Source organism: Pipistrellus kuhlii, unplaced genomic scaffold (genome assembly GCF_014108245.1).
Source record: "Pipistrellus kuhlii isolate mPipKuh1 unplaced genomic scaffold, mPipKuh1.p scaffold_m20_p_21, whole genome shotgun sequence".
Classification (NCBI taxonomy): Eukaryota; Metazoa; Chordata; class Mammalia; order Chiroptera; family Vespertilionidae; genus Pipistrellus; species Pipistrellus kuhlii.
The window spans coordinates 5,396,147-5,468,235 of record NW_023425520.1 but is presented as its reverse complement, the minus strand read 5'-3'; the positions used below and the strand labels follow the sequence as shown (position 1 = coordinate 5,468,235).

Here is a 72,089-nt window from a genome sequence, read left to right as displayed (position 1 = left end):
CTACTTTTCTAGCATTTTATAGTTATACTAGCTTTCTGATAAAGACTGTTTGCATAGAATTTTTTTTTTTATTCAACTCTGTCTTTACAGTACCATTGAATACTATATGTTGCTTGGGGTATAAATAGGACTTTTAAAAGACTTTCTGGAAAATTTTCTCTATTTGATCTCTGCAATTTACTGATTTGTTCCTCAGTTCTATGTATTCTACTATTCATTCTATTAGTCTGCATTTCAACTACTATATTATCTGAAACATCATTTTTATTTATTGGGATGACATTGGTGAATAAAGTATAGATTGTGTATATTGCATTGTGTATTTACCACCTAAAGTCAAATCTCCTTCCTTCAACATTTATACTTCCTTTACTAACTTCTTCCCACCCTCTGAACAAACAAGACAAACAAATAAAAATCTCATAGACATAGATAACAGTATGGTCAGCTATCACATTTTTATGCCTAATATTTTTCCTCAGCTTCATTTTTCATGTTTTTTTGTTTGTTTTCATTTTATATTTGGAATATCTTCCCTTATACCTCTTAATACCTTTCTTATTTATTGGCTCCTCTCATGTTATCTTTCTGCATGGATTGGAATATTTAATCCAATATATTCTTTGGAAATATTTGTGTTCCCTAGTAATTTGTTTTTGGGTCATTTTTACATGACAACACCATTTTTTCTATTAAGCAATGCTTGTGGAGAAGAGCAGCCTCAGATATTGTCAGCAGCAAAAGCTTAGGGAGTGGCAAGTTGATAAATCACAAAGTGGGAACACCTCAGATACCTGTGGTACCAGAAAACCAGTCTGTTCATTAGTCCTGCCCACAGACTGCACTCAGGTCAGATGTTCAGCAATTGCTCCCAGAGAAGCAGCATTGGAGAATACCTCTTCAGCTGTCACTCTTGTTGGTTTAGAGGGGCTGCAGTGAGAAAACCAGTCAGGAATTCATTTCATTCACACTGCATGGGTTTCTCCATTGCTCTGATTTTATGCCTGAGTCCACCAGGACTAGTTCCAATGGCTGCAGGTATAGACACCACATGTGTGTTCAACACACAGTGGGCAAGCAGCAGAGAAGCACAACGTATATTCTACTCTTTTATTCTCTCACAGAGCTACCAAGTGATCGCCTTTCCAAGCCAACCACACACAGAAGTCTGTAAATGAACTGACCCCCACTCCCACATTCTCTGGGGAAATCTTCCCGTTTTCTTAAAAGTTCTCTGGGACCAAAAAGAAAAATAGCTGAGGATATCATCGATTTGCTTGAAATCACTGAATTTATATTTTTAATGTAAACAAGATATGCATGTCTTCTTTTCACATTAAGTTTACTTGAAAATATATAATTCAGCTGAGTGGTCATTCAAAATCCATTTTTTTTTTAGTATAAAAGTTAGTTGTATGAGCCTTCTTTCCTTCCTTTGTTTCTCTATTTTTATTTTTTATTTTTTTAATTTTAAGGAGAAAGCAGAAGTCTAAACCAAACAGTTCCTGGGTCTTTAGTTGTAGACACTGTCACAGGAAACCCCACAAGTTGCAGAAGGAGAATTATTTTGAGGTCATTTGAGTGAGAGGGATATCCACCATCTGAAGAGAAATTGGAAGACTCAAATAAATATAAAAATGTTTGTGGAATTTTCTCCAGTTGCAATAAATAAAAGGTGCCTGGATGAGTCAAATGGCTATGTCTGGCAAATAAGCATGTGAAAAATGCTCAGCATAATTTATCTTAGGAATTGCAAATTAAAACAATACAATACCACTGCACGCCTATTAGAATGGCCAGCATCCAGAACAATGGCAACATCAAATGCTAGCAAGAATGAAGAGTAACAGGAGCTCCCATTCATTGGAAAGCAAAATGGTACAGTGACTTTGGAAGACAGTTTGGCATCACATACTCCTACCATATGATTCAGCAATCCCATTCCTTCATATTTGCCCAAATGAATGAAAACTTGTGTTCACATAAGAACCTAAACCTGGATGTTTATAGATGTTTTATTCATAATTGCCAAAATTTGAAAGTAGGCAAAATGTCCTTTAGTGGTGAATGGATAAATAAACTGTTGGACATTCACAAAATATAACTTTATTCAGCATGTAAAAGAAATAAACTATTGAGCATAAAAAGACATGGGGGAAACTTAAGTGCATATTCCTAAATGAAAAAAAGCCACTCTGAAAAGGTCACATATTGTGTGATTCCAACTATATGACATTCTGTTGGAGGGAAGGCTTTGGAGACAGTAAAAGGATCAGTGGTTACCAGGGGTTGGGGGGGATGGAGGAATGAGTCCATGTGGCAAAAGGACTTTTAGGACTGCCAAAATACTCCGTATGATACTAGACAAGTCATTATACATTTCTCCAACCCCATAATATATAGCACTAAGAGTGGACCCTGATGTAAGCTATGGACTTTGGGTGATAAGGATGTGTCAGTGTAGGTTCATTGATTACAACAAATGGACCACTCTGGTGGGGAGGTTGATAGTGGGAGAAGCTGTGTAGGTAGGTATGGGGGGTGGGGCATATGTAAACATCTGTACCTTCCACTCACTTTTGATGTGAATCTGAAACTTCTCTAGAAAATAAAGAGTATCACACAGTCTTTTCTGTTAGATCATGGGAATGAACTACAAAGAAATCAGTGAATGATAAGTGTGTGCTGCCGCTGACCCACTTATCCCCAAATGCGTTAGGCTGTGCTATAGTTATATATATTTTCTTGTTTTTGCTTGGAACTCCTAAACAAAATTTTGTTCAGCAACCACCAAAAGGGAAAATGATAGCCTCAAGTCTAAATATTGTTTGTTCTTAATTCACAAGCTTATTTTTCAATATTGTTTGTAGCCTTTGTTTCTAATTCTTTGGTTTCATTTTACTTCAAATAAAGCTACTTTATCATAGCACCAATGAAATTTCCTATGTTTAGAATTTAATTACAGTGCTTTGAATAAGAAGTTGAAATACTGAAAAAAATACAGATTTTAAACTATTGTTGTAATAAAATACCTTTTGCTATCTCTGATGTTAGTTTGGATGAATAGCCAAGACTGATACTAGGTATGTGATACAGGTAGCAAATGACTGAGATGATCCCATTGAATTTCCTTCTCTTTAACCAGGAATGCATACTAAAATTACCTCTAGAATGTATTAGAAAGTTTGTCTTGATTTCTGTATCTTGTGTTCAGATTATGTGGCATAAAATGTGGCTCCTAATTTTTTTAAGTAATAGATGATTTTAATGCTCATATTTGATCAAAAACCATTATTACAACTCTCTCCTAATTACAATCTCTCCTAATTATAGGACAGATGCAAATAAAAATGACAATTAAGTACCATTTAATACCAGTATACTAATCAACACCATCAACAAATAAAAAAACTACAAGTGTTGGTGAGGATGTGGAGAAAAAGGAACCCTCATGCACTGCTGGTAGGAATGCACACTGGTGCAGCCATTGTGGAGAACAGTATGGAGTTTCCTCAAAAACTAAAAATGGAACTTCAATTTGACCAAGTGATTCCACTTCTAGGAATATATCCCAAAAAACTAGAAACTCCAATCAGAAAGGATATATGCACCCCTATGTTCATAGCAGCACAATTTATAATAGCTAAGATTTAAAAACAGTCTAAATGCCCATCAGCTGATGAGTAGATTAAAAAACTGTGGTACATCTACACAATGGAATACTAGATTGCTGTAAAAAAGAAGAAATTCATACCATTTGCAACAGCATAGATGGACCTGAAGAGCATTATGCTAAGTGAAATAAGCCAGTCCAACAAAGATAAATATCACATGATCTCATTCATTTGTGTAATATAATGAACAATATAAATTGATGATCAAAAATAGATTCAGAGACAGAGGAGAATTGAACAGACCATCAAACCTCAGAGGAAAGGTAGAGGATGGTGGGGGTAGGGGGGTAAAAGATCAACGAAAGGACTTGTATGCATGCATATAAGCATAACCAATGGACACAGACAATAGGGGGGTGTAGATAAGTGCTGGGGTATGAAGGTAGCTGGGGAGAGGTCAATGGGGTAAAAGGAAGACAAATTTAATACTTTAATTAATAAAGAATTTTAAAAGAACCATTATTACATGAGAAACAATTTCAATATTGATTTTAGCAAGTGAAGAAAATTGTATATAACTTGTTATTTATTTTACTCCATGATGGGTTGATTACCCATAAAATCATTATAAGGGTAAGAAAACAAATATTGTAATATTTTTACAAATACTTTAGTGACCAAAAATGGTGACTCTAATGAGCCTAGAAATAATTCTGTAAGATAAAAAAAGATTCAATCTCTAAAAGAATCAGTTGAGATAGGTTTCTATCTCAATTATTTCCATCTCAACTATTATAACTAACTAGAGGCCCGGTACACAAAATCTGTGCACAGGTAGAGTCCCACAGGTTTGGCCAAGGATCAGGGCCCATCAGGTTTCCACCTCCCTGCCTCCTTGCCTCCTCCTTCTCTTGCTCCCTCAGTGTTCCACCACCTCTGGTTGCCTGCCATGTTCTGTGCCACCTCCTGGTGGTCAGCACATGTCATAGGAGTGATTGAACTCCCAGCCTCCTGGTTGAACTCCCAAGGAGCCAATTTGCATATTAGTCTTTTATTATATAAGACCAGAGACCCAGTGCACAAAATTTGTGCACGGAGGCGGGGGGCATTGTCCCTCAGTCCAGCTTGCACCCTCTCCAATCTGGGACTCCTCGAGGGATGTCTGACTGCCTGTTTAGTTCCGATCCCACAATCCAGGACTGATGGCTCCCAACTGCTCACCTACCTGCCTTCCTGATTGCCTCTAACCACTTCTGCCTGCCAGCTTGATTGATTAACTGTTCCCCTGCCAGCCCATATGCCCCCAACTTCCCTCCTCTGCCAGCCTGGTCACCCCTAACTGCCCTCCCCTGCAGGGTTGATTGCCTTAAAGTGCCCTCTCTTGCAGACCTGGTACCTCAACTGCCTTCCTTTGTAGGCCTGGTGCCTCCCAACTGCCTTCCTCTGCTGGCCATCTTATGTCCACATAGGGACAGGATCTTGGACCACATGGGGGCAGCCATATTGTGTGTTGGAGTGATGATCAATCTGCATATTACTCTTATTAGATAGGATAGAGGCCTGGTGCATGGTTGAGGGCCAGCTGGTTTGCCCTGAAGGGTGTCCTGGATCAGGGTGGGGGTTCCCTTGGGGCATGGGGCCACCTGAGCGAGGGGCCTATGGTGGTTTTCAGGCAGGCCACGCCTACCAGCAACCCAAGAGGAGGTCCTAGTATCTGGGATATATTTCTACAATTGAAACTTTGTAGCCTGGAATGGAGCCAAGCCCCTTGCTTGCTCCATGGTGGCAGCCATTTCTGTTTGGATTTGTTTACCTTCTATAATTGAAACTTTGTAGCCTTGAGTGGAAGCTACAAAGGCAGGCAAGGGTAGGTGGAAATCCTGGCTTCCTCCGTTGATGGGGAAACGCCTCCCTCCTGCTCTCTGTGGCTGTAGCCATCTTGGTTGGATTTATTTGCATACTCGCTCTGATTGGCTGGTGGGTGTAGCTGGTGGGCATGGCTTTGTGGAGCGAAGTGATGTTTAATTTGCATGTTACCCTTTTTTTAAGTAGTATGACACAAAATGAAACCTTTGTCACTCAATATAAAGCCATTATGTTCTCCGACATTAAATTCTCTCAACAGCAAATTTAAATGTGTTACTATATAATTTCAAAAAAATTAAGTACTCTTACACAGGTGACAAAACCTATTTTATTCATTTAGTGGTGGGTGAGGTGAGATTCTAACTCATATGATAGGAGGTGCTATTAGCTGGTTTCTCAATTCACTGTATGCACAACAGTTATAAATTAATTACTCCATTACCCTGACAAGTGATGAATTTACTGGTGAAAAGTTGAGAAAATATCCTAATTTGAGCCTACATCTTGCTGCCTGGTTGTGGGAACCCCTTTTCACATCCTGCATGGTTTAGGGTTTCGGTTCAGGGTTTGGGTTCTACAGAAGTGCCACACACAAATGAAAGAGACTAGAAGAAATTTAATTTGGTGAAATGGGGGGACCAGGCGGGGGCCCACCTCTAGTGGGAGGACTGCTGCTAGGCTCTGGCCTTGCTTTCCCTTTTATTGAGACAATGAGATACACCAATTACCCTTAAGCAGGTTTAGGATACACCCATAACCTTTAGGCAGGTAATAAACAGATGATCATATCAGTAAGGATATACATGATTATTTGATGGTGAAGTTGCCTCTGTTACCATTGTCTCAATAAGATAGAGAGTGGTAGGCTCTGACCTTCAGAGCTTCAAGGTTGACCAGCCTTATATTCGATACATCTTTCTGTAGTGAGACAATGATTGTTTTCTGGCGCCTGGTGGGGTTCTTTTCTCACTGCGTGTGACCAGAGTGTGGGGTAGGACAAAGAGCCAAAAGACTGTATATTTGAGAGACCACCCGAGGGCAGCAGCGTGAGAGCCCAGGAAAAAGGGAGATCTGGGCTCTCCAGTTTGAGCCAGCAGCAGTATCATCAGGAACACTTCTTTTGGGTCTCCGAAGCAGGAAGAGCTGTGTCTCTTCTGAGCCACTGATTTTGACTTATTTGGTTGGTTGGTTTTGCTCTGTTTATGTGGTTTCTTTCTCCTTATTTATAGTATGTTGTTTTAAATTCACGTACAGTAAATCTGTCAATGCTGTTTACCTCCCTTGTTTATTTCCTTTTTTTATTTATAGGTAGTTTGGAGTAAACTTGGAGCTCATACTTACCAAACATGGAAGGCCATGTGTTTTATATTTTACTGGTCTCATTTAATTATTTCTATATTAATTCATGTCAGTCTTTAAAATGAGGTCCTGAGTCCCTGGAGAGCAGGGAAAGAGGTTAATCTTTCTATCTCCAGTGTCAACATAGTAAATGCGGTTGTAAATGTTTGAATTAAGAGAACCAAAGACTTTTTGAATATACAAAGACTTTTTGAGTACTTACCATTTCCCAGGCTCCAGTCACAAGAATGGGGAGAAAAGTCAAAAGTGATTTCAGAAGAAGCAGACAGTCAAATAGTATATAATTTGACTGCACCATCAGATAAATTTTCACTGCTAACATTATGTACAAGAAATTGTAGCTGGAGATAAAATGGAACTTAGCACTCTAATATTGTATCTGCCTTTCTGTGCCAAATAGTTTCACTGCAGGCACTATAGTTGTCTAGAAGAAATTAAAAATTTAGATTTAGATTAGTTGGACTGAAGTCCCTATGTCAACATTTATTAGCTGTGACCTAGAGAAAAAAAATCACATATTGTCATTTTTACCTTTGTTTTCTCATCTATAAAATGAGGACTATAGTCCTTCACATAGGATTTTTATAAGAGTTAAGTGAAATCACACACACACACACACACACATACACACACAAAATTGTAAAAATCATAGTGCACTCTACAGATATAAACCTGCATTATTAAACTACTAGGGTCCCTGTGGGAATAGGGCCCAAAAGAGCTCTAGGGGACCTAGATTGCGAGAGGGTGCAGGCCAGGCCAAGGTACCCCATTGGTGCACAATCAAGGCTGGGAAGGAACCGCAGGAGGGTTCCAGGGCGTGTCCAGCCCATCTAGCTGAGTCCCAATGGGCTGGACCCCAGCAGCAAGGTAACCTATTGGTAGGAGCATCTGTGTCCTGGTAGTCAGTGCACATCATAGTGATTGGTTGAACAGTTGAATGGTCAAACACTTAGAATATTAGGCTTTTATTATATAGGATATTTTAATTTTAAAAAATAAATTTACATGTTCTCGTATTTTCCGGCCTATAAGACGACCCCCTAATTTTTACAGTTAAAACATAGGTTTAGGCCTATATTAGCTGTATAAGACTACCCTCCACTTCAAAGAAAAGACTTACTTTGCCGTCAAGATCTGCAAGTATTATAATTTTTGTGCAATTTTGGTCTTTTGCCCTCAATTTTCGGTTGACTTTTTTTCGTTTCAAAAGTTGTCTTATACGCCGGAAAATATAGTATATTTTGCCTGTGATTTCATTTTTCATAAGAGCTTTGTGAATTCAATAGTCATTGATTTCCCTCAAATTTAGGGTCATTATACATGGCAGCCTCAAATCCATGACAATGTTTAACTTAACATAAGAAGAGAAACATCAGTAGGGATTTAAAGATTAAGTCTGATGCCACTTCAGATACAGAGTAAAATTCCAAGAACAATAGAGAATCACCAAGAAAATATATGCAAATGATAAGTAACTTTGACCTACTTCCTTCTCAAAGACCTGTGAAATAGTAACCTGTACAAAGGGTCCTCACCTCTGACAAACCTAGACAGAACTGTCCTCTGGATAGAGCATTGACAAAAGTACATCATCTCCCTTTATTGGCCATGGACATCTGGACATCTGTCTTCTCTTCTCTCTCTATTTTCATACTCCAATGCTACCTTTGCACATTTATTTAAAAACTCTCTTTGGAAATTGACAAGTTATGGATTAATTGCATTTCATAGATGAGAAAAGTTAAAGATGCACTAAGAGTTTAATTTATTTACTAAGTCTAAAAAGCTAGTTATTGGCGGAGTCAGAGGGACTGCCTCTGCATTTATCCCTATGTGCTGTCTACCTTCTCCACTCAGTCTTATTTATTTATTTATTTATTTAGTTAGTTAGTTAGTTAGTTGGTTAGTTAGTTATATACTCTTTCTTATTCTCTCATGTATATCTCCATTACATTTTCTCTTGATATTCCCTGGTCTCCCATGTAACACTTCAACTTTCTACTAGATCTGCTCTGCCCTGCCATTGACAGGCAGAAGGACTAAAGGACTTTCTGCCTAGACTTGACTCCTGCAGACTCCATACCAATTACAGTTACAAGATATTCCGAAAAACTTACAAATCTCAGTGAGTAATTTCACAGACGTTACAAAGTTTAGAAAGCCAAATGGGAGACTCAGATCAATTTACAAGAGAAAAATGCTGTGTGCTGGATCATAACACTTGACCTGTGAATTTGGGACTTTTTATTTTTTTACAAGAAATGCAACAATTTTTACAGCTCAGAGGCTGAGACAATCTTTCTCAGAAATTACTGGGCCACCAGAAGGAGACCATTACCTCATAGTCATATTCCCGCCACCTTGGTTTCCACTTAGATAAACTTCTGAAATCCCTTTAATCATTACTCCCACCAGGATTGCACACCAAGGATTTCAACACAGAAATGATGCACATGCTCTGTAAGGCTAAGACAGTAATCTTAGACATAGTTCTTGCTAAGAAGAGGATAGCACTAACTCTGATTTAAACCAAATTTCTAAAATATCAGGTATAAAGTCAATAAAATGATCAGTTCTAAAATGTGTTCACTATCAAAGAAGTGTGAATTAAAACAAAGTATAAAAAGCACTATTTAACTAGAAAATAAGCAAGGGTAAAAAAAAGTGTGCACATGTATGGTGAGGATGTGGAGCTCTACAAACTGTTTTCATATGCTTCAAGCAGAAAATAAATAAACCAAAATGGTATCAGACTATTTAGTCTTAAAAAGATATAAAATTCTGCCGAAACCGGTTTGGCTCAGTGGTAGAGCGTCGGTCTGCAGACGGAAAGTTCCCGGGTTTGATTCCGGTCAAGGGCATGTACCTTGGTTGCGGGCACATCCCTGGTAGTAGGTGTGCAAGAGGCAGCTGGTCGATGTTTCTCTCTCATCGACGTTTCTAGCTCTTTATCTCTCTCCTTTCCTCTCTGTAAAAAAATCAATAATAAAAAAAAAAGATACAAAATTCTGATACATTCTACAACATGGATGAAACTTGAAAACATTATGCTCAGAGAAATAAGCTATTAGATAAAAGGGAAAAAATAGAGCATACCATTTATTAGTATATCTATCGATAGTACCTAACATAGGCAAGTTCATATAAACAGAAGGTAGAATAGAGGTTATTATGGGCTAGGGGAAGAAGTAATTGGCTGTTACTTAATGGGTATAGAGTTTCTGTTTGGGGTAATGAACAAATTCTGAAAATGAATATTGGTGATTGTTATGCAGCATTATGAATATCCTCAATGCCACTGAATTGTAAATTTGAAATTGGTTGAAAAGGTTAATTTTTATGTATGTACTAAAGGCCCATTGAATGACATTTGTGCACCTTGGGGGTGGGGGTGTGTGTCCCTCAGCCCAGCCTGCACCCTTTTGCAGTCCAGGACCCCTCGAAAGATGTCTGATTGCTGGCTTAGGCTTGATCCTCCTGGAGATTGGGCCTTAAGCCGGCAGTCAGACATCCCTTTTGCAGTACGGGGCTCTTGTAGTCCAGGACCCCTTGCTCCTTACTACCTGACTGCAGCTGAGGTGGGAGAGACTCCTGCCACCACTGCTGTGCTTGCCAGCTGTGAGCCCAGCTGAGTGGTTCTCCCCCTATGAGAGCTCACTGTCCACAGGGGGCAGTTTATGCATTGAGCATCTGCCCCCTGGTGGTCAGTGGATGTCATAGTAACTGGTTGTTCTGCTGTTGGGTCAATTTGCAAATTAGGGTTTTATTATATAGGATTTTTTTTTAAATTCAAAAATAGCCATATTTAAAAGCAGGCAGAGTACTTAAGTAGTCATTTTCCCAAAGAAGACATACAAATGGCTAACAGATATAAAAAAAAAAAAGTGTTTAAATTCACTAATCATTTAGGAAATTCAAACTAAAAATACAATGAAATATTACTCTCACTTGTTAGAATGGCTATTATTAAATTGATCAGTAAAAACAAGAGTTTGTGAGGGTGTGGTTTTAAGGGACCACCTCTGCACTGTTGGTGGAAATGCAAACTGGTACAGTTACTATGGAAAAGAATATGCAGAGTCCTCAAAAAATTAAAAATAGTACTGTCACATGATTTAGCAACCCCACTTCTGTATATTTATCTAAATTGAAATCAGGATCTTAAAGAGTTACCTTCAATCCCATGTTTATTAATTCACAAGAGCAGAAATGTAGAAATAGTGCAAATGTCCATGAATGGATCGATGGTAAGTGAACTAAGCCAATCATAGAAAACAAATATTGCATGATTTCATTTATATGATATATCAAAATAGTTAAAGTCATGAAGAAATGCTTAGAATGTAGTTTCCAGGGATTGGGAAGGGGAAATGGGGATTTGTTACTCAAAGGGCATGACATTTTATTTATTCAAGGTGAACAAGATTAGAGATCTGCTGTACATATTGTGCTTATATATGTCAATATTGTTTTATATACTTAAAATATATTAAAAGGGTAGATCCCATGTTGTGCTCTTACCACAATATATTCTCTCTTTTTTTAACTTTTTAAAAATTGATTTTAGAGAGGAAGAGAGACACACACACAGAGGAACATCAATTTGTTGTTCCTCTTCTTTATGCATTCGTTGGTTGATTCTTGTATGTGCCCTGACCAGGGGTCAAACCTGCAACCATAGCCCATAGCATATTGGGATGATGTTCTAACCAACTGAGCTACTGGGCCAAGGCATATAATATATTATTTTAATTTATTTTAAAAATAGGATATAAGCTTCAATACTATGTGTGAGAGAAAAGAGTTCTATGCCTTCATAAATTACATAGCGTCATTTTCCTCTGCTTAGAGATTTAGTGTCCATGACAGTCTCACTTACTTAGCTTAGTAATAAGAGTAATAGTGTCAATTGAGCAACATAGCAAACAACCCACACTAATTGTTAAGCAATGTAAAGTGGTCATTACCAAATAAAGATCTTTTTTAGAAGCAGCAGAAAAGACTAGGGAAATTCAGGAGCAAATATGCCAAGATGGTTGCAAATTATATTGTTTGAGGCTTTCCCTCTAATGAGTCAGGAGCTTTCCTGATGAGCTGGATCTCCAGATCACCAACAAGACTATGTCACTCCTTGTCAGGCCCTGGTAGACAGACCTAGCCTACAAAGAAAAACGATCTGGGCAGGGGATAGAATAGATCATCAAATATATAAAATGTGAGAATGTTTTACAGGTTAAAATAAAACTTTTAAAACACAAATGTGAGCCACCTGGAAATACTTGTGTTGCTGAGTGATTAGGAGCATAGTAGTACTCAAATGGCTGAGGAAGATATCATTTTAGAAGAATAGTTCTTTTGAGACACACAAATGAAGTTTAGACCAAATGGGCTTTGCTAATTTCATTTTAGAATTAAAATTGTGGAATCAAAAGGAAAAAAGATAATTGGCAGGCCTTTATAAAACTAATGTGAGAAAAGAAAAGAATGTTACTAAGCAAAGATGAGAAACATTTATAAAATGGCTTAAAATTAGTACAAAATGAGCATTGACAGTATTGAACATAAAATCAAAAACTTTGGAGTTAAAATTAAGGAACTCATCAAAAAATGCCCCCAAAAATAGGTAAAGAAAAGTGAGAAAGAACATGATATTTAAGAAGACTGGATATCAGCGATCTCAAGCAGATAATCAGTACTCATAAAAAAAGAGAAAGGGATAAATGAAAGAGAATATGAAGAAAGAAAAACATTTTTTGAGATGATGGAAATTCTATTAAATATGGTAGTTAAGTCTTGTAAACCAGTCTGGAATATTTGAAGCATTTGAACTCTACCCCATTTGTATAAGTGATCATTTCCCCAAACCAGAGAGACTTAAAAGAAAACATAGTTTTTATCTCACACTTTCTGTGCTAGTAGAATGTGGACAAAATTTAGCTGAGTCTTCTGCTTCAGTTTCTCTCCCAAGGTGTCAGTCAAGATTTAATTGGGATGAGAGCTCATTCAATGGATGTTGGCAGAATTAGGTCCTTGAGGGTTGTTGGACTGAAGTGTTCACTTTCTCACTGGCTGCTAGCCAGACGGCACCCTCAGTTCTTTACCACATAGGTGTCATTATTATCAACTTAAATAATAGCATAGCTCCATCCTGCTTGCAGCTAAAGCTTGCTTTCCTTTTCATGCATACTTCAGGATTTCATACAAAGTTAAAAGCATCCCCAAAGTCATAAAAGGCAGTAACTGATTGAAGTGCTAAGGAGTATTTAGAGATACCTTATGGTATATCTGTCCTAGAGTATCTTGAAAAGACCACAGTTACAATTTTTAAAAGTAGAGAAGGTAATAACACCTAATTAATAAAAAAGGTTTGGTGGCATATAAGAGGTGGTTCAAGGTCTTATTAGTAGAATTCCCTTAAAGTTAGTATGATGTAGATCTAACTTGAAAACAGGACTGTGAAATCAAAGTCTCTGCTTTAAAGTGTCTAAACTGGGCTACAGTTCAGCCCACCAGAAAACTTTGTAAGGCTTCAGTTCAAAGCCTTAGGAAAAGAGAATGCTTTTTCTGTCATCCTCCATAAACATCAAGGACCTAGTGCCATCTTTCAGAATCTACAGGAATGTCTGAGTGCCACTTTCTTAGAGCATATGTTTTATTTCTAGCTTAGGTTATGTACGTGGCTGGTTGAAAATTCATAGGTTCAAAATTCCCATTTTGTCAATCTTAAAAAAGAATGAGACAGGGACATGAAAGAAAACAAATCAAAATCAAACAACAACAAAAACCAGCAAAGATTAATAGAGCAATCACAAGTAAGATGATGGCCTTGATGCAAATAGTAATTTATTTCTGGGTGAGGGCAGGGTCTTCTGAAACCTCACACTACATATGAAGCAATATGTTTAATGCGTTCTTGAGTAAATTCCCACATGGAAAGAAAGTACAATGACAATGATCTGACAGATGGACTCTGGGATTGCTAGGGATTGAGCTTCACTTACGAGACCAGAATGAACTTGTCTAGAAATTCACACTACAAGGGCAAATGAATTTCTTGTGGGCAAAATCCATTCTGGAAAGGAAGGCCAATAAGGCCAGATCTGTGCTCCAAATGGGTACAGCAGGCCAAGTATAAAAAATGTACAGTAATATTGATAAAGTGGAAAGTATGGGCCCTAATAATGGAGCAGCTATTTTATTAGTTGATATGACTTCTGTTACAATTAAGAGAAAATTCCACTTGAAATTGCTTAAACAAGAAATTTTATTGATCATATATATAGGAAATCCCAACAAAGCATGAGGTGACTCCAGCAGTGACTAATCTACCACTTCAATAACGTTATTAAAAGACCAGGCTTTACTCTTTTCATCTTTCTGCTCTCCCTTGTTCTGTATATCAGCCTTGCCCTCATAGCTGCGACATGGCTGTGACACTACCAGACATGATATCTAGATGCCAACACCCAGGAGGAACAAGGAGATCTTTCCCAGAAATTCCCCAGCATATCTCCTCTCTTGTCTCACTGGCTAAAACAAGGGGAGCAACACTCACCTCCAAATCAACCACCAGTAAGGGAGATTAGATTCTTTTTTTCTTTTTTTTTTTTTACTTTTTTTTATTAAATTATTATCTGTGTACATATTTTAACCTTGCCCCCCCTCCCTACATACCCTCCCTCCCCAGAGTTTTGTGTCCATTGGTTGCACTTATGTGCATGTATACAAGTCCTTCGGTTGATCTATTAGGGAGATTAGATTTTTATGTTGACTTAGAATAGTAGAGATTTACTCATTAGAGTGAGTTGGAATTATTCCTTTCAAACATGGACAACTGAACAAATTGGCTGTTATGGAAACAAGAAAGAAGAGGGCTATTTGGCAGACAACCAGCGATGTTTGCTCCATCCCCAGCCAACTAAGCAGATGGTTGCTATGAGCCTGTGATTAGTGTTGACAGACCATTTGATTACATTTAATAAGCTGGAAATCTGGATGTTTATACAAGATGTCCCAACTTTTAAATATTGGCAGTAAATTCAGAACACTTAAAAATACTTTGTGGCCCAAATTATTCAGGTCCAATAAGAATAAATCTGCAATTCATACATGTCTGGAAGGCTACCAGTTTAGAATCTCTAATTTTTTTTAATTTTATTTAATTGAAAGTTTTTTACTTAGAAAATGAAGCTCACTTTAACCTTGCCAGTAACTAAATTATACAAATTTCTATGAAAAATATTCTTATTAGTAAAGTTTATTTAGTTGTAGTAAAACTCAAATTACACAGCTAATATGGATTATAGAAGATAATCTAGGAAAGAGATATTATATAAATCAGAAAGTGGTTATATGTTTTCTCGTCTTAACCAAGGGTTCTAATTTGTCAGGTTAATAAAAAGTTTAGTTGTTGTTAGTCTTCTAATGATAAATGTACTATTTTCTCCCATCCTCCCCAGTTCTCTTTGATTACTTGTTTATTTGTTTTCATTAGAGGGTAAATTAATTCCTACCAAACATAATTAGAAATTTCAGCTTCATAGCTCTATCTGTAGAGTCATAATCCTTCCCAATGGAGAATATAAATTTTAAATTCAAAGATTCTTAAAAGCACATCTCAAAATTTTTATTTAATCTCTTCAAAGTATTACATGAATCAAGAAGAAATGTTAACCTCTTTGGGTATCAAGAGCAAATAGTCATAAGCTAGTCCATATATTTATCCTCTATCCAGATTGTCCCACCTTTCAAGTTAATCATTTACCCATCGATCCTTGCTTAGCTGGTGCTTCAGACATTTGGATTGGAGCCCTAAAAAAAAAATACACTTAAATGATCAACTTTTTCCTAAAAATGTATATATCTCATAATTTTGAAATATTAAAAGTTAAAATTAATTATCTGTAGTTGTACTTCCTATTTTATGGATTATTTGATACATCTAAGGAAAAAAGTGGAAAAATGGAAGTGTAAGGAAAGAAGGTAACAAAAATACCACACTGGGATACAAATACTCATCCAGTTAATTAGCATAATATGGAGATGGTGAGGGGAATCAGGAGAAATATTTTGAGATGCTAGGTGATTATTATTCTATGGATACTTCCATAATCTCAATATCCCTGGGGAATATTTCTGATAGAATGAATAATACTGAGATCAACATCACTTCATAGGTAAGACACATCCATCTTTTCCCTCTTGGTTATTGGGCAAACTCAGAAGAAAGACATATGCTAGCACCCATCCTATAATCATACAGATATTATTCTTAGTGAACATCTTCTAGGGATATATGGTTATTCTCTCCTTGATATCAGGAGTGCTACATGATTATAATAGTTTAGCTATGGATATCATACCTTAGGTATAGCCATTGGCTTATCCATTAGAATAGTAGAGGAAAGGACCTTGGTTTCTTCATGCTATATCATGGACAAAAATAATGGTAAGACTTTAGAAATGCTATGCATTTCCTATCTTAGCTACACTTATTTTCTTTAATCATTCCTGACTTTGTCAGCACTTATTTAAATTCTACCTAATTCTCAAATTCCAGCTATTTAGTCAATGGATCTTCTTCCTGTTTTCACCACGCTGACCCCATTCATTTCCCCCTCACCATATTCTTCTCATCCAGATCACCAGCTTTGACATAAATAATATATAAGCAAATAAATGCTTCATATATATTTGACTTATTTTCCTACTAAAATTGTAAAATTTCTTTTTAAAAAATACCTTAAGTTTTAATTTTTTCATTTATCCACAGCAGAACATCAAGTAGGAGGAAATATGCGCAGTTACTATTTGAGTGAATGAATTCTACCTTTTACTTCATGAGTGCCTGAATTTGATTAGATGTTGGCCTATATGTGGTCTGTTCTTCATGCCCTACCTCCTACAGAAACTATGACTAACATAAGCTTTATTCTATTTACAACAAATAAAAAAGTAAATATATTTTATTATTAAATTTTACATCCTCAAAATCAGCATCTGGACACTGTCCTTTGAGGGAGACAGTTTTCCTTCTACAGCAGAACTATTGATCATTTAACGATTATATAACAGAACAGTTTTTAATAATAATAAATTAATACCCATAATAATTTATAGATAATAAATAGAACTTGCTACACTATCTCAGATTAGCCTAGGGAGCACATATCTTGATAAGGAACCCATAGATTTAAAGATCTATTCACATTGGCACAAGAGACATTTTAAAGATCACTGCGAACTATCTGATACTTACAAGGAAGGAAGAATATGACACAGAAGTAAGAATCCGAGGTGATGGGGAATCTGGCTTTGTAATTAGCTAGTAAGAAGTATGAAAAAAAAATTCAAAGGTTGGCTTTAAAAAGAAATTCACTTAATGAAAAGGCTTAAATTATTTTCAGAAATAATTTTCAGAGGATTTATGACTTTACCCATGATAATGTTCTAAACCTGTAAGTTCAATTGTTTTCATTTAGGTGGACATATCCAATTGAGAAATAAGTTCAATGCCAATAGACATATGATTGGGATGCCATTCTATGAAGAAGATTGGCACTCTTCCTGGTAATTCTGGTTTAAGGGTTAAATTTAGGAGTATAATGGACAGGTACACATTCTTAAATTTGACATTTTCAAAATGTTGTGTGGAAGAATATTACATTCACACAGATTTTAACATCCTTCTAAAGAAACAATTGGGCATTGTGGGTTGTGTCTCTCACTACTACTTCCTTAAGGTTAGACTGGAAGTGATTTAAGAGAAATTTCTAACTCACAAAAGAAGCTGGAGGCTCACTGCCATCCACTGACAGGTCAGGGGGATGAAGCTTCATCTGACTTTTCTAAAAAGAAAAATATATTTTTAAATGAATTTATCAGTTTCCTATGTTCATCTTCCAAATAAGCAATTCTTTCAAAACATTGGAAACTAAGACCATGATGACAGCATAAGACCAGATGGGAAAATCATAGTGGTCCAGCTGCTGCATTCTGCTATGTCCAGAGCTATCAGAGTTTGGTAAGTCTCTATCAAAAACATTATTAACAATGCCACTATCACTAACCAACCTCTGCTAAAATTTCTAAACTTGCAGGGCACAATCAAGGCATTAGGAATTATACATATATACATATTACATATATTGTCATACAAATACACACATTATTTTTTTTACTGGGATATTTTTAAAGGAATAATAAATCAACAGACAGAGAGAAAAAGAGAGGGGGAGAGAGAGAGAAATCTGACATCTGCCCTCCTTTTTCTCTTATTCTGTTTTCATTTTATCAATCCCAGTAAAGCAGCCTCTGAGCTTCTGCATTTTAGGGAGACTTCTTCATTTAACCAAAGGCAGAGGACAACTTTTGGAATGTGTAGTTACAGAGCCCACAATCATTGCTACATACTCAGAAGTGTCTTACATTTATAAAACACTGATGAGTAGAAATGATAGATAGGTGGTCAGCACAAGAGAGCGAGAAAATCACAAACTGGGATTCATAGCAAATACAGTGCAGACTATGACTCACCTCTTTGCAATGAAGAGCCTTCATTGTCTGAGGTTTCCTCTTCTCTCTGCCTGGCCTGGTGCCAGGGGCAGACAGTGGCCTGTAGGTGGAAGGATAGCATACAAATTGACCAAGCAGCTTGTTCACCACTGGGGAGACACTCACGATAAATCTGCCAATTTCCCTTGCCCATTGTGCCATAACTGGTGAATGACTGGGTTTTAACTGCTCCCTAGGATGTCCTTCATGTTTTGTGTTCTGTAATTCATCATTACCACCACTGATTTTCATTTTCTATTTTAAATATATTTTGTTGATTTTTTTACAGAGTGGAAGGAGAAGGATAGAGAGTTAGAAACATCGATGAGAGAGAAACATCAATAAGCTGCCTCCTTCACACCCCCTACTGGGGATGTACCCGCAACCAAGGTATATGCCTGTGACCAGAATCAAACTCAGGACCCTTCAGTCCACAGGTGGATGTTCTATCAACTGAGCCAAACTGGCTAGGGCTGATTTTCTTTTTGATTCTCTTTTAGAGCCCTTAATCCTAATAATAATGGTGTGGAATACAACTTTTATCTAAATTATGCCATCTAATTAATGATTTGTCTTATTCTTTCACTCTTTATTAATAGCCATTTTGGAAAAATAGTTAAGTTTTTGTTTTTTTAATGCAAGAAATATATTGTAGCGCCAAGCCCATTTTCAAAAGACTGACTGATCTTGGTTCATATCAATACTCCAACACTTACTTTATATAACTTTGAACATGTTTATTGACCTCTCTGAGCTTCTGTTTCCATATCAGTAAAATTTGAAGTGTCTAGACTTGCATGATTGTTGTAAAACTGATATATAACTTCTTTTCATCGATAGAAATAATAGTTACTACTCTCATGATATTCTTGCAAGGATTAAATGAGATAATGTATGTAAAAGGACTTACTAAAAGTGTTTATCATAAATATAATAATCAAATATTATATATTGTATTATTATAATGAGTACAAAATATTTAATAAGGAGTTATTAATCTTATTATTAAACATATATACAGTAACTATAGGAGAAAAAGACAGGCCTTATTGTGAAAGTTTTCTCAGTAAAAGGAATACTCAGCCTCTGATTCAAGCAACATGTATCTGTACTTATTTTTTTTTCTTAATACATGTTTTTACTAATGTTTTTAGAGACAGAGGAAGGGAGAGGAATAGAGAGATAGAAACGTCTACGGGAGAGAAATTTCATGATCAGTTCCCTCCTGCATACCCCCTATCGGGGATGGAGCCCTCTTGGTTCCTGGGTCAAACAAACTTCAACCACTGAGAACACCAGCCAGGCCTGTACTTATTTCTAAGTATTTGACGTAAACCAAATTTAAATTTGAGAATTTGGGTCACATCTTTGAACTTAAAGTTCATCAGAGGCCCAAAAGTGCCCCCATAAAAGCCTACCTCTGGACTTTCTTCTGCTTTCCTTTGGTGCTTTGATGCCGGAATACTACAGCACATACCACAAGTATGACAGCCACAGGGAATAGCACCCCAACCGCAATGGAGAAATCTGCAACAAAGAGAGCCCAGGCTTAGTGAGGATCTGAGAATCCATACGTACCTATCACATTAGTCCTTGTTCTTCATTTCACATAAATTCCCTCTATCCATTCCCTAGAGAAAATGCATTCTCTGGCAAATCTCTCATAGCCAGTAAAACAAAGATGTATTTTGATTGTAATTAGTAAAATATAATTTAGATGGAATAAATGAGGGGAAATCTATACGAAACATTTTGTATGAGATAGGTAAAGTGAATACTCTTGAGAAGTATCAGAAGCAATGATGGTTGTAATAAATAGAAAAAGAATGACTGGAAGATTACAGAGAATATAAAGTAAGGGAGATGGCATAAAAGGAGTGAAATGTTTTTCAAACTCAAGGCTGAAATAAAACAGGGAAATAGAAACTGAAGCCTTAAAATCATATCCTTGTCAGTAGCAAATAAGGAGCTAAGACGTAAGTCAACTAATAGAGACACAACTAAGTATTCTACTGATATTTGCCCTATATTGGAAGAATTATGAACATTAAAGAAATGATGTGACCCTGAAATCTGGGGAATGGTTTACATAAAATTCTTGGTTCTGTATAGTGCTTTTTTCTTTTACCTACTTATCTAAGTAATCACTGTAACTACAATCTTTTGCTATTTAAAATATTCACTTTTCTTATAATAATCAGAAACTACAGATACCAGGAAGTACAGATTTGAAGAGAAAATCAAACAGGTATTACTCTCTTATTGCATAGATTAGCAGGTTAATGAAATTATTATTATTATTATTTTTTCTAGTATAAGAAAAGTTCACAAGTAGCCGAGACTGGTTTGGCTCAATGGATAGAGCGTTGGCTTGGGGAATGAAAGGTCCCTGGTTCGATTCTGGTCAAAGGCATGTACATTGGTTGCGGGCACATCCCTGGTAGGGGGTGTGCAGGAGGCAGCTGATCGATAATTCTCTCTCATCGATGTTTCTAGCTCTCTATCCCTCTCTCTTCCTCTCTGTAAAAAATCAATAAAATATATTTTTTTTAAAAAGAAAAGTTCACAAGTATAAACACACATAAATGAAGACAGCAGTAGTAGAATTCTAGGTGAGATGATAATTTCACTTCAAATATCTTAAATTTTCACCCTCCCTAAAAATGAAAATAATTATAAAAATATAGAAAGTAAAGGATTTATATGGACAGAAACAGAGTAGATTAAAGCTCCAAATATTGAAAGTAGATATCATTCCTTCTTGGGAAGTCTAACAAAGAATCAACAAATTAAAAACATAATTAGCCCAAACATCAGAAATAGATGCTATTTTTTCTTGAGAAGTCAACAGTGGATCTGAACTTCAGGTTCATCCCCATCCCTTGTATATATAGAATAAGAATGCCTCATGCCTCAAGACAAAGCGCTTCTATAGAACTCTCTAGAAACAATGGGGGCATAAGAGTCTGAGAAACAGCACAGAGCTAATGACAGATACCAAACTAGATCAAAGAGAGAAGGAAGAGTCAAGGAGAAACTGAGTTAAAAAACAACAACTCTCTCAGGAAATAAATGAAATAAAAACCTCTTTCCTTATGGCAAAGTGTTCTTTATCACCACGGTGACTAGAGATGAGGATCACCACTTTTGCTGCTTCCCACCTTGATGGAACTCACAGCCAGACCTCCCATCAGGAGAGGTTTTTAGTAGGTACAGCAAACACACACACACTCATGCAAAGAAAATCCATGTGAACTAATTCAAGTTAATCTAATCCCATATGTCACAAAAGATCACAATGAAAGCAAAATAACACAATGAAATACAAGAGACAGGGTGAAAAAACAGAATAGTCAAACTCAGAAGAAATAGAGATAGCCTGGCCAGTGTGGCTCAGTGGTGGAGCATCAAACTATGAAACAGGAGATCAGGGTTTGATTACTGTTAAGGGCACATGCCTGGGTTGTGGCCTCAATCTCCAGTAGGGGGCATGCAGGAAGCAGCTGAGCAATGATTTTCTCTCATCATTGATATTTTTATATCTCTCTTCCTTCCTCTCTGAAATCAATAAAAATACATTTTTAAAAAGAAATTGAGTACACAGAATTAAATCTACAAAAATAATTGGTCAAATTCTTAGAGAGTTTTATGAGGATATTATATCTATACTTTAAGTCCAGGCTGGTATGAAAATGGAACAATCAGAAAACAATAGAATTTGGGAAGTTAAAGTAAGATTACAAATTTGAAGAAATATTTGTTTGTATGTGGAGTAAATGCATAGGGATATGGAAAATTGGATTAAAAACCTGTTAGTCAAAACCTGTTTGGCTCAATGGATAGAGCATCAGCCTATGGACTGAAAGGTCCCAGGTTCGATTCCGGTCAAGGGCATATACCTTGGTTGTGGGCACATCTCCAGTAGAGGGTGTGCAAGAGGCAACTGATCAATGATTCTCTCTCATTGATGTTTCTAACTCTCTATCCCTCTCTCTTCCTCTCTGTAAAAAATCAATAATAATAATAAAAAACCTGTTAAAGAAACTTTGAAGATTAGCATTGTGCATTATTTACAGAACAAAAATTTCAAGAGGAGAGAAAAGAGGCGATGAAATCATTTGTGATCTGAAAGAAAAACTTGGAATAGAAAGCAATTTCTCAGGTTAGATAAGGAATGTTACCTACGGTAGACCAAGGAGGAGTCAGCACAGTCAGGAGGGGCCCAGCCCTCTTTACACTGACACTGGAGCTCATGGTCACATACCTATGGGATCAATGATCTTGTCAGTTTTCATACTAGACTGACTACAGACCCAAGGACCCACCCACCCACCAATAAGTCCATTCTAAAAATGGAATAACCCCGATTCTGCATCTTTCAACTATCTACAGGACATACAAATCAGTAATAAGAATTTCATATAGACCAGGTTCTTGAAAGAAATTTTTAATTGAAACACCCTAGTGATGGGTTAGACCAGTGGTTCTCAACCTTTCTAATGCTGCAACCCTTTAATACAGTTCCTCATGTTGTGGTGACCCTCAACCATAAAATTATTTTTGTTGCTACTTCATAACTGTAATTTTGCTACTGTAATGTAAATATCTGTGTTTTCCAATGGTTTTAGGTGACCCTGCTAGTGGTTCTCAACCTGTGAGATCATTGCTATAAAGCGGTTCCCTTGCTATATCGGAAGACACACAGATATTTACATTATGATTCATAACAGAGCAAAATTACAGTTATGAAGTAGCAACAAAAGTAATTTTATGGTTGGGGGGTCACCAAGACATGAGGAACTGTATTAAAGGGTCGTGGCATGAGAACCACTGGTTAGACAAAAATAAGCTTTGTTTTTTGGGTTGGTGGATTAAAAAAAATTATCCTTATTGATGAAAGTATTACAAATGTCAACTTTCTCCCCCCATCTTGATCCCTTTTTCTCTCCCCTGTACCCTCCCCAGACCTTCACCACACTATTGTCTATGTCCATGGGCTATGCATATGTTCTTTGGTTAGTCTCTTCCTGCTTTATTCCTTCTCTCTGATATTAGACTGCTGCATACTTCCATGTTTCTGGACCTATTTTGTTTGTCAGTTTATTTTGTTCTTTAGACTCTATATATAAGTGAGAACATGGGATATTTGTCTTTCTCTGACTGGCTTATTTATCTTTCCATAATAATCTCCAGATCCCTCAATGATGTTTCAAAGGGTAAGCCCTCAATGATGTCTCAAAGGGTAAGAGATCCTTCTTTTTTCACAGTTACTGAAACATTCTTTTATATAATCAAAACTGACCTAAAAATTACATATGATTCAGCAAGATTGGGTAAACATTTTCAAAACTTACAGCATGTCCTTTGCACTTAGATGAGCAATTGATTGATTTGTAGGCTCTCTCGATATCTACACATTCTGCATTAATGCAAACCTGAAAATGATGGGAAAAATGAGAAGTTGATACTATTGGGACATTAGTGAGTTCTTCAGTTCTTCAAATTGTTTGGAACTTGATCTTATGTTATTAGCTACTATTATCATTATTAAACTTACCTTTTCATTAGGGAAATCACAGCATTCTTTTGAAAATAGGAAGATTGGATCTACAGAATCTTAGAGGGAAGGCAGAGTGAGTGGGTGGGAAGAGATCAACCAAGAACTTGTATGCATATATGCATATCCCATAGACACAGACAATAGGGTGGTGAAGGCCTAGTGCAGTTAGTGGAGCAGGCTAGATGAGGTAAACAGGTGAAAATGGGGACATATGCAGCACTTTCAACAATAAAGATGCAAAGATATAGATATAGATAATAGAGATAGAGATAGATAGAAATAGAGATAGAAATAGAGATAGAGATAGAGATAGAGATAGATAGAGATATATAAAATAAAATATTTAGAGAGTCCTCTTTAAAGATTTTCTTACTTCACTTCATTCCTCAGGGGTCATCCCCTTAACCCATCTCCTCTCTTAAGACTAATATTTAGAATAGAGCTGAGCATAGCACATGATAGAAGGTACCCATTTCCCACAAAAAAATATTATGGAAAACATGTTAATATCACATCTTCTGCAATATTAACAATTATAATTTATATAAAAATAAATAATATTTTTAATTTCTTTATTATTATCAGCGAGACTATCATTCATTGAAAACTTACCAATTTAGGGGCAATAAAACTTACCAAAGTTTAACAACCTAGTGCTAAGCACATAATATTATAGGTAGTGATGAAATAATGTTGAAGGAATATATGCAGAAAGGCCTAAATGAATGGTATAAGCATTGCTTTGAAAACTGCTCCTATGAAACACAAGGAGGCTTTGAAAAACTAAACAGAAACTAAAACTAAAAAAACATTTGAGTAAAAGCCACGATTTCAACCTACCTTCTTATTTCCACACTTAGTTCCATTGGCTACCATGCCTATCTCTTCACTGCTGTCTTCGGGATCAAATGTTTTACATGACAGGAAAGTTACTATACGTCCTTTCCAGGGCAAATTATCTGACCCACCTTGACAGAATAACTTCCCACATGTGACATCACTAAGGAAAAGTAAAAAAAAAAAAAAAAGGGGGGGGGGGGGCTGCAGTTAAATAACCGGGATCCAAGTTGCAGTTGATAGTTTCCCCAACTACCCAGATTGAACTAATGGTATTTCTTCCTATAGCATAGACTCCTGGTCCTCCTTTATATCAAAACTAGAGGCCTCGTGCACGAAATTTGTGCCCTCGGGGTGGGGGCGGGGGTCCCTCAGCCTTGCCTGCACTCTCTTGCAGGGAGCCCTCGGGAGATGTCCCACTGAGAGCTTAGGCCTGCTCACTACAGAGGCTCCAGCTGTGACCCCAGCTTCTGAATGAGAAGTGCCCCCCTGTGGGAGCACACTGACCACCAGGGGTTAGCTCCTATGTTGAGAGTCTGCCCCCTTGTGGTCAGTGCACATCATAGCAACTGGTCATTTTGCAGTATGGCCGATTTGCATATCAGTCTTTTATTATATAGGATTTTTCTTATTCCTCAGTTATAACACCATTGAATATAGGAAGGCATATTGTTGCTATAACAACAACAAAAACACATTTTCCAGATTCCCATGCTGCTAGTTTTGGACAATGGGAAAGAAGCAGAATCTTAATGTTATCTTAAAATTGTACAACCAAAAAATTCTTATAGGAAAATACCAAGTTTATTGCATATAATATTCTATACTTTTTCTATAATATCAATGTAAGATTAAAACATTCTTCAGGTGAATTGTCAATTTTTTTTTTCTCTTGCTGTTTTTTTTTTTCTTTATATAATTCCATGGCAAGTTTACATAAAACTATACAAGTATTTATTAATTATTTCTCTGAGTACCTACTAGAGAATAGGGGTGTCGAACTCAATCAGAGAAGGAGCCAAAATTTATTGATAAAATCCAGCCTAAATCGCGGGCTGAATGGTTTACTGAACAGTCATAAACTGTCATTGTGATGGAAACGCAGCGGAGTGCAGTGATGACAGCGCAGTGCGGGCCACATTGCAAGGCCTGGCGGGACGGATTTGGCCCGCGGGCCTTGTGTTTGACACATGTGCCCTAGAATCATAACAAAAGATATCAGTCGGGAAAGTACCTAAAATATCCTGGAAAATCAATGGACATTTTTCCAACCAGCTTGTCCCATTTCAAACATTCATTCTCTTTAAACAGTGATTGTACTTAATGTCATTTAAAACACCCACTAGGAGGGACTTGAAAAAAAGCATTAATTCTTATTTATCTTGATAGCTCGGTGCCTAACTAGAAACATCACGTAACAGTCACTCAATGACTATCTGTCAAATGAAAGATTCCCAAATTAACTTTTTCTTGAAATGGAATAAATCAGAACATGTAGCTGGAAGTGAGCAATTTCTTTAGTCTGTGGAGCAGGCAGGTTCAAAGTATTGTTTGAAGGCCACTTACTTTGCTTTACAGGGAATACGGGTGTCGTTCACTCTGTGGCAGTACCCATACTTTGACCCACCTTCGTTCTTCCTGTAGCATGACTTATTTGCAACCTCGGCTCCTGGGACCAGGCAGGATCAGTAGGAACATATTTTCAAAGAAAACAGAAAGAAAGTTCAATGCTGCAAAGGGTTAATGGAATACAAAACCAACAGCATAGGGAATATAGTCAACAATATTGTAATAACTATGCACAGTGCCAGATGGACACTTGTAAATCAGGGGGACCACCTTGTAAATTATATGAATGTCTAACCACTTGACTGTATATTTGAAACTAATACAAAATAGTGTTGAATGTAAACTGTAATTGAAAAATAGAATACATTTAAAAACATCATGAGAAATGCTATTTTAGCATATAGTTATTCATTCCTTAACAATAGCAATGCATTACGAGAAATGCATGTTAAGTGATTTTGTTGTGTGAATATCATAGAGTTTACTTACACAAACCTGGAGAGTATAGCCTACAACACACTTAGGCCATATGGTATAGCCCAGTGGTCAGCAAACCACGGCTCACGAGCCACATGCTCGCGAGCCACAATGAGTTTGCCAACCATTGGTATAGCCTATTGTTCCTAAGCTACACACCTGTATAGCATATTACTGTATTGAATACTCTAGGCAATTGTAACACAATGGTAAGTATTCATATATTTAAACAAGAAAAGGTACAGTACAATTATGGTATAAAAGATAAATAGAACTGCTGTGTAGGACACTTATGAATGGAGCTCACAGGAGTGGAAGTGGCTTGAGGTCAGAAGTGAGTGGTGAGAGAATGTAAAGGCCTAGGACATTACTGTACACTGCTATAAACTTTATAAACACTGCACACTTAGGTTACACTAAATTTGTAAGAAGATAATTGTCCTTCAATAATAAAAGAAACTTAGCCTACTATACTGCTTTACTTTTATATTTTTAAACATTTAAACTACTTTATAATAACACAGTTTAAAACACAAACTCATTGTACAAAGCTGTGCATATTTTTTCTTTATATACTTATTTTAGAAGTCTTTATTACTTTTATTTATTTATTTATTTATTTATTTATTTATTTTACTTTTTAAACGTTTTTGTTAAAAAAACGAAGATATAAAGCACACGCATTAGCCTAGGTCAGTGGTCGGCAAACTCATTAGTCAACAGAGCCAAATGTCAACAGTACAACGATTGAAATTTCTTTCGAGAGCCAAATTTTTTCAACTTAAACTTCTTCTAACGTCACTTCTTCAAAATAGACTCACCCAGGCAGTGGTATTTTGTGGAAGGGCCACACTCAAGGGGCCAAAGAGCCACATGTGCCTAGCTAGCGTCAGGATCATCACCATCACTGTCTTCCAACTGCACACCTTGCCCACAAGGGTGATCGGGACAGTAACTCCTGGAGCTGCCCCACCCTGTGATGGCAGTGCCTTCTCCTGGAGCTCCTCCAGGAGGCTCTGCCTGAGGCTCCTTTTATTGATGTTGGGATGAAGATCACCAATAAAAGGAGGATGTACAAGAGCATTATCAACAACAAGCAAAGTCTTGAAAGGCACACTACTCTCCAAACTGTACTTCTCCATTTCATTGGCATAGCCATTTAGGAGAGCATCCTGGAGAGAAGTTGGGTCATCTATATCTTGTAGTACAGTGGCTCCTGTAGTACAATGGCTGCTTGTGCTTACTGATAAGCTTGAAGGCTCTGGTGTTCTCACTGTGCCAGATCACAAAGGGTTTCAATCTGTAGCCTGTCACACTGCCCCCAAGCAAGACTATTATCCTGTCCTTAAAACCTTGAAACCCGGTATTGAATGGCCTCTTGTGATGAAGGTCCTTTCACTCATCTGCTTCCAGAATAGGGTTTCATTCATGGGGAATATTTGCTCTGGCAAGTACTTTTCTTCTACAATTAGCTTATCTATAGTTTTCAAAAGTTATTTAGCTGCCTTCACATCAGTAATTTGCAGACTCGCTACTCAGTTTCACATTGTGCAATGAATAAGGATTCTTGGAACATTTAAACCACCCAGAGCTGGCAGTAAATTCAACATTGTAGTCGGACACAGCCTTTCTGTCAACATAAACTTTTTTGCTTTGGCTGTGATTGCCCTGGTGCTAAGAGGGCCATGCTTCAGTGTCTGGTCTTCAATCCAGGTCATTAGAACTTTCTCTATGTGGATATAAGCCTTTTTCAGTTTTTTCTTTTTTTATTTAATTTATTGGGATAACATCTATACTAATAAAAGGGTAATATGCTAATTAGACAGGACATCTTTCCAGATGTCCTTCCGGACAAAGCCACAGTGGTGGGTTCAAGGTAGAGGTGGTTAGTGGTGATCAGGCCAACAGGGGAGAGCAGTTACGGGGATCAGGCAAACAGGCAAAGTGGTTAGGGATGATCAGGCAGGCAGGCAGGTGAGTGGCTAGGACCCAGCAGTCCTGGATTGCGAGAAGGACAACCCTCAAGGGGTCCCAGATAGGAGAGGGTTCAGGCCAGAGTGAGGGATCCCTCCCCCATACACGAATTTTGTGCACTGGACCTCTAGTTTTAAATGTACAATTCTATAATACATCACTTGTGTGTCATACTGTGTGTTTGCCACCCAAAGTCAAACTTCTTGTGTCACCCATATATCTGAACCCCTTTTATCCTTTACTACCCCACCCCCCTTTCTCTCTGGTAACCCGCCATGCTATTGTCCATATCTATACGTTTTTGTTTGTTTTGTTTATTTGTTGCTTTCAGTTTTATATTCCACATAGTAGTGAAATCATAGGGTTCTTAAATTTTTGTTAGTCCATTGCCTTCAACGAAGCTGATCCTTTAACAGCTTCTGTCACTTTGTTTTTATTCTTCAAGATCATAGCTGTGGTGGAATGGGACATGCCTGACTGGCAAGCAAAACCACCATTTTAAATTTTCTTTCCAGGCCAATCACTCAGTGTGGCCTCTTACTGGCAATATTAGAAGTTGATTTTGTACATGTAGGAGTCATGCTGAACAACATGAAATTAAATCTATAATGAGATGATGCATTAACAGTATACATGAGATGTATGAGGCTGCTGTCAACATAACTAGACATACTGTTTTACCGCAGAAAATTTTTATGCAAGTAGAGCATTCAAAAATAATGAATAAAAGGACACTAGAGTAAATAAACAAACCAATAATATAATTTTTTAAATTTTCATTCTTAAGTATTATGTCCTGTACATAATTGTACATGCTATGCTTTCATACAACTGGCAGTGCAGTAGGTCTGTTTATACCAGCATTGCTACAGACACAAGTAATGCATTGTGTTATGATAATACGATGGCTATGACATCTATATGCAATAGAAAAATTTCAGCTCCATTATAATCTTGCGAAGCCACCATAGTATGTGTAATTTGTCATTGACAGAAACCTAGTTATGCAGCACAGGATGGAATGCTCATTCTCAGAATTACAGCCTGCAACAATTTGATATCAAGAGTGCTGGCTGGAATTAAAAACAATGTCTAAATATTCTCTTTCTGAATAAATGGTTATCTAGGTATTTGAAAACATCCGAATTATTTGCTTAAAGTTACCAGAAATCTATATAAATATGGAGATAGAACCAGAAGAGCCACAGCCATTACATTAACTCTCAAACAAGCAATGGAATGCCATCCTGCTGCTATGTGCTCCTACTGTGGCAACCAGTGCTATGCTTGTCAAACTCCTGTTTTGCCAAGAAGAGCAATGAGCATCACATTTAATTTCTCATGTAATTTTCCTCAGATCCCTGTCAGATAAGCAACAGAACATGGTGGTTAGAGACTCAGATATTAAGACTGAGCAGCTGTGTGACCTCAAGCAGTTTGCTCAGCTGTAAAATGAGGATATATAATAGTACCAACCTGAGTGCTGTTCTGAGGATTAAATGGGTGAGTATATGTGAGCCAATCAGAGTGGTCAATCAGTAGTACATGGTTGAGAAATATTAGCCATCATAATGGTTATTATCATTCCCATATTATCAACAAGGAATTGGAGAATCATACTGGCTAAGTCATGGAGAAAGATAAAAAATCAGACTTCACACAAGACTTATGCTCTTGTTCTGTATGAGATGCCCCTCGTAAATATCAATAAATAACATGGGAAAAATTTGAATTCAGTCTTTCAAAAAACAACAAACTATGCAAAAATAATTAAAAATCTATAAAGATATTGCACTGGTTTCAAGAAAAATTATTCTAGTCCAACCATTTTGGCTCAGTGGATATAGCGTCAGCCTGTGGACTGAAAGGTCCCAGGTTCGATTCCGGTCAAGGGCATGTACCTTGATTGTGGGCACATCCCCAGTAGGAGGTAAAAAGGAGGCAGCTGATCAATGTTTCTCTCTCATCTATGTTTCTAACTCTCTATCTCTCTCCTTTCCTTTCTGTAAAAAATCACTAAAATATATATATTTTAAAATTCTATTATAATGATTTGTAAACTCAAACCATTTTATTTTATTTTTATTTATTGATTGATTAAGTTATTACATATGTATCCTTCTCCTCCCATTACCTCCATTCCCCCACTTTTGCCCTTACCCCACCCCCCTGTTGTCTATGTCCATTGGTTAGACCAATATGCATGCATACAAGTCCTTTGGTTGAACTCTCCCTCTTACCCCTACCTTCCCTAGGAGGTTTGACGGTCTGATCAATGCTTTCCTGTCTCTGGATGTTTTTGTTCATCAGTTTATGTTGTTCATTATATTCCATAAATGAGTGAGATCATGTGATATTTATCTTTCTTTGACTAGCTTATTTCACTTAGCATAATGCTCTCCAGTTCCATCCATGCTGTTGCAATTGGTAAGAACCATTTTAAATAAATTTATGTTTCAATGTTCAAGATGATAAAATGAGTTTATTACCATATTTTCTTAATTTGTATCTTAGTAGCATTTATTAGTCCCTCATTATAATAAAATGTCTACACTAAAAATTGGAATAATCTGGGAAAAACATACATATATATATTATATTAATATATATCCACAGTTTACATGCAGTACCATTCCACACCAGTCTCAGATGTATAGCAAAGTGGCCAGAAAACCATGTACTCTACAGAGTGGCTCCCTACTCCCTGAAGCATCCACTTGCACTACAGTTTTACAGATGTCATTGGCTATATTCCCCATGCTGTCATCTGCATCTCTGTGGCTATTCTGCACTTGCCAAGTTGTACTGTTTAATTCCTTCAACATTTTTACCCAGCCTCTAACACCCCCTCCCCTTTAACAACTGTCAGTCTGTTCTCTGTATCATGAATTTGTTTCTATTTTGTTCATTAGATCCCACATATAAGTGAAATCATGTGGTATTTGCCTTTCTCTAACTGGCTTACTTCAGTTAGCATAATATCTTCTAGTTCCATCCATGGTGAAAAAAAAGCATATTCTTAATCCTCAAAATTCAGAGTTACTACTGCTAATATTGCAGAAAGTATTATTCATATACCTGGTATACTTCTTCATAGATTATTTTTTCTAATTGTCCTTTATCCAGGAATTAAATGTTCTATAGTACCATAGTTTAATGAAATCACTGGATAGGTACACTATAATGTATTTTACTAATCCTTATTCCTGGAGTTGGAGATATTTTCCAAATATCCACTATTATTTTTTAAAAGTACTGGGTAAAGACTTGTAAATAAATATTCTCAGGTATAATTTTTAGGGGAAAAAAGTACTTTTTTTTAAGATTGTATATGCATTTTTTCCAAATTCTCTCTGAAAAGATTGTGCTGAATCATATTCTTACCAGAGTGTGTGAACCTAGATGTTTTAACACATCTTCGCCAACATTAGGCATTGGCTGCATCCCAGCTTTGCCAGTTTAACAAGTGTAGAAGATTCACTTGGTATCAAGCTTTGTTCCTCAAGCTGGGTTTCAGCCCATGCTTCCCTGACACTCATGGTTTTACTGAAGAATTTTTCTAGATTTATGTCCATTTATTTATTTTATTTTGGGTGTATTGTGTGCCAATAATTACTTTTACTTTCCTAATATTTTATCTTGTATATTTCTAGAAATTATAAAATGTTTCTGGCATGTGGTAATTCTCTTCAAATAATTTTAAGAATATGTATTCTCCATATTTGAAAAAGATTCCTCTAGCCATTTAAGTAGGAATCTGGGAGTGTGGCAAAAAGGCTATGAAAATTATATATATATATATATATATATATATATATATATATACACACACACACACACACACACACACACACACACACACACACTGAGTCTCCAGATCATATTATTATGATCTCTGAATGCACAATAATCTGTCCACATTCTATACAATAAAAGGCTAATATGCAAATTGTCCCCTCAACCTGGAGTTCGACCAGCAGGTAGGCAGGCCAACTGCCCATGTCTCCTCCCCCTGGCCAGGCTGGCTGGACCCCACTCATGCACAAATTCATGCACTGGTGGCCAGATTATTATGCATTCAGAGATCATAATATTCTGGCCACTCAGTACATAATATACAATGCATTATATCCAGGAAGCCCAAATAATTGATATTTTTTAAATTATCTTTCTAATAAAGTTATTTAGAAGAATTTAAATTTTGGTTTAAAGTTTTTACAGATTTTTGAGTTACACTTTTATTTTTTATTGTATAATTAGAGAATATAGCCTCTAAAATTCTAGTATTATGTACAAAATAAACATTAAAAAGAATTCACTTTTTCTCATTGCTCTTCTGCATTCCAAGTGTCTTCCTTCTCTCTACTCCCCCTTTCTTTAACCCTCTGTCCACCTCTGATCACCTCCACACACCTATACACACATGGGAACACATGCACATGTACTAGTATGCACATACATGCACATGAATTTCCAATGGTTTACTTATCTGTAAAAGATCTTGGTTAGGGTTACCAGATAAAATACTGAACCCAGCAGTTAAATTTAAACCTCAGACACACAAAGAAAGGTTTTTGTTTGAGTTTTCCTCAAATATTGCACGAGACATACAAATACTAAAAAAATTGTTAATCTGAAATTTAAATTTCACTAGCCCAATTCTTATTTTTATTTGCTAGATCTAGCAAACCGCAAACTGACCTTTGGTCCTAAAATGCAGTGGTGTAATTGCTAAGAAAGAAGGTGGGGACAGAATGCCACTTTGGCCATGATTAAACGCTGTCACTTGCAATAACATGTTTTGTTTTGCTGCATGTGTGTTGAGAGAGGCAGGAGTGCCAATGACACTGGGGTGTGTCCTCCTACCTGCTCCCCAGAGCTCGGTGCACTGCTCCTGCAGCGTGGGGCACGTCCCCATCAAGCAGTAGCCCTTCCCATCCTGGCAGGGGAAGCCATTGACTTGGAATCGATCAGCAGGGCAAATATCAGATTTACCATCACACATTTCCACCAGGTCACACTCATCTTTCGCTGGTCTGCACACTGTACCGGCCTTTTTAAACTGCAGAGAGGGAAATTGAGAGAAGGCTGTATTCCTCCTTGCTTACCAAATATTTAAAATGAACACAAATAATATTTTTCCTTTGGCCCTTCCTTGCCAACACAGGTAGGGGCATCATTCTATTCCACTTTACATTTATATGGTATAAGCTAAAACAATCTCCTATTATGTCAGTTCCATTGATTTTGGCCAACACCCTGATTCTTTAAGCAGTCAATATTTCTGAATTTGTAGTAGAAACATTGTAGAAATATCAAGGAGAAAAGCACCAAAAAAAATGAAGCAATACCCTAGATGTAAAGAAGGAAGTTATTTCTGACTTTATTGAATGCATCGTTGTCAAGACTTTCAAAGGAGGCTTCGATCTGTAGCTTCCGAGGATCTTCTATCTTAAGGGAGGTAAGTTTACAAGCACCAATTCCACATGCTTTGAGACTTTCCCAGGCATCGTGTTTCCTAATTCTTAATTCCTCTTATTGTGCGTTCAGATATTTCTTTTCAACTCACTTCTTATGGAATATTTTTTAATGAGGGAGAAACACCCAAATATTCATTTGGTATATTAATGTCATTGCAATCTACTACTGCAAATCTTGCTCTTGTTTCCAATGTCTACGCAGGTCTTTTATCCAAATCTGAAGAGGCCTGTGTGGACACTAAAAGCATAGCTTTCCCTAGCTGAAGTGAACGGGCAGGCTCTCAGATCATCAGAATACTTTCAATATCTTTATGCTGGTGACAGAACATGATCTAAATGTAAATTGGATCATATGAGACCCTATCAATCTAACCCCCACTGCTATAGCTGGCCTACCTTTGCAAAATAGGCTTATACCTTCTGTTCTTTGTTCTTTCTCTCAGTCCCCTTATTTCAAAAAATTCTCTCTTTCCATCTACTTCTCTAAAATCTACTCATTACTTTCCAGCTGAGTTTGACATCCTCACTTTCTGTGAAGGCTCCTCTGATTTCTTCCACACATATAGTTGCTCCTTTTTCCTTTCTGGTTGATTGCCTGATGGAATTTATTGGAGTGACAAAATTCCACAGGTTTCAGGTGCACAATTCCACACACATCATCTGTTCACTGTATTGTGCATTCACAACCCCAGGTCAAGTTTCTACATGTGGTGGGGAACGTGGCCTGAGCTCAGATTTGGAAGGTGCAGATTTGAATCTTGGCTCTGCCAGTGCTCAAGTGTGTAACCTTAGAAAATGAATTTAATCTCTTTAAAATCGATTTTCCGTCAAAGTTTTAATTTTCAAGTTCTTTGTGAAAAGTTTTACACAAAGGGCAAATGCCATTATCATATCTACCTGGGCATTCAACCATGCATTGTATTTTCATCTTCTTTAGGCATGTTTATCATTGCCCTGATGAAATTTCAAGTTCTTTGAGGTAAAAGACAGCTTTTTTTTTTTTTACATCCTCCATAATAGTTAACAAATAGAATGTGATAAACACTTGTTGAATATTATTGTAATTAAGTTCTCAAATTTCCTTCCTTTTAGCCTCCTCTATTTCTTTCCTCTTCCTCTAACATAATAACAACACAAAAACCCTAACATTACCTATAACCTGGTAGCCAATTTACACATTCCTTCCACAAATAGCTATTGAGCATTTACACTGTATGGAATTCTGTGCTGGGTGAGGATGATAGTTTACTGCCCTTAGGAGCCATTCTCACCAAAGAAGACAGGCACATAAATAAATGGCCATTACATAGAACTCTATCAACAATGGAATGTAAATACTAAATTTTTACTTGAAGGAAAAGTCAAAAAGCTGCACAGAGAAAGAGATATGGCATCCTCATTTTATGTCTTGTTTTCTATGAACTTCACCCTGAAGTGACTTCACAGACAGAAAATAGGGGAACCCCAATATTATTCAAAATAAAAGTTTTACCACCGAACTAATTATCAAAGGAATTTATAACTAATTATGAGATTTGGCCCAAGAAGGTCAGGTAGTATCTTAAGAAGTAGTGGATAGGTGTATTGGCTATAGAACCAGTAAATTTGGTGTTTGCCATTTAGTGATTGTATTATTCTGCATGTTTTCTGTTCTGAGTCTCTTTTCCTTCAAAAGCAAAATGAGATAATAATACCTACTTCAAAGCAAAGGTAAGCTCAATCTCTAATGTGGGGCCTGCAGGTGGCAACTGATCAATGATTCTTTCTCATCTTTGATGTTTCTATCTCTCTTCCTCTTTGAAATCAATAAAATAAACTATGTAATAAAAGCATAATATGCTAAGTGTCTGGTTGTCCAGTGACCAATCAACTATTTAACCAAAGTGTAATATGCTAATGAGGGCCAAATAGCCCATATTTGTCAAGCCCTCAGGAAGGACTTGATAAGTGGCAGGTAGCATTAAATAGAGACAGAAAAATGCTGTTTTGTCTATTTCATTTAACACAACCCCTGAGATTAACATGGAAAAATAAAGGGTAGTCATAATTATTAAGACAGAATAAAAGAATCTTACCTGGCACTTTTCGCAGCATTCTCCTAATGCACATTGCAAACCTGCCTTGATTTTACATGTTTTAGCATCACAGCAGATGTTGGTACATTCCTAAGGAATACCAGAAACAATTGCAAATGCCAAATTACTTGGTCTCTCTTTCAGCACAATTCATACTACAATTTGCTCATTGCCCAGACCTCATTTTGGTATAATCTGAACATAATTTTCAGGAAAATAAAAAAACAACAAAGCTGGACATTAGAAAAACTGAGATTTTAGAGAGCAATCAAGGGTTTGGTATTTTTCTAAATTCTACTTATAAATATTTTAAATTTGAAGATTTTTTTATTTTTATTTTTTGTTCATCAAGTTTCCCATAATAATACTGAAAGTATGAGAGCAAGCAAACACACAAAGGACAGTTTATTTAAAAATAACATTTATCTAAATGAAGAACATAATTAGTTCAACTGATCAGTTATGTACCTATTCAGCAGTAAAGTTAATATCCAGAACATGTAACTAGAAGTCTAAAACTATAGTTCTTTATTAAATTTCTACATTCAATTCAACTCTACATAAAGCAGTATACTTTGTTTTGTTCTCCTTGCCTAGTTTTTGAGAAATCATGCCCCTTTCCCATTGTAGCCATTGAGATTCCCCAAGACAAATGGTATATTCAGAATTACAATATTTTAAGCTTAAAACTTGTACCCAATTTCAAATATAAGTATCATCTGAGAAAGTTTGCTCTTTCTCATAGAATGAATAGATCTGAAATCCTACTTAAAGTTACTGAGAAGTTCGCCCCCTGCGGGTTTGACATGTTACTTATATTAAGTGTTGTTAAAGCAGGGCAAGGGTCCTATGCAGAATCCCGGCTGCCCTGTGAACAAGGTGGGATCAGCCAGGCACTTATAATGGTAACAAGTTCTGAGCAAGTGCAGGATGCTGTGGGGCTGCTGAACAGCACACCTGAGTCCACACCATGGCTCCTTCATTTAATAGCCTGGTGACCTTGGGCAAGCTACGTCCACTCTCTGAGCACTGTCTCAGTGCTCTGTCTAAAGTGATTTCTCAAGAAGTCATTGGGCACATAAGAGATGTGAAGTTGCCCTAACCAGTTTGGCTCAGTGGATAGAGCATCGGCCTGCGGACTGAAGAGTCCCAGGTTTGATTCCTTGGTTGTGGGCACATCCCCAGTAGGAGGTGTGCAAGATTGATGTTTCTCTCTCATCGATGTTTCTAACTCTCTATCTCTCTCTGTAAAAAATAATAATAATAATAAAAATTCAAAAAATATATATTTTAAAGAGAGATATGAAGTACTTCTGAGAAAAAGGGAGGGATAAGGACACAAAGCCTGGGCTTGTGAGTGATACTTAAAAAACTAGATATGGGGAAGAAACACAAGAAGGTCTATTAAGCAATGTGGGATTCATTGTTAGAAAAGCCGGCCTGGCAAATGTTTATAAGTGAATATACAAAAAAACACACGAAACTATGAACTTTCATAGTGAACCACATTATATCATTTTAAAAAATATATCTCTTGCCGAAACCGGTTTGGCTCAGTGGATAGAGCATCGGCCTGCGGACTGGAAGGTCCTGGGTTCGATTCTGGTCAAGGGCATGTACCTTGGGTTGCGGACACATCCCTGGTAGTGGGTGTGCAGGAGGCAGCTGGTCGATGATTCTCTCTCATCGATGTTTCTAACTCTCTATCCCTCTCTCTTCCTCTCTGAGAAAAATAAATAAAATATATTAAAAAAAATATATATATATATCAATATATATATCAAAATGTTTCCTTTTATTTTTAAATTAAATGCATCAGGGTGATATTGGTTAATAAAATTAAATAGATTTCAAGTGTATATAAAACTATAGAGTTTTATAGTTTATCTTCTTGGCAATTGAAAAGCAAACTAAGCTTTTTTTTTTTTTTATAAAGGACTCAGCTGTACCTCGGAAGTCCCACAATCACAGTCCTCTCCTACTTCCACCAACTGATTCCCACAGATCGGGTTGGATATGATATCTGCTCGCAAAGGAACATTAAAGAGGCAATTTGATAATTTATCTTCAAAAAAGTTGTCGTAGCTGACAAGGCTGCAGGAACTGAAGTCTGTAGGTATATAGAAGCTGTGAAGAGAAGGAAAGAGAAAAGAGAATGCAGTCATGCTGAACAGGTATGGGACAAATATCAGACATTGGACATGATACACCTAAAATCTTCCCCAAAAGAGAAAATCAAAGCCACTGATCAGCTGCCAAGTCATAAGCTCATTTATGTACCTAAATTAGCTCACCTGAATGGACATAAACACCTCCAATGAAATGAGCAAAATACAGAATCCAGGTTGCTATTTAAAAAAACAAAAATGCAGTCCAGCTGGTGTTACTCAGTGGTTGGGTGTTGAATGATGAAGCAGGAGGTCAGGATTTGATTTCCTATCAGGGCATATGCACAGGTTGTGGGCTCAGTCTCTAAAGTTGGGCCTGCAGGTGACAGCTGATCGATGATGCTCTCTCATCTTTGATATTTCTATTTCTCTCCCTTTCTGAAATCAGTAAAATATTTATACTAATAAAAGGGTAATATGCTAATTAGAGTAGGTGAATGGACATCTTCCTACTGTCTGACTTCCTTCTGGACAAAGCCACAGTGGTGGGGGCCAAGGTAGAGGCAGTTAAGGGTGATCAGGCAGGCGGGGAGGGCAGTTGGAGGCAAGATCAGGCCAACATGGGAGGGCCATTGGGGGCAAGATCAGGCTGGCAGGGGAAAGTCATTGGGGGTGATATCAGGCTGGCAGGGGATTGCAGTTGGGGGCAAGATCAGACCACCAGGGGAGGGCAATTAGGGGTCATGAGGCCAGTAGGGGAGCAGTTAGGCAGCAATCAAGCCAGTAGGCAGGCAAGTAGTTAGGAGACAGCTGTCTCAGATTGTTAGAGGGATGTCAACTGCCAGTAGGAGCCTAAACTAGCAGTCAGACATCCCCCAAGGAGTCCCAGATTGGAGAGGGTGCAGGCCAGGCTGAGGGACCCCCCCTCCATGCACGAATTTTGTGCACTGGGCCTCTAGTGCTATATAATAAAAGCCTAATATGCTAAGTGCCTGGTTGTCTGGTGACCAGTTGACTGTTCAACCAATCAAAGTGTAAAATGCTAATGATATGCTAAGGCCACTCAACCACTAGCTATGATGTGCACTGACCTCCAGGGGGTAGATGCTCGGATTGGTAGGTTAGCTCAGATTGGTAGAGGTCCAGCCTATCAGGACTGAGTGAGATGGGCTGGACATGCCCTGGAGCCCTCCTGCAGTCCCTCCTGGGCCCAATTGTACACCAGTGGGCCTGACCCGCACCCTCTCACAACCTGGGACCCCTTAGGGGATGTTGGAAAGCTGGTTTCAGCCAGATCTTGCAGGCCACTCCCCTCAGGAGGGCACCAGATGCAGGGCTCATGGCTGGCAAGTGCTGCTGTGGCAGCACAAGCCTCTCTCAATTGGGACTGATTGGGTGCGAGCCCACAGTGGGTGCAGTGAGGATGGGATGAAAGGGAGCAGCAGGTAGAAACTGCAGGCGGGGTTGGACTGCAGGTTTCAGCTGCTCCCTGCAGGCCAGCCAGAAGGGCCCCACCCATGCATGAATTCATGCACCAGGCCTTTGTATGTAAAATGCACTAATATTTTGAAAAGATAGCATCAGATATATAGTTGGCATGCAGCCATATGCCATTTTACAGAATGGAGACTAATCTTATATCGAGAAGCTTAGAAGGAAATTAAAAAGATAAAATGAATGTATAAAAGGGAGTCTGAAATTTTTAACGATAAAATTGCCTGTTAAATTTGCCTAAGGCAAGGCAGAAACGAGTAATCTCTTTTCATAGACTCTCTCTTCAACTTCCTGTAAGAACTTTCCTTTTTTGATTTTTCTCTTAGAACTTTTTCCTTACTGTCACCCATCTAAACTTATTCAAAATTCCATAAATACTAATGATTTCATAAAGATGAGGATAAAATTATAAGTCCCCCCAAGAACAAAGAGTTTAAATTATGTTTAAATTATGTGTTAGTTAGTGGGAAAAAAAATATTAGCATATAGAGGAGAGATAAAATAGTTTGGTATAGTTACACATTCATGACTATGCTATGTAATCATTTAAAACCTTGACCATGTTATGAAAGATGACATAAAAGAGTAGCACATCCCAGAGAGAATTGAAAAACAAAACAAAAACAGGGGGAAATAGCTTCTTCCCAGTGAGCCTTACCTTAGTGCATTGTTCATGACACAAATTGTAGAAGGGCACTTGCAATCATAGGAGTCATGAAACATTCCAAAGTTATGGCCCATTTCATGGGCCATTGTCCCTGCAACTCTAAGCACATTGTCACTGTGGTCCTAAGGGTGAGAACAGGAAACAGATCTAGCTTGTAAACTAAATTATCACTCAGGGTATAATTAAATATTTTTACAGTAGCCCAGTGGAGAGGCTGATTTTACCTTCAGCCTATTCACCCTACCCATCATCTGTCCTTTGTCTGTCTCCTAACCTCTCCTCCCCTCTTCTCTTCTCCCCTCCCTTCTTCTCCCCTTTTCTCTCCTTTCCTTCTTTTCCTTTCCTCCGCTCTCCTCCCCTGTCTTCTACTCTCCTCTCCTCCTCTCCTCTTCCTCCCTCCCCTCCCCTTCTCTCTCTCTCTCTCTCTCTCTCTCTCTCTCTCTCTCTCTCTCTCTCTCTCTCTCTCTCTCTCTCTCTCACCAAAATAAAATAAAACAAGAACTTCAATACTGAATGCCCAATCACAGGTCATATTACCTGCTCTTTTTTTTTGTGAATGGGGAATTTTTTAATGAGAAAGATATTAGTGGTTTTCTGCCATGAGAGATAGCAAAATTTATTCAGTGTGATAAGGAATCAGAAATATTAAAAAAATAATAATTTACCTCCAGTTCCCAGCTTGCTTGTGAATACATTCTAATTGAATTGGAGGGCTTTGATATGTTTAACTAGTCGAGCTTAAAAGTGTTGGTTAACCTAGAACTTTGGCACATAGGTATCTTTTTCAATTCTATTACTGCCAAGACTAGACATCGATCAATTCCAGACTTGCCCCATTGCATGAAGTCCAACCAATGGCCAACTTCATTATCAGATTGTTTCTGATTAGAGGCATTAAACTGGGGGCTCCAAGTTATCTAGGAGCACTTAAAAACTAGAAAATCGTTGCTAGTTGTAATTTCCCAACGGAGAGACAAATTTGCTGAGAACACCAATCCACAGAAACCCAATTCCATTACCTTTCTTGTTTCAAAGAGACAAATAAATAGATTCATAATGCATAGTACAAGACTGTCAAACAAGGAACACTCGTGTAAGATCAGAAGTTAATAACTACCATTCACAATATTGTTTCATCCTGTTGAAATAAATATGTTAATCCTTGCTATCTATTAAGATATAATTCCCCAAATGGATATAAAAACAAACCAAAAAGTTTAAGAAAAGTAGAAATGTGTTTCAAGACTGTTCAAATTGCTTTAAGGTTTCTTCAAATCTAGGGTATTCCTTTAAAATATTTATTTGTATAACTTCAATGTTTTTTCTCTGGAATAACCCCATAAACAAGATAATACATTATTATGATCATGCTGAGTGTATACTGAATACGCAAGACATGTTCAACATTTAAAATTCAATCAATGTCAATCAACCATGTTAAAACAGTGAAGGAGAAAAACTATAATATCTTCTCAATAGATTCACAAAACAGAGCATTTGACAGGCTTGAACATAGAACCAACTGATTATCTTAAACAAACCTGAATGATGCCAACAGAATGGTAAGGGGAGCACATAGTGGACATAAAAGCAAGACCCACAGTTGTTCCAGAAAGTTCTGTTGCCCTGCAAGAAAGAAAGAAATTGGTGTGACAACTTATGATTCGAAGTTTTACTTTCTATACTAGTAGAAAGTTCATCAACAGCTCTAAATGGTTAACAGAGAAATTCACATTGTGAATCATCACTAAATATTTCCCTTAGTTTTTGCCCCTGGACTGGTAGTTTAGTTGGTTAAAGTATTATATCAATACTAGAGGCCCATTGCAGGAAGATTCCTGCAAGAATAGGGCTTCCTTGCAGCAGGAGCGAAGCAGAGAAGGGAGCAAAGCCCTCAGGGGTGGACTTCCCTCCCATTTCCACCACCGCACCACAATTTGACAACCACGGCTCTAAACCAGTCTTTCCTTTCTGTGCATCCAATAAAAACAGACAAACTTCTTATGAATCATTATTAAATCATTAGTTTCTTAAAAAAGAAAAGAGCATATTCAACATAAGGTTCTAATGAATACTTTTAAAACTTTTAACCTTCTATGTGTAAATCATGTCCCCTTATCTTATAACCTGAGAAACCACTTGCTTTGCTCGGGCTTTGAAAACTTTTATGCTAAAAACCACATGACATAAAAAAGGGGGAATCTATACATACGTGATTAACTGCGCAATATCATGACGTTTTCTACTAAGGAGGACATCCCCCCTCCATTTAGAAAAGTTTTCCAAGGTGAAGCTTGCATTTGGGGTTATCTTTATCTTATCCTCATCATTCCAGATTTCTAGCCCCACTAAGGCCACATGAGTATTGAGCTTTTTATAAAGCTGTCCAAAGAGGGGGAAAAATGACAAAACATCAACTTATAATGGTGACATCATCATTTAATATTCTCAATATACTTTAGATTTTCAAACTATTTATAACACCACTGTAAAAGCTTTCTTTCTAAACATACGTGTGAAGGGAAATTACCATTTCTTTCATACAGAGGCTGATATCCCCATTTCTAGGCAAAACAAACACCCTTAGATATTTCAGGGGGTTTTTTTTTGTTTTTGTTTTTTGTTTGTTTGTTTTGTTCTGTTTTTTTGGAAAGTCTCTATTAAGACAAACCTTTTTTTTCTGTCTGCAAGATCAAGAAATATAATTTTCTATTAGTAGTTCATTACTATGACTTCATTTAACTCAAATGCCTTCTAGCATTCTCAGAGTCATCATATTTCAGAACTTAGCAAGGTTGAGTCAGCGCTGGTTTGGACTGTTCCTCAAACATGACAATCTAAGTTTTGCCCTCAGGTCCTGTGTTCTGCTTTGCACACCTCCCTTTAGGGTCAGAGACAATTCCTTCAAATATTTACTCAATTGTCACTTTATTAGGCCTTTCTAGTTAACATAGCACCTAAGATGAATCTCAATCTCTCTCTCTCAACCTCTCTCTCTCTTAACCTCTCTCTCTCAACCTTTCTCTCTCTTAACCTCTCTCTCTTAACTTCTCTCTTTTTCTCTCTCTCTCTCTCTTTCTCTCTCTCCTCTCTCTTGCTTTTTTTTTCTTTATAGCAATTATCACCATCCTACATACTCTTCATATCATTTATTTATATTTGTCTCCTTAAGCAAAAATGTAAACTCCCTTGAAGCAAAGGATATTTGTCAGTTTTGTTCCTTACTTTATTTCTGTCATCTCAAAAAGTACCTGGCACAAAGAAGATGCTCAAAAAATATGGCCACTACTTGGAAGTTTCCTTAAGAGGAGTCACCATGATCTTTGTGGTGAGAAGACAAAATAGAACCTTGGGCACTGAATCCACCGTTATTTTCTTTCTATCCTTAGATGACTCACAGACCACCACAAAGTGACTCTTTTCAACTAAGCAGGCTAACTATATGTTCAAGTAATGAACTAAATATTAATATTTAAATCTTTTAAAAAGGTTAGATTATAAAATCATGTTTAAAGAACAGATCAGCAATTATGCAATCAAAATGGGCTTGAAATCCGACCAATCTATGTTCAAATTTTATTTCTATCATTTTCTAACTTTGTGATTTTAAACAAGTTACTTTGCTTCTCAGAATCTGATTCTCAGAATTAAGTTTGATAATATTTTAGCATTGTGTGATGATTCAATGATATAATGTATTGAAAGATGTTGCTGTGCCAATTTGCCTTCTTTTGCTTGTTCTATTTTCTTCCCATAATTGGCTTTCCCTTGAGACTTGTTTGTCGGAATTTTTATACTGGGCTTTGGGAAAACAAAAACTATGCAAACACCTTGTATACCTTCATGGAACTGTGACTAGTGTGACAAGTAGGTGAGAAATGTCTCTGTACTATAATATTAATATTTAATTAAGTAGCAGAGGTCGTGGTCACCCTTCAAGAGGCAGTCATCAGTATTAGTCTTAAAAGTGTCGACTTTTGCCGAAACTGGTTTGGCTCAGTGGATAGAGCGTCGGTCTGTGGACTAAAAGGTCCCACTTTCAATTCTGGTCAAGGGCATGTACATTGGTTGCGGGCACATCCCCAATAGAGGGTGTGCAGGAGGCAGCTGGTCGATGTTTCTCTTTCATCGATGTTTCTAGCTCTCTATCCCTCTCTACCTTCCTCTCTGTAAAAAAAATCAATAAAATATATATATATTTTAAAGTGTTGACTTTCTTTCCCTGCTTCATGAGTCCTCACAGAAACAACCAATGATGCTGCCTAGCAAGTGTTAAAATTACATTGAATAAAATATATCATACCATGTTGACGTAATTGGCCATCTCAAACACTCTCATTCTTATTTTCTCTGGATCTTCATTGTACTTTTTAAACTAAAAGACAACCAAGACACACAAAAATGGGCATTGATGGAAATGAACATAATGGGAAAGTTTAAAAAATAAAGGCATTTTCAGTTTATTTTATTTACCAGTGTTTATAATCCATGATCAGTTACAAAAAGTTAGAAGTTAGAAACAAATGTTTCCTTATTTTTCTAGCCATTTGAGAGCACTTTAGGAATAGAGATGATGTTTCGTCCCCTAAAGTATTAACTCAGTGTAAAACTTTAAGGATTCATTACAAATGTATTTCAGCAAAATACCATGATCCCCTAACCTGTGAAGAATCAGTGCCAGGAATAGCTTATTCATTTAAAAAATATATATAAATAGTAAATGAATTTAGTATAGTAACAGAGGTCAAAGTTTTAGTGTCTGAACTAATTAACTTGTGTTATCAAAGTACAGAATTTTTCCTTTGAGATCATACGTGTGGGTCTCAGGTTTAGAACCCACAATGTATGAAAATGCATTCTTATAAAAGAAGGTAGACAATGAATATTACAAGATATTTCTCTTCCCCCCCCACCCCGCCCAGAAGATCCCATTCATTAGTCCTTTATATTTATGATTTTCTTATGAACATAAATTCTAATTGACCAATTGTTTAACTAGTTAACAGAAACTAAAATGACAAAGAAATGTAATTGAAAATTGAGTTTGGAGCTTTTAAGATAAAAAGAAAGGACATTAGAGTATAAAAATGTATTGTATGCATATCATATCCAGTGCCCATTCCTGGAAAGAAGAGATCTTATCAGTTTAATTATATGTCAAAATTTTCATAGGTTCAGAACAATTGGTAAAAAAGAATTACTCATAACCCTGATTTTTAAAAGCCAATCCAGATAGTTAATACTCACATAATAAACTTAGGTAGGTGGGGATTATAAAAGACACATTTATTGGTATAGTTACCTCACCATTATCCAGGACCAAATAATATTCTATGTATTTCTTTTGTTCCCAAACCTTCTGGTCATTTAATTTCTGCAATCAATATAAAAAGAAACATTGCTAAGACAAGATATTTCTCTGCAAGAATCTTTATTTTATTAGAAATGTGTAATTTATAAAAGATTAGTTATTGTCTGGAAATAAAGGAAGATAAGATAAATTCTAACTAATAAGCCAGAATTATCTATAGACAGGCTCAGAATGTCAGGCTAGGAGAGATGTCAGCGATATGCTAGCCAAATCCCTTTGTTTTATCCAATAGTTTAAGTGATTACACAGCTAGTACATAGGGATACTGGAGTTAAAAGTGTTCAAAGACTTTAGAACAGTGGACTTTCCCACTATCCTGCTATGAAATAGACAAACTTCTTCTTCAGTGTCCTCCTCGTGTTTTTGTTGTTTAATATCCTTTTATTCCTGTTCCAGTGAACACCTCTTTCTTTACCAATGGTGCAACGCCCAAAGCCACCATGACACCCAGTCTGTTCTTTTCTTTCCAGAAAGAGCTGGATTTCTTTCCCACATCCTAAGCTCCCCTATTATCTTTTCCTTTCTCTCCACAATAAAACAAAACAACAACAGTGAAAACATATTTCATAGGGATTGTCCCAATGAAAAGTAGCAGACATTATTTGTATTAAATAGTAAACTTTCAAAGTTTATTAGGCTGCACTTCTAGAAGTGCTTGTCTTTGAACAGGTAAATAAGTTTCCATTAACAAAAAAAAAAAAAAAAAAAATAGCCGTGAAGGTAGACTTTTAGCTAGTATATTATGGTAATACTTACCTCCCACCCTCCATGGGAGCAATAAGTTTATTAACAATTGCTATGCACCAGCAATGCTCTGGGCACTAGGGGTAGGGCAGTGAAATAGACATGGTCCATGCATGAAGAAGCTCACAGTAGGCAAATAAACACCGACATATCAGATTGGCATTAAAACTATGCAGAGAATTGCACACGGTGATGTGATATTCCATGACAAGGTAGTAATTTCACAATAGATGGTTAGAAAGAGCCCTAAAAAGCTGGCACTGAAGCTGTCACATTCATGAAAATGAGAAGCCAAGCAAGAGAAAATGAGTTGAAAAATAATTCCAGCAAAGAAAAAAATGGGCAAAAAAAAGACTCCAAGGTGAATTGATCTTGACATGTTAAAACACAGAAAGTTTGTGTTAGTCAGAAAATAATGGGGGCAATCCCTGGTGGATGGGGAGTACAAGATAGGATGAGATTTGAGAGGTTGTTGGGGCCCTAGCCATACATGGGTTTGAACTCAGTCAGCTTTGATTTTGATTTTAGATTTTGTACGAAATGCAATGAGAAGCCATTAGAGGGTTTTGAACAGAAAAGTGACATGATGTAGTTCAGAATAAAAGAATCATTCCAGCTATTGTGTGGGGAGTGGCTTCTACTGAAGCAGGAATGAGAGTCCGCAAGTCAGAAGCTGTTGCAATGGTTATTGTGAGAAGGATGGTGCCATGTGGTAGTTGGAAAAAGGAGGCCAAGTGACAGATCTGAAATATATAGAGGCACTTGCTGATGAAGGAGGATAAACAAAACAGGAATCAAGGATGATTTCCAGATTTGGGCCTGAGCAAATGATAAATGATGGTACTGACTCAGGGGAGAATGAGGGAGAAGCAGGTCTTGTTTGGGGCTTGGAAATCGGTAGTTCTATTTTGACCACATTAAATTTGTGATATTAGAGCTTCAAATGGATGCATGAAGTAGGCAGTAAATTAGAACAGTCTGGCCTTTAAAGAAGAGTTCAAGGGTGGAGGTATATATTTGATAGTAATTACTGCAGAACTCTTATTTGAACAAAATAGGGCATAGCATAGGACAAGATTACCTAGAAAGAATGTGTAGATAAAGTAAGGAATGGGACAGACAAAGGATTTAGTTTTAACCTCCATTATTTAGAGGAAGGATGACAGTGAGAGGAACTGAGAAGACCTAGCACTGGTGAGGTAGGAGGAAAGACAGGAAGAGAGAGAGAGAGAGAGAGAGAGAGAGAGAGAGAGAGAGAGAGAGAGAGAGAGGAGAGAGAGGAGAGAGAGAGGCGATGAAAGCATAGTTACATAGTTATTTGCACATGATTAGCAAGGAATTGAGACAGAGATAAGAGGTCTGTACCAGGAGATCAGCCTTCACATAGGTAAGAGTGGTTCTTCTGTCTGGCAGCATCCAAACACCCAGCACATTGAACCCAACAGAGATTTTATTTTATTCGGACCAATTCTGCCCACTGCTTATGGGTTCTCTAAATGTTTATAAGAGATGATCTTTTGTCACTGAAAGCTGGATTCCATATATGAAAGCACATTCTAAGCTGCTGTGGGCAGATCCCATATTTGCTTTTCTCACTGCTGCATCCTCAGCACCTATGGCAGTACTTAAAGAAAGATTTGTTGAATGAGTTCATTCATGGCAGTACTTAAAGAAAGATTTGTTGAATGAGTTCATTCATGGCAGTACTTAAAGAAAGATTTGTTGAATGAGTTCATTCATGAAGAAAGCAGGATATTTTACCTCAAGGTAATAGTAATACTTTACACTGTTGTTGCATGTTAGAGTATTGTGAAGGTTGCCTGCTCCTAGTTGATCCATAAGTACTTATTAAATAAATCAATGTACAATAAGGTTTTAATGTCTCTATAACCTATTAGTTTCAACAATGACTGTAAAAATTTCAGCAATGTGCAGTTGCTAAGACTAGAACCCAGGGCAGACAGGACAGAATACATGAGTGTCCCAAATAAAAAAAATAGAGGTATGCATACGAGCAGACTGGTGGCAGGTGGGGTCACATTCCGCCGAGATGTATGTGCCCATAACATGTCATCCATCCCACAGGTGCTGTTATCCTTCTTTTCATTGGGATCATGCTTGAAGAGTGCATGCTGCTGTTCATCCTGATTTGCAGAGCCTAAAGGTTCAATGAAGTACCTTTCATCTCCCTGACTGAAGTAGCCCCTAAAAAATATGAGTCCAGGCTCCTTAAAAATTATCCCTGCATTTGAGTGCTATAGACTTAGTTAGAGACTCCAAAAAGTTACCATCACCAAAACATTCTAAGCTCACGGCAGTAGAACACAGTGTAACATTTCAGCTGAAGATCCCCTCAGAAATTATGTAGACATATTTCCTCTATGAGGAAATGGAACCTATTGAGGAAAAATGGCCCCTGCATATAGCTAACCTTATAGTAATATAGCTAATATATAATATATAATATATAATAATATATAATAGTCATATAGCTAACCTTAGTCAGAGCTGGCACTAGAATAAAATTTCCTGACTCTTGTTCCACTATTCTTCCAATTCCTTTTCCTTGTCTGTTCTCAGGCATACTGAAAATGAAAAGAGATTTTCTAGTCTTATAGATAAGAGCTAAAACTTTGGGCCTATCACTTATTAGTGGTGATACCATGGGAAATTACTTAAACTCACATAGCTTCATTTTCTCTGTAAAATGAGAGTAATAATACATACAACAGAATTGTTACAAAAATTGAAGGAGATAATATGCAAAGCATATGATCAGTGAATAATGCCAATTTCATCTTAATTCTCTCTGCTGAAGACCCAAGTTAAGATTCATTGGACCATATTTAGGGAACAACCATTATTCATTAAGCATTGGATTAAAAGCAGATGGTAGAAAAGAGTCGTGGTCTCTCCTCTCATAGAGCTTATATTCAAATGAAGAAGATAGATGTTGATTAAATAATTACATTATATATATATATATATATATATGTATGTATAATTATATGATATATACGTAATATACATAATTACAGCAGATAATTTCCAAGGAGAAAAACACAAGAACATACAATAGGGCAAATGGATTTATTATACATAGATCTAGTAGAGTAAGAGGTGATGTGGAGAGATAAATTGGGGGATTGATTGCATTGGTCTGAATAGTGTGGCAATAGACAGAGAGTGCAGTGAATAATCTCAGAAAAGATTGAGAACATATAATCAATAAGGCTTGATAATGGATTAAAATAGGTAGTTGAAAGGCAATAAATCTTCAAAAACTTAGGTTTCTGGATTAGGCAAATAGTTGGTCGATTATTTGCTGTGATAAGGAATACTGGAAAAATACCAGATTTTAGAGAAAACCATTAGCTTCATTAATATTTCATTAAGATATCCAGATATGGAAGATTTATGGAGATAAGAAAGAAAAAAATAGACATTCAAGTCTAGGTATCAGAAGTCTGGATATCTTATTATGGACAGACACATGGGGAGTCCTTGGTACAGAGAAAGAAATGGACAAGCATGGATAGGACAAAATAGAGATTTTAGAGTGAAGAGAGAAGGTGAGGAGAAATTTCCATTTCCTAAAGGTTCTGACTTTAAAATTGGTACTCAAAACCTATATTTTGAAAGCAAGCAACCAATCAAAGAAAAGCAACTTGGAAAGCAATTCAGATTTTTAATTTATAAACTACTATTAAAAGGGGCCACATTTCCTTCAAATTTAAAAAAAATTAGCCCTTAGAATTCATATTTCCCTATAGTGCAAACACACACACACACACACTGAGTGGCCAGACTATTATGACCACCCCATTAATACTTCATTGGGCCACCTTTTGCCTTCAATACTGTGGCGATTCTTCTTGGCATTGACTCCATGAGATGTTGAAAGGTGATGTGAGGAATCTGACACCATTCCTGGTGACTAGCACTGTCCAGTTCTGTGAGATTTGTGGAACCAAGTGTCTGATGGCTCTTTTAACTTCGTCCCACAAATGCTCAATTGGATTGAGATCTGGTGATTGTGGGGGGCACCTAATCAAGGTAAAGTTTCCCTCATGTTCTTGAAACCACTCCTGCACAAGACGAGCACCATGGCATGGCGCATTGTCTTGTTGGAAGAAGCCACCTCCATTGGGATACACCATCATCACAATAGGATGAACTTGATCAGCAATGATACTTAGATATGTTGGCTATTAAGACATTGTCCCACAGGAATTAAAGAACCCAAATCATACCAGGAAAATATGCCCCAAACCATAGCACTCCCCTAACCAGCTTGAAGGGTTGTACTCATGTATGTGGGGTGCATGCTTTCATGCTGTTTCCACAAATTTCTGACTCTGCTATCTGCACGATGCAACTGGAAAAGTGACTCATGGGACCACAGGACATTTTTCCAATGCTTGACTGTCCATTCCTTGTGTTCCTGCGCGAATTGGAGATGTTTTATCTTGGTAACTGCAGACAGCAAAAGTATTTGAACAGGCCTTCGGCTTCCATATCCCATATGATGCAGTGTACTACTAATTTGCCTACAAACATCAGATGGCATAATAATCTGGCCACTCAGTATCCTATCTAAGAAAAGAGTAATATGCAAATTGACCATCACTCCAACACACAAGATGGCTGCCACAAGATGGCCAGCAGGGGAGGGCAATTTAGGGGGACCCAGGCCTAAAGGGGAGGGCAGTTGGGGGCGATCAGGCTTGAGGAAAAGGCAGTTAGGGGTGACCAGGCAGGCAGAGGAGGGCAGCTGGGGGCACCCAGGCCTGCATGGTGGGGTAGTTGGGGGGGACCCAGGCCTGCAGGGGAAGGCAGTTGGGGGAGACCAAGGGAAGGAAGTTAGGTGTCAATCAGGCTGGCAAGGGAGTGATTAGGGGGTGATCATGCTGGCAGGCAGGAAAACATTTGGGAGCCAGCTGTCCAGGATTGTGAGAGGGATGTCTGACTGCTCATTTAGGCCCCATCCCAGACCTAAATGGGCAGTCGGACATCCCTCAAGGGATCCCAGATTGGAAAGGGTACAGGCTGGGCTGAGGGACACACACACACACCCATGCACAGATTCCATGTACCCGGCCTCCAGTGTGTACCAGTCCTCTAATAATAATAATAATATATATATATATACAATATATATATATACACACACACACACACACACACACACACACACACACACACTAGAGGCAGGGTGCACGGAGTCGGTGCACCAGTGAGGTCCTTCAGCCTGGTTTGTGGGATTTGACTGAAACCAGTTCTCTGACATCCCCCAAGGGGTCTCAGATTGCGAGAGGGTGCAGGCCAGGCCAAGGGACCCCATCAATGCACAACTGGGGCTGGGAGGACGCAAGAAGTTGGTCAGCAGAGGAGAAACTGTAGGAGGGCTCCAGGGCATGTCCAGCCCATCTCACTAAATCCTAATCAGCTGGACCCCAGCACAAGCTAACCTACTGATTGGAACATCTGCCTCCTGGTGGTCAATGCACATCATAGCAAGCAGTTGAGTGACCTTAGCATATCATTAGCATATTATGTTTTGATTGGTTGAATGGCTGACTGGGCAACAGGACACTTAACATATTAGGCTATTATTATATAGGATACATTATTGTTGGCACTATTACTATTATTTTGGTTTATTAGACACACATACCACCCAATCATCAAAGATACATACAAACTATTCATGAAGTCTTACCTTAGACCCCTACATGTGCTGATGCTAGCTTCAGAAATTTTTGCATTAATAATATATCCTTGATAATAACAGTCATCCTAAAGAAAAAAGAAAATGGATTTTATAAAGGAAAGTGTGCATGTTTTTAGACCATTGCTATATTTTAAAATTGCAATTTTGAAATAGTATCTATAATGCTTTAAAGTCATTTTATGTTGAATAAATCAACTTAAAGATAGTAAAAACATTTTTAACTTTTTTATTGTTGAAATCTTTAATATTTAATTAATGATCCCAAATGCTTACAGATTGCTAATTAAATGTTGGTGTAAATGTTTGTGTTACAGCCAAAACTGGTTTGGCTCAGTGGTAGAGGGCGTCTGTGGACTGAAACGTCCCAGGATCGATTCCGGTTAAGGGCATGTACGTTGGCATATCCCAGTGGGGGGTGTGCAGGAGGCGGCTGGTCGATGTTTCTCTCTCATCGATGTTTCTGGCTCTCTATCTCTCTCTCTTCCTCTCTGTAAAAAATCAGTAAAATATATATTTTTAAAAATGTTTGTGTTGCAGATAAAGGAAAACAGGTTGAATACATGTTCAAAACCCGAGCTCCCAAAATGACATTTATTTCTTTCTTTGACTGATTGATCATTATTTTTTTCCTAACAACTAGTTAGGAAAATGCACAATGTTAACCCTTTTTCATCCGTATGTGTTTCTATCAAGTAGACCTTTCTTCTTTTGGGAAGATCAAGTATTGGCCTATAAACCCATGAGCCACTGCATAATTTTATAGAAGAGAATGTGTGAAGGCCTTCCAATAGAAGACAGACCTCTGAAAAGTTGGCAATGATAAAATACCCCTGTTACTTCACACTGTCATCTTGTCTAAGAGTCAAGAATGAAAATTATTTAAAAAAAACACACATAGAATTTTATAATTCTACCATTAGGAAATAGTCTAGACTTTGAGAGAAGTGATCATATGTAATTTTCCACTCTTCTAATGAAAATAAGGAGTTCCTTCTGTCCACTTTCCTATTGGGAGCCCTTGAAGCTGGAAAGGATTACCATATTTGTAAAGGAATGACTTTGTTTTTGTCAAACTCTCCAAATAATGGAGGATAAATCAAGAAATTACTACTAGCCTGGCTAGTGTGGCTCAGTGATTGAGCACTGACCCAGAAACTTTGAAGATCTCATTGTGGCACACACACCCCCATCTGACCCAGTCAAGGCACATGCCAGGTTTGCAAGCTGGTTCCCTAGAATGGGGCGAGCAGGAGGCAGCTGATGGATGATGTTTCTCCTTCATTGATGTTTCTATCCCTCTCTCTTCCTCTTTCCCTAACAATTTTAAAAAATATTTTAAAAAGAAAGAAATTACTATGAAATAAAGCACTGATGGATGTTATACATGCTCCTTCCCTTTTACTACTTGTTTGGCAATGACTGCATTTGGATGTGTGGGTCATACCCCAATTAACAATAAATCTAGGCTACTCCATCTTACCATGATCTGTGGGCTGGAGGTGACCTCCTTTCCTGTGGAATTATAATGTGTTTCCGTGTAACCTGGTGCCAAGAGATCCCTGGTGACAAAGAAAAAAGTCATAGTTACTAATTACAAAGTTCAGTGATCAAAGTGAGAGCTTTCACTGGGTGTACAGTAAAGTTCCAATTCCTGAGCGCCTCATCCCAACCCCTTACAAGTTCAGGCACTCATTAGAAGTAGGGAACAATGTCTGCTTTGTTGTCTGGCTTTGCTTACTGGTCTGAGGAAAGACTTGAGGAAGAAATGAAACTGAGGGGAAGTTGGTAAAAGGTGGCTGAATAGAGTGCTGTTCCTCACCAGTTTAAGATAACTGCATTTCCACCTAGCCCTTCAGTCACCAGTGACTGTTCAAGTTTATTGAAAATTCCCTTGCATTTGGCAGTTTGGGTCCCTCCAGTATTTCTGTTGAACCTTCTTAAAATTCTTTCAATTATTCTCTAGAAAATCTAAGTCTGACCTATATTTTTAAAAGAGGTAGGCAAAAAGAAAAGGAAATAATGAATATATATTAGGTGCTATCTCTGAACTGGCCACTGGGTAAGACCTGTTACATGAGTCATTTCATATAATCTTTTCAACAATCCTACAAAATAAATATTATTCTTTGTTGTTTAGATGAGATTAAATAGTTCAAATGGCTAGAATCATGTTTAGGTCTGCCTTAATCCCAACCCTGTATTCCCTCCAATACAGTACACTATTTCCAAACTCCAGACAGTTTCGAGTTTTTGCAAAAGGTGATAGTCTATTTGTCTATCTTGCTGTCCTATATAGAACAATTGAGGGATTGAAATAAATTGAAAGCACAAATTAGGAAATTGCGTTAGAAATAGTGTATCTATAGGATAATCAGGATTTGGGTGTGAGCTTAGACAGTGAAATTTGAAAAGAAACATTGAATTTTGATGAACTGGATGGAGAGGTTGGAGAGGTAAGAGCTTAATGTAACATATGAGAGAAATGGATGTGTTAGTGGGCAGCTGAGTAGAAAGGGCATTACTGTTGAAATCAGGAGAGCCCAACTCTGGTTTTACCATTGAATAGGTTCATTGATCCTAGAGTTTATTTAACTTTTATATCTCTTATTTTTTTCCAGTGAAAATGGTTGCAAATTGTTTTTAAAATCTAATCTTTCAGTGCTAGAATAATAAAATAAAATAGTAAAAGGGAAGAATTAAAAATCTATAGTTATTTCATCGAATTTGATAAAATTTATGTCTGCTTGCACCTCATTTAATTTGTTTTATTCCTAGAAGTATAAAATACTACTAAACTATTGTTTTATCCAATGTGTTCCTTCTACTTTAGTAGGAATTGAACCTCTTGGGCCAGTTGGGAGCAAAAGCTGAGTAGTCAAAGTTTACATGATATATAAGTAATAACAGACTCAATTAGCATACCATACTTCTCATGTGCTAATTTGCTGTTGGTGAGCATTATATGAGAAAAAGGACACTTACTTGGATTTTTTTAAATAAAGCACTGCAATTTTCCCATTAACTGTCATTTCATACTTCACTTCAATTTCATATTTTTCCTGCAAAAATGTAAAAACATTTGCTGGTAATTAAGAAATCATTTTGCTAGGTCAATCTGTTTAATCATTAGCAAGCAGTGCCTGCTTTTCCTTAACAGTAGTGTATATAATGCCAAATGTCTGTTTCTGCCTCTCTTAACAAATCTAACAACTTTGCCAACTAAGTAGATAAATTACATGAGACCTTTATATCCATCCATCTTTCCCTCCATCCATCCATTTGTTTACCTATTCATGCATTTTACAAATATTGAGTGCTGGGCATTTGCAAGATATGGCTTTGTTCTAGAAATTAAACTCAAAACAACAAAAATTGGTGCTTGCTGTCAGGAAGCTTATAACCTTGTAGAAAAGCAGACAATAAATGTGAATTATGTCATATAATAAATGATATAAATATGTAAGCAATGTGGAATGACTAAGATCTTAAAGAAAGTAAAGACTTTCCTGAGGAAGTAATGTATAAACTGAGATATGAATTAGCCAGGTGAAGCAGAGCAGAGAAGTTATTTGAGAAGGAATAGTTTGCGCACAGACCCAAAGACATTTAAGGATCTTGCTGATGATTTTTAGGGTGAGCTCTTAAGGCTAAGCGGAGGTCAGAATATGGGCAAAGATAACAAGAATATGCACCCTAGGGCAGGAAGAAGCCATCAGTAATAAAACGGTCTCAGGTATTCAGAAAGAGAAAAATATCACCTCAAGTAAAACATGTGGATTAGGAGAATTGTCTTAAGTTTCAATTTATGTATATGGGAAGAATTATAGAGGACTATACAGGGTACTTGAAAGATCGCATTGGGTATTGAGTTTTGATTTTGTTGTATAAAACTAGGTTACCAGTCATGGTTACACACAACACCTAAAACTTCACTGCCAAGACATTGCTATTATAGACATCGAAAAATGGTGACGACATGTGATTGAAAACCATTTATGATGGACTGAGTGCTCTTCTCTCTGCTGTTGCATTTTTCTTCTCGCTTCCCTCTCCTGGCCACATCAGTACCAGAGCTCATTGAGGGACAATAGTGAATTAGAATTATCAGGTTAGAGATATCATGCAGAGATTTATCATCATCAAGGTCAGGTATTTTGGCCCATATTCCCTATTAATAATCAATTATTGATGTCTTTCCTGGGGTCAATATCACATGACTGTAAATATTCTATACTGTGGGCGTAAATGTTGTAAGGCTGATGTCATTTAGTTCATTTTCATAAATAACAGGAGGTGGGAAAGATCCTGAGGATAAAAAATAAAATCCACAGGAAATTGCTCTAACCACTGGTAGAAAGGCTGTATAGAATAAAAATATTAGGAGGACACAAAATATGAGCTTCTAATCAGAAGAACCTTCTAGGTATTTGCTTCTATTAGCAATGGAGTTTTAATGGATTTTCACCTAAAACATTATTTAGAGGCTGTTTTAGGAAACAATCATTGCTTTTGTAATGGAAGTTTTAGCTGACATTAGCATATATATTATGGATGAAAGGAAACAGCAGGGAAGAAAACCAGTGTCTGTATGAAAGGGTGCAGTGGGCTAGGTTATAATTGTACTTCTCAAATACAAGTCCACAGTGAAGGGTAATGCCTGCTAATAGAAAATATGGGTTCTATCTGGATTCTAAACACACCTTGGAGAGGAAAAATACACCTTGATTTGAAGAGCATATAGTCAGGAGAGGAAAAATACACCTTGATTTGAAGAGCATCCACTAGAAGGAAATGATGTGAAGTCTATTGAATAAGTTTAGTTGGTCACAGATCTGTGTGTAACTAAAATTTCTCCAGAAAACAAATGCCATGGCTACAGAGTGTAGACTAAGAAGGTCATGGTCCTGGGTGATCCAAAATATGAGCAGATGTGGATCTATGAGATCAAGATGGTGCCCATGGGCATACATGAACTAGCAAAAGAAACCCTACAAATTCCAGGGAAGATCTTAATTCAAGCCTGGCCACAACACACAGAAAATCTGAGACTTCTACTGGTGGACCTAGCTAAGGCCTAAAATTGTTTCTAATAAGAGGAAGCATTATGCTGTCAGATATTTTATTTTATAGCACTAGAGGCCTGGTGCATGAAATTTGTGCATGGGGGGAGGGTTGTCACCCTCTCCAATTTGGGACCCCTTGAGGGAAGTCCAACTGCCTGTTTAGGCCCAATCCCACTGGGAATCAGAAATCCCAGTCAGAAATCCCTCTCACAATCCTGGACTGCTGGCTCCCAGCTTCTCTGCCTGCCAGCCTGATCAATCCCTAACCATTCCCCTGCCAGCTTGATCAATGTCTAACTGCTCCCCTGCTGGCCCTATTGCTCCTAACTGCCCTCTTCTGTTGGCCTGGTCATCCCTAACTGCCTTCCCTTGCAGGTGTGATCACCCCCAACGGCCCTCCCTTGAAGGCCTGGTCTCTCCCAAATTCCTTCCCCTCTGGCCTGATCACCCACAACTGCCCTCCCCTGCTGACCATCTTGTGGTGGCCATCTTGTGTATTGGAGTGATGGTCAATTTGCATATTACTCTTTTATTATATAGGATGAGCCAAAAGCAAGATGGTTTTGGCCTCTAGAAAGTATGAGCTAGAGTCTGAATTTTAGGAAGAATAGTGACCATCTTTTGAATGTAAGTTCCCAACTTCAGGGACTTTGGTTAAGTATTTGTTGAGTAAATGTTTATGTAGTTGTTTTGGCAATGTACTCCAGTTATATTCCTCTATTCATTTGTCCATCTGTCTATTTATTCACTTGCTCATTTATTCAAATACTTATTTAGTTTCCCTACACTGTGTATATAAAATACAATAATGAATATAATGTATAATCATGAATAAAACATTCTTCTATCCTAATGTTTAGTGGCCCCTCCAGAAAGTTTTCAAATGGTTATTTTATTTCAACTCAAATTGTAAGTCATATAGTCAGTTATGATAAACTTAGGAAAATGGAGGCAAGTTTTGGACACAGCTTCCAGGTAACATTGGTACCCAAGTCTCTGGTCCAGTAGAGGACACTGCTATATAATAATAAGTATAAGAGTCCTCCTCTTCAGAGGCCCTGAGTCATGGTTAATCTAGCCTGAGACCTAGGGGGCATCAACAGAATACAAAGATCCCCTTGGTCACATATATTATGAATTCTGGATGTTTCAAGTAATTGCTCATCAATTCTTTGCACAAGAAAGACCAATAGTCTCAATACAGAATCCATAAAAATAATCTCCAAGATTTTGGCTTATATCAATGACAGTATTTCTATTAGTCATAATCTGTATTTGAGCAAAAAGAGAATATTCTTTATATTAGGGGGGAAATGTGCCTGCTGTGTGGCCGACAGGATGCCATTAGCATTTCTAGACATGTTTTGTAGACAAGTGTGATATGGCAGAAATCAGCAACCCTGACAGGACAGGATTGAAATAGTAGACATGCAGCAGCATGGGGTCTTATATTTGTAGAGGGGACAAGGGCTGGAATCCCAGAGACACATCTCTGGTATGTTTCTAGATGTTCACAGGGAGATGATAAAATCCACGTGATATAATTGCCAGATAAAATACAGGATACAAGTGATATTAGGATGTCCAATAAATAGTGAATAATGTTTCTGATACTGAGAATATGATAGGTTACATAGGATAGCATCATAGCATAAACTTGAACAGGGAGTTAATTATTGCATCCTGCTTTGATTTTTGTGTAATCACCTCAAAATAGCCATATGAGATAAGCACTACTGTTGATATCTCACTTTTCACACAGAGAATTTGAAGTTCCTATTTGCCTAAGTTTACACAGGGAGAATTAACAAAGCTAAGACATGAACACAAACTAGCCCTCTGAATTCAGATCCTTTGTACTTTCCCTAAGGATCAGGAAATCATAGGTTCATACTGCCAGTTAACAGAACAGCTGACTAGATAAATACGTATTTGGAGTAAATATCAAGCGCATTTGCATTCATCTACTCAATCATTTAACAAATTGGTTGAACATCTAGTATGTGCCAATAACTACTTTATGTTTTTTCATCAAGGTGATTATTTGGATGCTTAAATTTATTTTTATATTTATGAGGAACTCGCTATACAACTGTGATGGAAAACACTGGACATGTACTCAAATTGTTCTCCAAATATTCAGTGAAGAAAGGTACCTGGCATTATCCAAGTGGGAAATATAAGACTTCATCTCACAATAGATGGTGCAAGTTATTATTTATGTCTCATGTATCTGGACTTTCCTGACTCCCCACAAAAGAGTTACAGGTGTAAGGAATTAGAAAATTATTGTTGAAGGAATCATTATATGTTAGCTTTCCTCTTTTGATTGAGAATGTGTCATTTCATTAATTATAAGAATTATACAGACTTTAATAGCTGCCTTTTTAGAAAGGACAGAGGTAAATGTCATGTTTAATTATAGTAATTAATCTTGGTATGCATATATGCATGCATTTATCCACAATACTTTATTTTCTACATCAGTTTTAAAGTTCATGATTTTGTTTATATGTGTGTGTATAAATAGAGAGATAATAAATTACATCAAATTTCTTTGTGAGTACACAGAATAAATTATATATTACCATAAGAATGTCAAATTTTCCTCTCTCTGTGACCTTGGATAGTTTAATTTAACCATCAGAACCTTAATCTGAAAAAATAAGGTAGAATATTACATTATTTTGAAGATTAATAAGTAGAACAGGTAAAAAAAAAATCAAATACAAATGTGTACATATTTGTATATGTATTTCTATATTAAATATAATTATATATTTATATATACACCATGTGCATTTATATATTGTATGTATGTGTATTTTCTACACACACACATATATACATATATATAAATTCAATATTTTTTCTCTGTTAAATTAAAAGCTGTACCTGTTGATGTGGCTTCTTGGTCTCTCGTTTATACAGTGGATGAAGTTTTCTGGGATAAACTACTTCATACTTCTTTACTCCATTGACTTCTCCTATAGCATTTACTAAAAAGAGTAAGAGAAGCTTTAACTAATCAGAACTAATAGGCTGTTTGGAAATGGTCATCTTTAATGCATTTCTGGTGAATGGTGTCTCCCACAGAGACTTTGAGTTGGTTCAGAGAGTTATTAAAGTGCAGACACCAAAAGAGATCCACAAAATCAGAGACTCACTCTTCCTTTCAAATCTTTACATTAACTTATCCCTTTAAATAGTTCCCCACAGAGAATATTTCTTTTACATTTTCCCACTTCTCTTTGCTATCTTGAATCCCCACAGAGGAATAGAGCAAACAGTACAGACAAAAGCTAGTCAAGGAAGGCAGAAGCCAAATGAATCCTCTAAGAAGCTAAATCAGTGTCAGAGTGGTAGAATGGAAGCACTGTCAAAGCTACAGTATTAGAAATATGAAGTAACTAATGGGTGTCATTTCAGATTCTAAGATATTTTCCTTGATCTTTCCAAAAGCAATGTTTTATAAGATTGAAAGAAATGAAGTCAGTAAGAAAAGGCTCCAATACCAGTGTCATGGACTGGGCAAGCTCTTTGCATTACAGACACACCTTCATTATTGCAAACAACACATAAAAAATATTTTAAAACTTAGAGAATAGGTAATTGGAACACTATTACTGGCCTGGAAGGAAATTTCTGAGCCTGCTGATACCTTAGAAGAGAAGACACTATGGGGGGCGGAGGGGGATGAGGGCATAGAACAGGGGGTAGGGGAGGCTGGGGGAGGGGGGGATAAGGGCATAGGACAGGGGGTAGGGGAGACTGGGGGAAGGTCAATGGGGAAAATAAAAAGGAGACACATGTACTACTATATATGTAATACTTTAAACAATAAAATTTAAAAAGAAAGAGAATTGAAAAGTTAACTCATTCAATCTCCTATCTGCATCTTGAAATCTCAATATTGTATCTAGAAGTTATTTTTGAGAAATATTCAGTTTTTCCAAAGCTAACACTGGAATTTCTATTTTCTTTTATTTTTCTACTAGAGGCCCAATGCAGAAAATTTGTGCAAGGAGCTTGGCCGTTGCAGCCCTGGCTTTGTCCGGAAGGTGGTCTTGAAGGATGTCCAGAAGGCCGTCCAGAAGGTTGTTTGGCTTTCTCTAATTAGCATATTACACTTTTATTATTATAGATTTACCCGCATGGTCCAGTCCCTGTTCTGTGCAGAGTGAAGCCTGAGGAAATATCAGCAGATCTGCTCTCTGGCCGCTGAAGAGGCTGCAGGTCCACGCAGAATGTAGATGTAATAGGAACCAGGGCCCAACCCAGCAACTGACTGACACTAGAACTAGAAAAGCTTTAGTGTCTGTGTAGAGTAGGAGGCTCTCTGAAGGTAACTTTAGCTCATTACACTACTCAAAAATATGTCCTATGATAATACAAATTTATGTTACCCTGGTTGATCTTCTAACAAATAGAACTAAGGATTTTTGTTAGTTGCCTTGAATGACTATAAACTTATCCCAATACTAGAGGCCTGGTGCACGAAATTCGTAAAGGAGCTCTGCCCTGGCAGCCCCGGCTTCATCCAGAAGGACATCCAGAAGGTTGTTCATCTGTCTGGTGTAGTTAGCATGTTATGCTTTTATTATTATAGATTATTATAGTTGTTCCAAGAATAAAGATTTATTTTTAAAACATTTCTTTAGACATTTTCAAAATCCCTGGTGATGTCAATCTTCTTTTATTATTTTAGGATATCTTTATTTCATTTGATCACTCAGGAACCATGTACATCTAACTTTAAAAGATGGAAAAAGTGATAAAATTATCTGCAAATCTGTTGGGTCAAAAATGAGGTGAACATGATGAAACAGTTTTTTATTCAGTGGCTTGAGATTTACTCTTAAGCAAGATTTCAAAAGCACTTAAAGCTGTGGCATCAATACTACAATGCCTTAACTTTGGGTTTAGTTTGTGTTTTTTTTTTAATTATTTGAAAAGAGAGGACAGGTTAAGTGATCTCTGGCCAGTTCAAGTAGTCTGCGATTTTATGCAGATAAGTACAGAATCCCCTATAATCTCTTCAAAGAGGCAATGCTCATTTGAATAAACTTCTAATCAGTTGATAAAATAAGTCTGGCCACATAGTCACACTTCCAGAACCACACCTGAGGTTCCCTCAGTTGCTTCTTGCTGTTACACGGATAACCACTAGCCATCTTTTATTTCTATTTAATTAATTTTGGGTAAAAAACAATAACACATCGGTTATAAACAGTTTTCATGACAGAGGTCCAAAAGCCTGAAGAAACATCTCATCAATCATTGTCTTTTCAGTAAGTGAACATTTCGGTAAATATCACACTTATTTCAAAATAGTATGATGTTAAGAGGTAAGAAAATTACTTACTTACTTGCCAGAAAGTAAGTAATGGTATCAGCACAATTCTCCACAGCCTCCTGTAACTCTGTTTGGCATGGATGCTGGCAGGTGGCTTGTGTCCAATTAGTGCAGTTAGTCCCATTCATACAGGCTCTTGAAGCCATATATTCATCAATGTTGCAAACAGAGTAACTCTTTTTAAAACACTCTATGAAAAATCCTTCTCATCCATAATACACATCATTTTGACAGGAAATATTATCCAAGCTGCCCTCAAGTCATAAAATAATACCTACCCAAATAATTCTTTCCATAAATGTATAAAGTAGGAACACAAACACATTCTCCGTTCAGAAGTGGTAAGGAACAGACCAATCTGACCAACACAAGTTTTCTTTGATACACACTGATTAGTATCTAATCCCCATGCTTCTTATTCATATCTAAAGTCTAGGGTTTGGTGAAATTCAAAATTACCAGCTGATTCCAATATGAAGTTGACGTATGTAAAATAGTGGAGAAATTTATTTTCAACTATTTCTTTTTGACAGCAGATCACTTTCCAACAGCAAGCAAAATAAATCAATAAGTAAAATAAGCGAAAATGTATTTAAAGGTCTTTGGCAACCTCTCACTTTCTTCAATTTGAAATAAATGATTTCTAGCTATTCCCAAACTCTTGCAACATCGTATAATCTCTTAAAAAGCAGACAGAATTTCTCTTAACTTATTTTTCTGAAACCATGAAGGCCCCCGGATGCGTGTGACTTGAGATGTAATAAATTACACAGAAGCTAGAGAGATGCAGCAGACCTTAATATTCTCTGGTTCATTCACTATAAGGTAATAGAGAGAGTTAAGCCTCCTCTCAGCAGAATTACACAGGCTGACTATTTTGAAGCCTGAGGAACAAACACAGCTAACTGCCATCCAGGGATTACACAAATTGGAGCTGTAACACGATATGTTTCTATTCATTCGTTGGAATACTTGCTTTTTCTCCCCCACAGAACTCTCATACTAAATTAATTTTGACTAGCAAAACTAGATCAACAAAAAGAAATCTCTTACTTTGGTTTAGATTCAATAATTCTCTTATGTTAAAAAGTTAAAAATTAATCCTGTTGATAAGATGAACGTAACAGACATTGGACTAGATTGCTACGTTATATTATATAAAATCCCCTTTGGATTTTAGGACATTTGTATATAATATTGACATTTTCATATATATAGTCAAAACCCTTTAAAGCAATGTCTTCCCGAATTGAGCACATGACATGAAGTCCTGATTAGTGTTCATGCCATGATACTGACTGAACCCCCTCAAGCCATCTGGTAATTTCAAACTTCATGTAGGAAAAGTGAGCACAAACACTGAGGGGAAAAAGCACATCTTAATTTGGTTCTTAAGATGAAATTATATGTACTCTCCAGGGCCTTATGGTCACCTTATGAAGGCAAGAAAGAATATCCAATTGGAAATAAAATAATTTCAGAAGTACTGACCCCCCCCCCCTTGGCATTCTGCTGGAATATAGTAAAGGCCATTTTCTTTTGTCGGGGCACTTAGTTCTTTACTCCCAAGCACCTGGCACCTCCTTTTAAATATTTGTGGGGGTTTTTTTTTGTTTTTTTTTTTCTGTGATGCAATCCTATTAGTGATTTTTCTCAGGAAATTACTAAGCACACTACAAACAGTTGGCCTGATTTTACCCCCTTCTTTTATTTCATGTACATGAGAACTAGGTAAATGTCAGCGTCTGAGCAACACCGATTCTTTGGGTGATGGGAATAAAGAAACAAAATAAAAGAAGAGATAGGGAAATATCATTGCTTTACTTCTTGTATTCTGGCTGGGAAATCAACCTATTGGGGAAAAAAAATTAAGAGTATTTCACCGACAGGGGAGACAGTCTTGAAAATACAAGATGGCAGGTAATACAAATGGGGCGGATTCCTGTTCCGATGAAAAAATCAGGTGGGCAGCTTTCTGTCTGTCTCCTCATTCTCACAAGAACCTCTGTCTTTACCACCAAGTACTCGGAGATGTCACGCTTTTAAGCATGACTTCTAAAGGAATTGCGTCTCTGGGGGCCATGTAGTGAATGCAGACACAGGGGGAACAGAGTCAGTTTGTACACCCAACTTCACTGAAGAGGCTGAAATGTGAATTAAGTCCAGTGTTAGTGATGTGATTCTGTTTAGGGATACTGCTTGATCTTTATGCTGTGGGATAAAGCTAGTATGCAAGCAATTCTTATGTCTCACCCAAACAAAGGAATCCAAAGAGTTTGTAATGATAGTATTTTTGGAGACTTTAGGGAATGAGTATTTTTATTAAGTTTATCTAAGAAAGTAGAAATTTTAAGTCAATAACTTAAATGCCTAGCATAGTTCTACATTTAAAGATATTAAGTAAAACTTTCAAAATTCTGGAAAACAAATCAGAAACCAGGGGAAAATGAAAAATTACTTTTAGTAACAAAGTACAGAGTGAGTGCAAGGGAAAGAGGACAGATTCTTCCTGTTGATAACATGTTCCCATTCCTGGGTCCCAGTGAGCATGCTCATACCCGAGAAAAGATTGGCCAAAGAGGAATTCCCAGGTTCTAATTAATGTGCTTTCCTAAGCTCTAGAAATATAAATAAGCTAAGGAAATGTACTAACCAACCTAATTTAACCCAAATCTAATTGAAGGTATGAGCAATGAACAGAGATAGTAGACATTATGTGTTAATAGGAAGTAGAATTCCTCTACTTGTAAGTTTGTAAATGCTTGATATAAAATAGAAGTAAGTGATCAAGTTAGGTTTAGCAACAGCATTAGTTTGATTAATATAACAATACTTTATAAAATGAAATTGGTCAAATATTTATTTCTAATTAGTTATATTTATTATCACCATAAATGAAAGAACTAAAAATGCAAGCTCAAAAGGAACAGGACCAACCAATTTGTCCCAATAATAATACTTTCCAAATCCTTCTGCACAGCGATAATCAGTCAAGTCCACTGCATGGGCACTGCTCTAAAAAGAACAAGGTGGGTTTTGATGATTCACTTTTTGAATTGAAGATCACATTCATTATTTTAATTATGCTAAATGAAATCTTCCATTTGATTTCTATATTCTCACATCAAATATGTAAATGTTGGTTACAGACATTTCTTTGCCTCTCACTTACATTGATTTTTTTTTTTATATCAGTCACTTGCCTTCCCTTAAATAACAGATTAAAATCTGCCCAACTAGTTAGTAAAATTTGTCCAACTAATATATTTGGAGAAGATAAAAAGCAAGCAGCTCACTGGTGTATTTAAAATAACTTAAAAAAAAGATAAACACCTACCTGGAACTGAAGAAAGAAAGAGCATGGCCACCAGAAGCAGCCCTGGCAACATCCTGGCCGGTCCCAGGAGTGTAGTGTCTGTCCTCTCACTCCAACAGAAGTGCACTGCTTGATCTTTTCCTGCCACCTCTCAAGTGAAACTGAATGAGACTCCCAGGTTCATTCTCCTCTCTGCTCCAGGAAGTATTTACTGAAGGTGTTGCACAACTTTGAAGCTGTGGTCCCACAACAATGGCACAAGCAGGCGGAAGTTCTGACTGGCTCCTGGTTCTAAGATTACTTTGTCATGAGCTATGGTTTACCTATTCTTCTCTCCAGTAGCCCCACTTAAAAGTAGTGTGTTTCCAATATATTACCACCAATCAATAAGCCACCATGAGATAACAGAAGATGTGTCTTGATAAATGTGTATCATTATTAGAATACTGAGGATATTCCTCAGCTTGGCCTGCACTCTCTCCAATTCAGGACCCTTTGGGGGACATCCCTCTACTGGGACCACTGGCTCCTAACCACTCACCTGCCTGCCTGCCTGATCACCCCTAACCATCTCTGCCTGCTGGCCTGACTGCCCCTAACTGCCTCCCCTGCCGGCCTGATCACCCCCTAACTGCCTCTGCCCCTGCCACCAATGGCTTTGTTCAGAAGGAAATCCGGAAGATGTCCAGTCTAATTAGAACTTTACCCTTTTATTTGAATAGATGGATGTAGGTAAGAGCATTTCTTCTTTGAACCTGTGTTCCAATTGAGTAACCCCTGTAATTTCTGAGATATTGTGAAAGCCCCTTCCCTTTACTACATGCCTCATACCATCTAAATCTTGGGACCATTGGATACAGGATCTTCATGATCTGTTTTTACTTAATTCCAGATGCTCTCACAATTGCATCTGGAATGGGCAAAGAGGTACCACTCATTCAATCCAAAGATAGCTGTAGAGTCATTGAGAAGTGCGAACTGCCCTCTCTGCTTTCCTGTACCCAGTAATGTATTGCACAGAGTTGTCACAGATTCAATGCTTCCTATGTGCTAAAAAGTACGTGTCATGGAGTTTAAGAAACTCTGGTTTAAACATGGTGGAACACATCCTGTCTCTCTGCCTGATTCACCATGTATACATATTGAAAACTTATCCGATCAAATCTCTACCACTACTTAGGGTAATGGAACAAAGAAAAGCACAAAGACTTTTGTACCCTCTAAGAGAAGACTGGCCATTTTGACTTCAAAATTTTTAAACATTCTTCATATGTAAATAAATAATTAATTCAACCACTGAGAATCATTCTAAGAAAATTATCTAAAATATAAAATAAGTTTTATTCTTCAATATGTCAATTACATTATGTATAAAAGATAAAACTAAAATTAATATCCAAAAATAAGAAGTTAGGTATGTAATCTTCTACATATCTATTCAATTAATATTAAGTCAATATTTACACTAACCTGTACAATAAGTTTAAATATTATGGGAAAGCATTACATCCTAATATCAGGGAAACATTAAAGCAATAAAATTATATGCAAAATAATCAAACTTAAATAAAAACTTTGAAAAGCTATATAGAGTAAAACACAGAAGCAGGGGGGAAAAATCCAAAATATTTAGACAGGCTTTTTTTGTTTGTGCTGGGAAGATGTGTTTTTATCTCTTTTCCTTCCCTTTAAAAAATATATTTTTATTGATTTCAGAGAGGAAGGGAGAGGGAGATAGAGATAGAAACATCAATGATGAGAGAGAACCATTGATTGGCTGCCTCCTGCACACCCCTATTGGTGATTGAGCCCATAACCCAGGCATGCGCCCTGACTGGGAATCAAACCATGACCTCCTAGTTCATTGGTCGACACTCAACCACTGCACCACACCAGCTGGGCTCTTTCCCTTTTTAAAAAAAATTTAAGTAGGGGTAGCATTACTTGTATAATTTTTAAATAATGTAAAATAAACAAAAATATATAATTTTTCACAAAATCATTGACTGGCCTTTGTATTAGAAAATAGTAGCTACTGAATATGTAGGTTTTTAAAAAATATTTTTTTATTATTGATTTCAGAGAGGGAGAGAGAAGGAAAGAGAGACAGAAACATTAATGATGAGTGAGAATCATCAATTGGCTGCCTCCTGCAGGCTCCAGACTGGGGATCAAACCTGCAACCCGGGCATGTGCCCTGACTGGGACTCAAACCGTGACCTGCTGGTTCATAGGTTGACTCTCGACCACTGAACAACGCCAGCTGGGCACTACTGAGTATGTTTGCATACTGAATTAATTATTGAAAAAAGACCACTCTTAAAAAAACAAGCAGAGCCCTAGCTGGTTTGACTCAGATGATAGAGCATTGGCCTGGGGACTGAAGTGTCCCTGGTTTGATTACTTTCAAGGCCACATGCCCAGGTTGCAGGCTTGAATCCCAGTAGGGGACGTGTAGGAGACAGCCAATCAATGATTCTCATCATTGATGTTTCAATCCCTCTCTCCTTCTGCCTTCCTCTCTAAAATGTATAAAAATGCTTTAAAAGAAAACCAAAAAACAAAAACAAAAAAACAAGCAAAGTCTCTGAACCACAAGCAGGAGCAGCTGAGTCTTAGAAGAAAAGAAGGAAAAGGTGCTCTTAGTCTTTTAAAGCCAAAACCCATGCAAAGACTTAGGGTTTCCTATTCTAACTTACCACGTTCCCACCTGGGGTAAGTAGATAATGTAACACAAAGAAAGGAAAGCTGTTTGCTTTTAAGCTTGGTAAATACATTTTTACATAAGAAAGTCAAGAGATTTTTTGCTATCAGCTTTCAGGTACTTTTATATAAAAAATATATATTTACATAAGATTTTACTTTCTTGCTAAGATACTAATTTTATAATCAGCCAATAACCTTTGACCCCTGAATTATTAGCTATGTGCTTAATACAGATTACATTCCATTAGGTTCTTTGTAACAGGAGTGGCCTTCCCTCTCATTTTACATCTAAATTAAAAGCAGTAAGTAATCAGCAGAGATCTATTGGCTCTGATCAAAATGATGTAACATCTGATGTAATTAACTAACAGACAGGGGCTGGCAGGTAGAATGAGGATAGATATTTTCTAATTTTATAAATGTAATTCCTACATTCTCTGTGCTCCATTGCTTACTCTTTCTGGCATAAGAACTAAAATTAAGACCCAATATACAGGTGCCTTTACAAGAGGGCATGCGTTGGCCTAACCACAAGTTTCCCTACTCAGCTCCCACGGATAAGGTACCCTAGTCAAACACCTCTTCTTATCACAGGGACCAGGCACAGGCCCTGCTTATCTATGAGTAATTGCTTCATTTTCTTGCCACCCTGCAGAGTTTTTCAAGCCCTGCACACACTCCCATGGGGACCAGGGGCATCTCACCCTCTTGGTTGCCTCCCAAATTTCTTGGTTGTTCATTCTGTTCCCAAGTGTAACCCTCGTGTTTGGGCATGGCATGAGCATTCTGCAACCCTGGGCTGTGAGTACATGTGACATAAACTGTTTTCAATCTCCTCCGACCAGTGACAGGTGTGTATTCAGCCATACCCATAGCCCTAAAGTTAGAAACTGTCCCTCACCAATGGAATAAGTAGAAGACAAATAGGATACCCCAATGCATACAACTCCTCTAGCAGCTCCATAGCCTCAGGTGGCATTTTGTTTATATACCCTTTGATTTATCATGTTTTGATTTCACAAACTCCCACAGGAAGATCTCATTCCTCTTATTTATGATCGTGGGTAGAAAGTGCTTTCCTATGTTTACTCCCATGATCTGCCCACACATAAAAATTCAGGCTGATTGAAAATCTTCCCCATCTCAAAATTATGAACAACAAAATGACATCAAATACATACCTACCGACAAGTGAATCTAAAAATCAAGTGAATAAGAAAATCTGATGAACAGAATGGACTGATGAATGCAATAGAATCAGAGACATAGAAAGGGAGTGGACTGACAATTCTCAGGGGAAAGGGAGTATGAGGGATGTGGGAAGCGATTGGACAAGAATCTTACACCTATGGATGAAGACAGTGGTGGAGGATAAGGGCATGGGGTGGAGTTGGGACTCAGGTGGAGGGAAGCTATGGGGGTGGTGGGGAAAGGAGGAACACCTGTAATAATATGAACAATAAAGATTTATTTAAAAAAAGAAAAGAAAATATTCCCCATATCAATTAAACTCAACTCCATCCAGTATGCTGTACAGGACCCACACTTTGATACTCTGCACTCACTGGTCAGTCCCTCTGGTCTCTGAGCTTGTATTCTTGTTCACTCTAGTCAAGCTACACTGGATTACTCCGCAGTCTTTGACTATGTCAGACATAGACTTGCCTCGGCACTTGCTGTGACTGTTCCTTCTGTGTGAAATGCTGTTCCCTCAGATATCTACCTGAATGGTTAACTATTTTAAGTATTTGGTCTGATTTCCTGATATGTAACCTGGTCAGAAATTTCCATTGTTCTCTTTTCTAACACAACCTATACTTTCTGTTTTATTTATCTTCACTGCACACTATCACAAACTAGCATTCTATTATACATTATACAGGGACGGGTAAAAGCAGGTTTTCAGTTGAGAGTGTGCGGAACATGGTTTATTCTTGTATAAATATTTATTATTCTTTTAATCTGTATTGCTGAAAATATTACATATGTTCTCTGTGGGACCCCTTTCACATCCCGTGTGGTTCAGGGTTCCTGTTCAGGGTTTGGGTTCTAGAAAAGGCTGCGTGCAAAATGAAGAGAGGCTAGAAAAGAGTTAATTTGGGAAATGGAAAACTAGGTGGGGGGGAATCCACCTCTAAGGGGAGGACTACCTCTGCTTTGGCTTTGGTATCCCTTTTATTAAGGTTATTAGATACACCCATATCCTTTAGACAGGAAATTCCAATAATAGACAATCAGCAAGAATTTACATATGATGCCGAAACCGGTTTGGCTCAGTGGTAGAGCGTGGGTCTGCGGACTGAAAGGTCCAGGGTTCGATTCCGGTCAAGGGCATGTACCTGGGTTGTGGGCACATCCTCAGTAGGGGGTGTGCAAGAGGCAGATGGACGATGTTTCTCTCTCATCGACATTTCTAGCTCTCTATATCTCTCCCTTCCTCTCTGTAAAATATCAATAAAATATATTTTTTTAAAAAGAATTTACATATGATTAACAGGTGGAGGTTGCTTTAACTACCAATGTCTCAACTAAACAATGAGTGATTAGCTCTGACCAGAGCAATTAAGGTTGACTAGCCTTCCTGATTCCCTTTTCAAATTTCTCTATTAGTGACAAGGATCGGTTTCCAGCAGTCCTCCTTCTCTCCCATTGCCCTCACCCCACTCTCCCTCAGGTCCTATTATCTGTGTCTATGGGCTATTATTTATTTATTAAGTATGAGAGGCCTGGTACATAAAAATTCGTGCACTCAGGGGAGAAGTAGGGGTCCCTCAGCCTGGCCTGTGCTCTCTCACAGTCTGGGACCCCTCAGGGGATGTCCACCTTCTGGCTTAAGCCTGCTTCCTGAGGGATCAGGCCTAAGCTGGCAGTCAGACCTTCCTCCAGCAGACCAGGAGCCCTTGGGGGATGTCTGACTGCACTTAGACACACTTTCTGCTCTGCCAAGGAGGTGGGAGAGGCGCCGCCACTGTCACTCTGCTTGCAGCTGTCAGCCCAGCTTGAGGCTGAGTGGAGCTCCCTCTGTAGGAGCACACTGACCACTGAGGGGGCAGCTCCTGCATTGTGCATCTGTTCCCTGGTGGTCAGTGTGGATCATAGTGACTGGTCCTTCCCAGTCATTCTGCCATTAGGGTCAATTTGCATATTACCCTTTTCTTATATA

At 37.4% G+C, this 72,089-nt stretch overlaps 1 protein-coding gene across 5 annotated transcripts; it reads right to left on the bottom strand.

Annotated features, from left to right (window-relative positions):
• Nucleotides 1-15,207: 15,207 nt before the first annotated feature.
• On the bottom strand, nucleotides 15,208-66,547 carry ADAM28 (ADAM metallopeptidase domain 28). 5 transcript variants are annotated; one of them, XM_045585905.1, is made up of 24 exons: nucleotides 66,242-66,547; nucleotides 60,444-60,547; nucleotides 55,468-55,544; nucleotides 53,966-54,044; nucleotides 52,474-52,550; nucleotides 48,764-48,956; nucleotides 45,939-46,010; nucleotides 44,940-45,011; nucleotides 42,849-43,018; nucleotides 42,178-42,262; nucleotides 40,628-40,758; nucleotides 38,317-38,494; nucleotides 36,368-36,457; nucleotides 33,679-33,874; nucleotides 26,359-26,461; nucleotides 24,796-24,955; nucleotides 23,750-23,830; nucleotides 22,581-22,659; nucleotides 19,814-19,922; nucleotides 18,378-18,456; nucleotides 17,624-17,689; nucleotides 17,087-17,166; nucleotides 16,205-16,267; nucleotides 15,208-15,653 (listed from the first exon to the last, which is right to left on the bottom strand). In XM_045585905.1, the coding sequence occupies exons 1-23, from the start codon at nucleotides 66,291-66,293 to the stop codon at nucleotides 16,231-16,233; spliced, it is 2,370 nt and encodes a 789-aa protein (XP_045441861.1). In that variant the 5' UTR covers nucleotides 66,294-66,547; the 3' UTR covers nucleotides 15,208-15,653; nucleotides 16,205-16,230. The 5 variants fall into 5 exon arrangements, with proteins under 5 accessions (XP_045441861.1, XP_045441862.1, XP_045441863.1 ...); XM_045585906.1 differs by having other exon boundaries at nucleotides 17,097-17,166; nucleotides 66,242-66,546; XM_045585907.1 differs by lacking the exon at nucleotides 19,814-19,922 and having other exon boundaries at nucleotides 22,577-22,659; nucleotides 66,242-66,544.
• Between the last annotated feature and the right edge of the window lie 5,542 nt (nucleotides 66,548-72,089).

Excerpts from the sequence above, each read along its gene's own strand:
- ADAM28 (XM_045585905.1), bottom strand. The coding sequence starts at position 66,293 with ATGTTGCCAGGGCTGCTTCTGGTGGCCATGCTCTTTCTTTCTTCAGTT. Across the intron at positions 19,923-22,580 it reads TGACTCCTCCTTGGTCTACC|ATTTCTCCATTGCGGTTGGG; the intron begins GTAGGTAACATT and ends TCTTTGTTGCAG. Across the intron at positions 16,268-17,086 it reads TTCCTTGTAAGTATCAGATA|CATGAAGAAACCAAGGTCCT; the intron begins GTTCGCAGTGAT and ends TCCATGATATAG.